Here is a 54270-nt window from a genome sequence, read left to right on the forward strand (position 1 = left end):
CAAGAAATGTGTGACAGTAATATGAACTATTGTCACCATGCTGTACATCACCCATGACATTTATTTATAACTGGAATTGTGTACTTTTTGATCATATTTATCCGTTACCCTCACCCCTCACCTCTGACAGCCATTGATGTATTGTCTGTATCTATGTGATCTGCTTTTAAATATATATATATTTTTAGATTTCACACGTTAAGTGAGATCATAGGGTATTTGTTCCTATGATTTGTGTTGCTCTGTCTAACTTATTTCATTGAGCCTAACATCTTCACGGTCCATTCACTTTGTCACAAGTGGGACTATATCCTTCTATTTATAGCTGAATAATTTTTCATTGTGCAATATATACCATGTTTTCTTTCTTTTTTCTTTGTTTAAAGTCTTTTTTTTTTTTTTTTTTTCTAGGGCCACACCCACAGCATATGGAGGGTCCCAGGCTAGGGGTTGAATCGGAGCTGCAGTGGCTGGCCTACAACACCACAGCTGCAGCAACTCGGGATCTGAGCTGTGTCTGCGACCTACACCACAGCTCACGGCAACGCCAGATCCTTAACCCACTGAGAGAGGCCAGGGATCGAATCCGCCACCTCACGGTTACTAGTCAGATTTGTTTCCACTGTGCCAAGATGGGAACTCCAGTGCCACATTTTTTTATCCATTCCTCCACTGATGGACACTTTGGTGGTTACCATATCTTGGCTGTTGTTAAAATGCTATAATGAACATATGGTTGCATATTTCTTTTTGAGTTAGTTTTTTTCTTTTCTTTCAATAAATTCCCAGAAGTGGAATTGTCGGATCATAGAGCGGTTCAATTTTTAATTTTTGAGGATGTTCCGTAATGTTTTTCATAGTGGCTGCACCAATTCACTCTTCAACTAACAGCACCCATGCGTTTCTTTCCTCTATAGTCTCACCAACACTTGTGATATCCAGTCTTCTAAAAAATTTTTTTATTTTATGATTTTTATTTTTCCGTTATAGTTGATTTACAGTGTTCTGTCAATTTCTACTGTACAGAAAAGTGACCCAGTCATACACACACACACATACACACACACAGGTGAATATATATAAGAATATTTATATGTATACATATACATTCTTTTTCTCACATTATCCTCCATCATGTTCCATCACAAGTGACTGGATATAGTTCTCTGTGCTTTACAGCAGGATCTCATTGCTTATCCACTCCAAATGCAATAGTTTGCATCTGTTAACCCCAGACTCACCGTCCATCCCACTCCCTCCTGCTTCACCTTGGCAACCACCAACCTGTTCTCCGAGTCCGTGAGTTTCTTTTCTGTGGAAAGGTTCATTTATGCCATATATTAGATTTCAGATAAAAATGATATCCTATGGTATTTGTCTCTTTCTGACTTACTTCTCTCAGTGTGAGAGTCTCTAGTTCCACCCATGTTGCTGCAAGTGGCATTATTTTGTTCTTTTTATTGGCTGAGAAGTATTCCAATTTTTTTCCTTATAGTCGTGCTAAACCGGTATGAACGGATATCTCATGGTTTTGATTTGCATCCCTGTTGATTAGTGATACCAAATACCTTTCCTTGCACCTGTCGACTATTTGTACGTCTCCTTTGGAAAAATACTATTCAAAGCCTCCGCCCACTTTAAAAGAGATTGTTTTTTTGCTATCGAATCATATGAATTGTGTAGGTATTTTGTGTAGCAACTCCTTAGGCAATATGATTTACAAACATTCTTCCCAATTTCGTAGATTTCCTTTTCATTTTTTGATGATTTCCTTTGATGTGCAGAAGCTGTGTATTTTTCAATCTCGTAACCTTATTTTATTATTTTTATCTTAAGCTCTATTAGAGAATAGTTGCCTTACACTTTCGTGGTAGTTTCAGGTGTACGGCAGAGTGAATCAGTTATACATATACATATATCCATCCCTTTCCAGATTCTTTTCCTATGTGGGTCACTACCGAGTGTTGAGTAGATTTGCCCGTTCTGCACGGCAGGTCTCGTTGCTCATCCGTTCCATGTATAGTGTGTGTGTCAGTCCCAACGTCCCATTTTATCCCTTCCCCCAACATTTCCCTTTCGGTAACCATAAGGTTTGTTTCGAAATATTTGAGTCTGTTTCTTCTTTGTGAACAAGTTCCCTGTGTATTTTTCTTTATTAGATTCACATATTAGTGACGTCATATGATATTTGTCTTTTTCTCTCTGACTTACTTCACTCAATATGATAATCTCTAGGTCTACCCATGCTGCTGCAAATGGCATTATTTTGTTCTCTGAGTAATAATAGTCCGTGGTACATATGCACGATATCTTCTTTATCCATTGCTCTGTCAATGGACATTTAGGTTGTAAATCGTTCTGCAATGAACGACTGGGGTGCATGTATCTTTTCAAATTATGGTTTTCTTGGGATATATATCCAGAAATGGCATTTCTGGGTCATGAAGTAATTCTATATTTAGTTTTTTTAAGGAATCTCCATACTGTTCTCCATAGTGGCTGCACCAGTTTACATTCCACCAACAGTGCAGGAGGGTTCCCTTTTCTCCGAACCCTCTCTAGCATTTATTGTTTATAGACTTTTTGGTGATGGCCATTCTGAATAATGTGAAGTGATACGTCATTGTAGTTTTGATTTACATTTCTCTAATAATTAATGACTTTGAGCATTTTTTCAATGTTTTTGACCATCTGTCTTCTTTAGAGATATGTTTATTTAGATTGTCTGACCATTTTCTGATTGGGTTGTAGTGGTTGGGTTTTGCTTTGTTTTGGTTTGGTTTGGTTTGGTTGTTTGTTTTTGAGCTGCAAAAGCTGTTTGTATATTTTGGAGATTAATCCCTTGTCAGTTGCTCTGTTTGCAAAGATCTTCTCCCATTCTGTGGGCTGTCTTTTTATTTTATTTGTGGTTTCCTTTGTTATTCAAAAGCTTTTAAGTTTAATTAGGGTCCATTGTTTGTTTGTTTGTTTTTATTTTCATTACTCTAGGAGGTGGATCCAAACATACGTGACTGAAATTTATGTCTGAGAATATTCTACCTCTGTTTTCCTCTAGGAGTTTTATAGTGTCCAGCCTTATGTTTAGGTTTTTAATACATTTTGAGTTTATTTTTTTTGTATGGTATAAGAGAATGTTCTAATTTCATTTTTTTGCCTGTAGCTCTCCAGTTTTTCCAGCACCACGTATTGAAGAGGCTGCCTTTTCTCCATCATATGTTCATGCTTCCTTAGTCATAGTTTAATTGTGTGCATGGGTTTATCTCTGGGATTTCTATTCCTGTTGCACTGATCTAGATTTCTGTTTTTGTTCCAGGACCATACTATTTTCATCATTATGGACAAGCTGTTTATTTTTCAGTAGTCCCACTTTTAAATTTTGTTGGCTTTGCTTTTGGTGGCAAATCCAAAAAATCAACATTAAGGCCAATGTCAAGGACATTACTGCCTATTTTTTCCTTCTAGGAGTTTTATAGTTTCAGGTCTCATGTTCAAGTCCTTCATGCATTTTGAGTAAATTTTTCCGTATGGTGTGACATAGGAGTCTAGTTTTGTTCTTGTGCATGTGGCTGCCCGGTTTTCCCTACATCATTTATTAAAAAGACTGTCATTTCCTAGTGGTATACTCTTGGTTCCTTTGTAGTAAATTAATTAACTAAGTAATGTGTAGGTTGATTTTTGGGCTTTCTATTCGATTGATCTATGTGTCTGTGTTTTTTTCTCAATCCATACTCTTTTGTTTAATACAGCTTTGTAATATAATTTGATGTCAGGGATCATGATGCCTCGAGCTTTGTTCTTTTTCGATATTGCTTTGGCTATCAGGGTATTTTGTGGTTCTACACAAATTTCAGAATTTTTTTCTTATTTCTGTCATTAAAATTGTAATAGGGAATTATAATATTGTTTTATTCTCTCTACTGCTGCTGACTGTATATTTCCAATGACATGGCAATTACGCTCTTAACTATGCACCTAAAAGAGAGAGAGGATGGGGCAGAGAAAAACTTTAAGGAATTCTGGCTGACACCCTCAAATTTGTTGAAATATAAAAATTTACAAACTCAAATATACCTTACTGTCCTCCCATCTAACCTATTTGTCACCATATATAAAGGAAAGTGGGTGTAAGTTAGGATGTCTCACCAGAGATCACAGACCCAGCTGGAAAACAGCAAAGGAACATTAATGCATTGATGCTGTCTGTAAACAGGATACAGCTTCGGCTTCTAGTCCAGCTTTGGTGGTGATTTGCTAGTGAAAAACAATGTGCCCAGCATCCCCTACCTAAATGTATCCGACAAAACTAGGACATTTTTCAAGTGCCTTGCCAGAGATTAGACGCAGGAAAGAAGGTAGGCTTGAATCAGCTTTCTAGGGGATCAGCCGTGGATGCAAGCAGGGCTGCCATCATCACAGAGGGCATCAGCATCCTGACCCTCTCCGCGTACTGCCCATCTAAGGACGGCCAGAGGAACAAAGCCGAGAAGGGAGAGCTAGACTGACTTCCACAGAGCCAGCCAGAGCCAGGAGCTCTATCCCAGGACCAGATGATGTCACAGGACCAGATGATCCCTGACTCTCTCGCCTCTGAAACCGGTTCCTAGGAGGCAGCCCCAATTAAGGAAAAGATCAAAGGGCCATTGACGGATGAGGATGTCCTCCTGGACCATTTCCCCGTGCCTACACAAACAACCCACTCGGCAAGGAAAGCCCTGCTCATTGGTCCGAAGAGTGGGGGTCCAGGGTACAAAAGGCCCAGAACGGAAGGAGTGATCCACATCTGAGAAACGCCCCTGGGAACAGGAATCCACCCTCCACCGCTGACACCATGACCCAGTCGTGCTGCTCCCCTTGCTGCCAGCCCACGTGCTGTGAGTCCAGCTGCTGCCGGCCTTGCTGCCCCCCAGTTTGCTATGAGGCCACCCAAACGACTTGCTGTAGGACCACCTGCCGCAAACCGACTTGTGTGACCACCTGCTGCCAGCCCACGTGCTGTGAGTCCAGCTGCTGCCAGCCCTGCTGCCAGCCCGTTCGCTGTCAAACCACCTGCTGCAGGACCACCTGCCTCAAACCCACCTGTGTGACCCCCTGCTGCCAGCCCACGTGCTGTGAGTCCAGCAGCTGTGGACAAACCTGCAGCGGGTCCAGCTGCGGACAGCCCTGCTGCCAGCCCTGCTGCCAGCCCATTCGCTGTCCAACCACCTGCTGCAGGACCACTTGCTGCAAACCGACTTGTGTGACCACCTGCTGCCAGCCCGTTCGCTGTCAAACCACCTGCTGCAGGACCACCTGCCTCAAACCCACCTGTGTGACCCCCTGCTGCCAGCCCACGTGCTGTGAGTCCAGCAGCTGTGGGCAAACCTGCGGCGGGTCCAGCTGTGGCCAGCCCTGCTGCCAGCCGGCTTGCGGTGCCGCCGTGTACTGCCGCAGAACCTGCTACCACCCCACGTGCTTCTGCCTGCCGGGCTGCCTAGCCCAGAGCTGTGGCTCCAGCTGCTGCCAGCCTTGCTGCCGCCCTGTCTGCTGTCAGACCCCCTGCTGCCGCCCTCGCTGTGTGTCCACCTGCTGCCAGCCCTCCTGCTGCTGATCCCCTGGCCTAAGAACCCCTCTCTCACAAACCAGCCTTCTCATCACCTGCCTTGGCAGTTGAGACAAGTTTCACTTCCACACGTTGCTGAAAGCCTGCGTTCCACCACCCAGTTTTTGGTTATTCATCTGCCTCTTTGGAAGCTTGTGAATCAGCTTGATGGCGTGTGAGGACCCCTCATCCTCTTCTTCCTGTGTGTGGGGGTCATGCGCCAGCTTCCTGCATCTTTGATAGGAAGCGCTGGTCTCTGCCTTGAAATCACAAGCTTCCCCTTCTCGCTCTCTGGGTAACTTAGGAAAGCAAATCCTCTCGACTTCTTCTCTCGGTGCTGCTACTTCTCTTCATAAAAATCTTCATAATCATGTTTCTTCCTCAATGTCCTCATCGTTCTTGCGTCCTGCTTTCTTCCTTTCATGGTCACTGTGAGCTGTCGACATAGAGAAAGAGAGTCTTACCTTTGTGCTCCTCAATAAATTCTGTCCAACTCATCTCATATTGGGTCTGGTCTATTGCACGTCATTCCTGAAATAGGGATTTTGTATCCATGTTACCTCCTCTCTGCGTTGTCCATTCTGAGCAGCATAGTGGCCCCAGAACCTAAGTGTTACCCCCGTTTTCAGAAAACCATTTTGTTGGGGGATGTCATGTAGCTAATGGCAAGCAGACTCAGCCCGGATGAGTCTTCTGTGCCGGCTCCCAGGCACCTACATCTACGTCCCAAGGACACAGATGTCTGAGTCTCCGTGACTGTGCCCTTGGCAAGATGTGGCGGCGGCCATTGCTCGTGTGGGCACCGCTGGGCACGGACACACCGTGAGACACTCCAGGGAGAGCCTGTGATCAGATGTGCTTCCCCCGTCCCTCTCCCTTCGTGATAGCTATCCCTTCCTAAAGAGTCACTGCCCTGTTTCCTGCTGATGTCCTGACACGAGGCGTCTAAACCCACCAGAGGGAGCTTGTAAAACTAGACTGTGCCCCCTGACAGAACTGTGGCTTTCATAGGCCCAAACCCTTTCGTCCAGGAGTGCCTTCATCCAGGGAGATGAGCAGCACCGATTCCAAAGCATGTCCCTGAGAGTTCAAGTGAGAGGCTTCAGTCCTGTGTCCGTCCACCCATCCCGTTCTGAAACCACACATACTACCTCTTGTGGGTATGTGTGCTGCTACCTACGCGTGAATCATTTAACGGCTCTTGGGTCAGGGTATACACCGCACCGTAAGACTCTGTTTCAGTGCCTCAGGCTGCCACCTCCACGTTGGTGTCTTTGCTGCACATGTAACAGACCATTCTGATTTTCCTTGGGACCAGCTGTCTCTGTCATGTGATGGATGGGAGAACAAGTAGATCCCATGGTCATGTGCCTCATCTTGACCTTGTTCATCGTAAATTTGGTCTCTTGTTTCAAAGTGATGTTATTCGGCATCTTGTGACAATGATACTATAAGTTTCTGGAGGGTTCGCTAACAAGGAGGATAAAGCCATATTTAAAATATCCAACCCCAGTTAAGAAGAGCTGTTGCCTTTCCATGTGTGAGTCGTCTGAGAGGAAGACTTGTCTTCACGTGGGATGTTTAGGTTTCATGAGTCATCATACTGGTTAGGGCTCAATGGCTAATGTCACAGACAGCAGAGGCAGCCGTGGTGAGAGGGAGCCTGTGCTGCTGGGTCCACACAAATCTTCTACCCCTGCCACCACGGCCACTTTGTTCATGCTCTCTCGTGCAAATACTGATGCACCCAAGGAGGGAAATGAGGTGAGTTATCCCAAACTCATGCTTGGCTGGTGCCTCCCAAGTTGTGGGCACGCCGGGGGGCACTGATGTGGGGCACAAGGACGAAACACTTCCTGCCCCACCCCTGTCTCCATCTACGTAATTTTTCTCCAAAGTTTTTATTTTCCAATATTATTTCTCTGAGCTCAGCCTAATCAGTCAATCTTCCACCACTTGCAAATGGATATCATTTCCTCCAACTATTTTTTTCTCCAAAAAAAGGGGGATTTTCTCCAAAAAAAGTGGGTGGGTGATTTACAATGTGTGTGGCTCACAGGTTTTTTTTTTTCTTTTTTTTTGTATCTTTCCCTTTTCTAGTATTTTCTAATATGCCGTGAGACCAGAAACTCTTGATCTGTTGTAGTAAACATTCTAACTGGTATAATTTGCAGGAACTTGAATGAACTTGGAAGGCATTATGCTAAGTGACAGAAGTCATAGAATGACAAACACCATATGACATCATTCATATGTGTAATCTTAAAAATATAACAAAGTAGTGAATAAAACAAACAAAAGCACACTCATAGGTATAGAGAACAAACTAGTAGTTACCAGTGGGGAGAGGAAAGGGGCAGAGGGCAATACAGGGTTAGGGGAAAAAGGGTTATTATGGAATTACGTGAAATCATCTGTGTGAAATGTTGAAAATAGGGAAGCACTATAGAATTTAAAGGACCTTTTGTTTAATAAAAAATTAATTAAAAAATATTCTATTTGGCATAAAAGATGCCATTGGGGTGAAATTTAAAGCATTCCATGTTTGTGTATTATATAGGTTTTTGCAGGAAGCAAATGGAATTGTGGTGGGAATTATCACTCGACTTTTTTTTTTTTGTCTTTTTGCTATTTCTTGGGCCGCTCCGGCGGCATATAGAGGTTCCCAGCCTAGGGGTCGAATCGGAGCTGTAGCCGCAGGCCTATGCCAGAGCCATAGCAACGCAGGATCCGAGCCGCGTCTGCAACCTACACCACAGCTCACGGCAATGCCAGATTGTTAACCCACTGAGCAAGGGCAGGGACCGAACCCGCAACCTCATGGTTCCTGGTAGGATTCGTTAACCACTGCGCCACGACGGGAACTCCATCACTCAAGTCTCCTTTAGTCAATGTGGTCAGTGCTAAAGCCACTGTTATCCCCAAACGTGCTGTAGCTTTTTATCAGTACCTTGCTTTGGATATTTATAATTTGTATATTCAAGTTTTATTTGTGCTAATTCAGCCATACAGAGGTAAACAATAGAGAAAATCTTAGATTATCGAGGAAAAAGAAAGGGAAAAGAAACAATTCTCTATTAAAAATAAAAGTGAAAAAAAGATGTGTTTCTGTGATATTCTTTAATAATATATGAAAACACCCATCTGAAAAGATGTATGCACCCTTATATGGTATTATTACAATAACCAAGATAGGGAAACAACCTAAGTGCCCATCTATGACTAAATGGATAAAGCAGATGTGTCTCTCTATATTCCATTATATATATATTATATTTGTAATATATATTTATATATTATATGTCATATGTAATGTAATTAATAATTATATAATTACATATTTATGTGAACATATAATGATAATATAATATGTATAATGGAATATTACTCAACCATACTGAAAGATGAAATCCTGCCATTTGCAACATGTATGAAGCTTAAGGGTAATTTTCTAAGTGAAATACATCAGATGAGGAAAGAAAAATCTCTTATGACTTCACTCATATGTGGAATATAAAGAACTATGATATACATAAGTCAATAAACTAAACCAAACTGAACTAAAACAAACACGTGGATACAAAGAAGACAGTGATGGTTATCAGAGGAGGGGGTGATGGGGAGGAGGGCAAAATGGGTAAAGAGGATTAACTTGGTGGTGACCAATGGAAACCAAAGTTTTGGTGACGAGCACATTGCAGGTGTACAGGATACGATCAGGTTGTACACACGCCAAAAAAATCGTGGCCTTTTCAAGAGGGTATCTGCTTGTAGAGTGGCTCACCCAGGAAAAGAGTGGAAAAAAGAGAGAGAAAACACTTTCAGACGACTCCATGGATGGACATGGTGTGGAAGATAGTAGTGGGAAAATAAAGAAATCTTTAAGGATGAAGAACCAATATATATGAGAAGCAAAGTATACTCCCCCAATCAATAGCTGGTGACTAGCAGAACTGGAATTTGAATAATCTTGTATATGATTTTATTTTATTTTATTATTTTGTCTTTTTAGGGCTGCATATCGAGGTTCCCAGGCTAGGGATCAAATATGAGCTGTAGCTGCCGGCCTACACCACAGCCACAGCGATATGGGATCTGAGCTGCATCTGCGACCTACACCACAGCTCCTTGCAAGGCCGGATCCTTAACCCAGTGAGTAAGGCTGGGTATTGAACCTGCGTCCTCATGGATACTAGTCAGATTCATTTCAATGAACCACAAAGGGAACTCCTTGCATATAATTTTAATTCCCATAACTAAGATCCATTGTCTTCTTCCACCATGGAGAGTGTGTGGTCGAAGATAAAAGCAGAAAAGAATAGATGCACAGGGCAGAAAGGGGAAGATGCAAACTAGAGGCTTCTTCCTAAACTGGCACAGACACAAGGAATAAATTACAACAAATGCCCATACATTTCAAGGTTATTTCATTCCACCAAATCAGAACCTGGAAACATCTAGAATATTTAGAGAGAGCACTCTGAATTTAATCTGAAGGATAAAGATCTAGTTGTCCTTGCCAGGGGCTTTGGGAAAAATTAGCATCTTAAATTTCAGGCCATCAATAAACAGCAAGATCCTACTGTATAGCTAGGATATATAGCACAGGGAACTATATTCAAAATCCTGTGATAAACTGAAAAAAAAAACAAGAAAAAGAATGTTATATATGCATGTACATTTTGCTGGATGGCAGAAATTAACACAACTATATTTCAATAAAATAAATTTTAAAAAATTAAATTTAATGCAGTCAACAGAGAAATACTGTGCATAGTCAGAAGTACATCCAATGAAGTGGAAAAACCCTTTCCAAGGGTTAGAGTGAAATGAATATGATTTTGCAGCATGGAATATTAGCAGACAAGATTTCTAATGAGAAGAGGAACTGCTCAGAAATACCAGTCTGACTGTCTAACCACAAGTGACCCTCAGCAGGAAAAGAAGCTAGAGATGCAGGGTAGACATCTCTTCACATAATCGACCTCTACTTATGGGAGATACCTGAAAACGGAGTGGGCTGCCACATCACCTGGGGTGTTGAAGCAGCTGGCAGATGGGATGCTGTATCGTTTGTGTGTGTGTGCGTGTGTCTTTTTAGGGCCACACTATGGCATATGGAGGTTGCCAAGCTAGGGATCCAGTCGGAGCTGGAGCTGCTGGTCTACGCCACAGCCACAGCAATGCAGGATCTGAGACACATCTGCGACCTACACCACAGCTCACAGCAACGCCGGATCCTTAACCCGGGATCGAACCTACATCCTCATGGATACTACTTGGGCTCGTTACAGCTGAGCCTCTGAGCTCCGGTGGCAACTCCGGGATGCTCTGTCTTTGATTTTCAGCCTCTGTGTGTGAATTCTCCCAGCGGCTTTGGAGAAGCCTTCCATTACCGAGCCTTTCTGAGGTCCCTAAATTTTCAGTTTTGTTCAAGCTCGTCTTGATATGTGATTTTCTCTAAAGTATCTTTGCATAAATTGGTTCTGCTCCTATTTATGCCCTCTAAGTTAGACCTGGGAAGGGCAATGCCATCAACTTAGTTGATATGACTGTTCATGCAAATTAAAAAAAAAAATCTATTGACAGCCACATGTCTGTTCTCTGTGAGCCTGTTTCTGTTCTGTAGATGGGTTCATTTGTGCCATATTTTAGAGTCCACATATAAGTGAATATTCATATGTATTTGTCTTCCTCTTTCTGACTTCACTTAATATGATAATCTCTAGTTGCATCCATGTTGCTGCAAATGGCATTACTTAGTTTTTTTATGGCTGAGTAGTATTCCACTGTATATATGTACCACATCTTAATCCATTCATCTACTAATGGACATTTAGAATGTTTCCATGTCTTGGCTAATGTGAATAGTGCTGCAATGAATATAAGGGTGCATTGGGAGTTTGGGGTCAGTAGATACAAACTATTTTTATTTTATGGCCTCCCCTATGGCATTTGGAAGTTTGAATTGAAGCTGCAGCTGCCAGCCTACACCACAGCCACAGCAACACCAGAACCAAGCTGCATCTGCAAACTTCACCGCAGCTTGTGGCAATGTCCATTGAATCCTTAACCCACTGAGAGAGGCAGGGATTGAACCCACATCTTCACAGACACTATTGGGGGTTCTTAACCTGCTGAGCTACAGTGGGAACTCCCAAACTATTACATATAGAATAGATAAGCAATGAGATCCCACTGTATAGCACAGGGCACTATATCCAATCTCTTGGGATAGAACATGATGGAAGATGAGAAAAATACAGAGTTCCCTTTGTGGCTCAGTGGTTAATGAACCTGAATAAGATCCATGAGGATGAGGGTTCGATCCCTGGCCTCAACCCTTGGGTTAAGGATCCAGCATTGCCATGAGCTCTAGTGTAGGTCGCAGGTGAGGTTCGGATCCCGTGTTGCTGTGGCCGTGGCGTAGGTTGGCAGCTACAGCTATGATTAGACCCCTGTCCTGGGAACTTCCTTATGCTGCAGGTGTGGCCCTAAAAGCCAAAAAAAAAAAAAAAAAAAAAAAAAAGAGAGCGAGAGAGAAATGATGTGTGTGTGTATATATGACTGTGTCACTTTGCTGTACAGCAGGAATTGACACAACATTATAAATTAACTATACTTTAATAAAAATCTGTTGAATAACTACTAGAAATAGTAAGGGAGTTTGATTACAAGCTCTATATGTAAAAGAATTACTATTCTATATGTTAGAAACTGTGAAAAATGAAAATTTAAAATTGTCACCTATACTAACACAAACATAAAACACCTAGAAATAAATTTTATTTTATGTTATTGATTTTTTGTGGGGGATGGTATGAGCTCAGAATGAATAACGCATATGATGCACAGGTGTAAAAATCCTCACAGCAGGAATACTGCATAATAACACAAAACACAGTATGGGGTAAAGAATGGCACAGAATTTATTTAGAAATGTGGGTACGATTCCCTCTTTTTAGGGAGACAACTCACTGCGATCATGAAAGGAAGAAAGCAGGAGAAAGGAACCATGAGGACATTGAAAAAGAAACATGATTATGAAAATTATCATGAAGAGAAGCAGCAGAAATAGAAGAAAAAGACATGAGGGTTTTTTCCCTAAGTTGCATGTAGAAAGAGGTGCAGGTCATGATTTCAGAGTCAAAGCCGAGACAAACACTCCATATAGAGGATGCAGGAAGCTGGCGCATGACCCCCCCACACAGGAAGAAGAGGCTGAGGGGTCCTCACACGCCATCAAGCTGATTCACGAGCTTCCAAACAGGCAGATGAATAACAAAAACTGGGTGATAGAATGCTGGCTTTCGGCAATATTTGGAAGTGAATTTGTCTGAGGGATGGCAAATCAGGGGATAAGAAGTTTGGCTGTGAGACAGTGGCTCTTTGGCCAGGTGATCAGCAGCAGGAGGGCTGGCAGCAGGGGGTCTGACAGCAGACAGGGCGGCAGCAAGGCTGGCAGCAGCTGGAGCCACAGCTCTGGGCTAGGCAGCCCGGCAGGCAGAAGCACGTGGGGTGGTAGCAGGTTCTGCGGCAGTACACAGCGGCACTGCAAGCCGGCTGGTAGCGGGGCTGGCAGCAGGGCTGGCAGCAGCTGGACCCGCTGCAGGTTTGTCCACAGCTGCTGGACTCACAGCACGTGGGCTGGCAGCAGGGGGTCACACAAGTCGGTTTGCAGCAAGTGGTCCTGCAGCAGGTGGTTTGACAGCGAACGGGCTGGCAGCAGGGCTGGCAGCAGGGCTGTCCGCAGCTGGACCCGCTGCAGGTTTGTCCACAGCTGCTGGACTCACAGCACGTGGGCTGGCAGCAGGGGGTCACACAGGTGGGTTTGAGGCAGGTGGTCCTGCAGCAGGTGGTTTGACAGCGAACAGGCTGGCAGCAGGGCTGGCAGCAGCTGGACTCACAGCAGGTGGTCACACAAGTCGGTTTGCAGCAAGTGGTCCTGCAGCAGGTGGTTTGACAGCGAATGGGCTGGCAGCAGGGCTGGCAGCAGCTGGACCCGCTGCAGGTTTGTCCACAGCTGCTGGACTCACAAGTAGGTTGGCAGCAGGTGGTCTGGCAGCAAGTTGGGGGGCAGCAAGACTGGCAACAGCTGGACCCACTGCCAATGGGCTGGTAGCAGGTGGTCCTGCAGCAAGTGGTTCTGCAGCAGGTTGGTTGGCAGCAAGAGGAGCAGCAGGAATGGGTCATGGTGTCAGGTGTGGAGGGTTGATTTCTGAGCAGAGACACACTTTGCAGAATCTGAAATCATCTCCTCTACTAGGCCTTTTATACTCTGTTGCCCAAATCTGGGGCCAATGAACAGAATTTTCCTTGTTATTATTTATCACATTTTCATGACCCCCAGAAAATTGCCTAAGGAGGAAGAGTTCCCTAAATATTATGAATCTTCTGCAAATGAGATTATTGTCCTAGGTACTATTAAACCATAGGAACTTATTTCCCCCAAATGGGAGAGGCAGTCAACACCCACAGCCTCATGTAACTATGAATCATCAGTTCTCAAGACCAAGTATATCCTTTCGACACCTTTCAGTTCAAGATAATCCAGAGAAGAGGACAGAGCCAGGGTCACCACCTACATTTTCCCACCGGAGCTGCTTATATTGGGATTCACCTGTAAAGACAGGTGAAAGGAATGATAAATTCAAATTGAATTTTAACACTTTCTAACTTACCGCCACATTTTAACAAGGATTTCATATATGTCACACCAAGTTCAATGATAGATTTATCTCTTAGGAGGATGCTTCTCCACGTGGGTATTTGGATACATCATTTCCTGTGACAGCAGATCGAACTGTCCACAGCAGACAGAATGTTTCTATGCTGAACTCCTAATATGGTGACGGATCTGATAACAAAATTACCCCAAGGTAAGTTTGAACAATCTTTACATTTACTGGTACAAAATTTCAAAGCAGTTGGTTTGACCACTAAATACAAATATTTTGCTTCGAATTGGAGTTTAAAAGAAAGGCAGGGGATGAAGGGCAAAACAGGTGAAGGGGGCAACTGTATGGTGATGAACGGAAACTAAGCCTTTGATGGTAATCACGCTGTGCCGTATACAGAAGTCAAAATAGAAGATCATAGGAAACTCATAAGGTTATAAACCAATACACATATACAAAGGCCCATCATGTATTAAAATGCAGGAACAGGGAGTTCCCTTTGTGGTGCAATGGAAACAAATCCAACTAGTATCCATGAGGATGTGGGTTCAGTCCCTGGTCTTGCTCAGTGGGTCGGGGATCTGGTGTTGCCATGAGCTGTAGAGTAGTTTGTAGACGTAGCTCGAATCCCGTGTTGCTGTGGCTGTGGGGTAGGCTGGCAGCTGCGGCTCCAATTCGACCCCTAGCCTGGGAACTTCCATATGCCATGGGATAAACCAAAAATAAAATAAAATAAAATAAATAAAATAAAATAAAATAAAATAGTAAAATAAAATGCAGGAACAAAAGTGACAACAATGATCCCATCGTGTGTCTCAACAGAGCAAAGCGGATTGTTTTGGATACTTAGCCATTTTCCTGTGGGTAACCTTTTCAAAGAAAGAGTCTTTTCTTGCCCTGGTGACACTGTGGCTCCTAATACAGCTTCATTTGCCCTGACTTAACTGTGACTATGGACTTCTGGTGCCTCTGCTGTTGAGGCTACCTGATTTGGGCTGCAAAGGTGGATAGATATCCCTCTACACCTGAGGATGCAGGTTCGATCCCTGGCCTCACTCAGTGGGTTAAGGATACAGCATTGCCATGAGCTAAGGTGTAGTTTTCAGATGCCACTTGGATACAGCCCTGCTGTGGTGTAGACTGGTAGGTACAGTTCCAATTTGACCCCAAGGCTGGAAAGTTCCATATGCCGCAGGTGCGGCCTTAAAAGAAAGAAAAAAAAAGTGGCAAGTGTGCTATGCTGATTCTGCCCCCAGGCATTTTGCTATACATACTGTGGTCTGATTATTGGTGCTTTAGCTTATCCATGTTTGTTTGTCTATTTTTTTCTTTTTATGGCTGCACCTGTGGCATAGGGAAGTTCCTGGCTAAGGGTCAAACCAGAGCTGTAGCTGCCGGCCTACACCACAGCCATGGCAACCCAGGATCCAAGCCACATCTGCAATGTATGCCATAGCTTGCAGCAATGCCAGATCCTTAACCCACTGAGTGAGGTCCAGGATCGAACCCATATCCTCAGTGAATCTATATCAGGTCCTCAACCCGCTGAGGTTGCCTTTGATGTAACTTCTCATTGATGTATTAAATTATGCCTCCATAAACATTGGCTTTCTTGTAGTCATAAGCATTTTGAACCATGTTGAAACCAAGGGGGAAAAATTGTTATATAGAGAGAAAAAGTGATAAAACCACTATCATAGCAGGCTTTAACACGCTATTTCAAAAATGGTCTTTTGGAGTTCCCGCCGTGGCTCAGTGGTTCACGAATCCGACTAGGAACCATGAGGTTGCAGGTTCAATCCCTGGCCTTGCTCAATCGGTTAAGGATCCGGCATTGCCGTGAGCTGTGGTGTAGGTCTCAGATGCGGCTCGGATCCCGCATTGCTGTGGCTGTGGTGTAGGCCAGCAATTATAGCTCCGATTCAATCCCTAGTCTGGGAACCTCCATATGCCGTGGGTACGGCCCTAGAAAATACAAACAAAAACAACAAAAACAAAAAATGGTTTTTTGAAGGAGAAAAATAAATAAGGAAATAGAGAATGTGAGTAGGACCTTTGATGTGATTGATATTTATATGCAATCTTATGCCTGATGAACTATTTTTTAAAAATTTTCATGTATATCCAGAATATTCACTAAACATATAGGCTACAAAGAAAATCCTACAGCAGAATAACAAGATTTTTTCTCTTAAGAAAATGAAATGAAATTAGACTTCAATAACTGGAAAACAGCACAACCAAAGATATTCTTATAGCTTTGCTTCCTTTCTTCCCTTCTTCCCTCCTTGCTGGAAAATTTTGTCTAAAAGGGATGAAGGAGTCTGTATGGGATAGGGATGGCCTGTTTTTACTTAAAAAGTGTACTTCGTTTCCCTTTTTTCTTTCTTTCTTTCTTTTTTTTTTCTTTTTTTTTTTTTTTTTGACCACGCCGGTGGCAAGTGGAAGTTCCCAGGCAAGGGGACCAAAGCAACCCAAGCCACAGTAGTGACCCAAGCCACAGTAGTGACAAAGCCAGTTCCTTAACCTACTGTGCCGCCAGGGAACTCTTCACTTCCTTTTTTATTAAGATAATTTAAAGTTATAGGAAAGTTGCAAGAATAGTTCAAAGAGTGCTCTACTTCATGATGAGATGATGCGCCATCACTCCTGAACTCCCTTGGTGTTTCCTGCCTCCAAGACATTCTCTTCTGTACCACAGCGCAATTCAACCTCAGACTTCTGCGCTGACAAACAACGCTGCAAAGGACATCTTGAGTGTATGTCTTAGAGCTTGTGTGTATGTGTTTCTGTCAAATGCATTTCTAGAAGTGAAATTTCTCAATCAGAGAACATGCACACTTATAAGTCTCATAGTTACTATTAAATTATAAAGAATTTGCCCCCCCCCATTTTTTTTTTTAGGGCCGCCCTTGTGGCATATGGAGGTTCCCAACTAGGGGTTGAACTGAAGCTGTAATTGCCAGCCTACGCCACAGCCACAGCAACGTGGGGTCTGAGCCGCACCTGCGATCTACACCACAGCTTACGGCAAGGCTCGATCCTTAATCCACTGAGCAAGCCAGGGATTGATCCTGCCTCCTCATGGATACTAGTCGGGTTCGTAACTGGATGAGCCACAATGGGAACTCCATAATTTGCCCTATTTTAGACCCCTGCCATTCTGTATATGGGAATGTCTGTTTCCTTATAACCTCTCCAATTTATTAGAGTTTTAAAATTTAGATATTTTATATTTTTCATTTCAAATTATTTATCATTGCATCCCCAGAGCCTGGGGTGGACCTCACACATAAAATGTGTTCAGTGTTTTGTTTGATGAATGGATAAATTGTTCAATTAAGAGTTGGGATGGACTGGGAGTCTGGGATTAATAGATGCAAACTATTGCCTTTGGAATGGATAAGCAATGAGATCCTGCTGTATAGCACTGGGAACTATATCCAGTCAATTCTGATGGAGCATGATAATGTGAGAAAAAGAATGTATATATGTATGTGTGACTGGGTCACTTTACTGTGCAGTAGAAAATTGACAGAACACTGGAGTTCCTGTCGTGGCGCAGTGGTTAACGAATCCGACTAGGAACCATGAGGTTGCGGGTTCGGTCCCTGTCCTTGCTCAGTGGGTTAACGATCCGGCGTTGCCGTGAGCTGTGGTGTAGGTTGCAGACGTGGCTCGGATCCCGCGTTGCTGTGGCTCTGGCATAGGCCGGTGGCTACAGCTCCGATTCAACCCCTAGCCTGGGAACCTCCATATGCCGCCGGAGCGGCCCAAGAAATAGAAAAAAGACAAAAAAAAAAAAAAAAGATAATGCTTTAAAAAAGAAAATTGATAGAACCCTGTAAACCAGCTATAATGGAAAAAATAAAATCATTTAAAAATATTTTTTAAATTATAAATGAGACTGAATATCTTTTAAAATCTTAAAAAGCACTTATATTTCTTTTTCAGTAAAATAACTGTTAATATCCTTATTCAATTTTTTATTTTGTTGTCGGCCTTTTTTTCTTATTAGGTATAGGATGTATTCATGCATTAAGAAAATTAGGTCCTTTTCTGTTATATTGGCTAAGGCATTTGTTAATTACTCTCAGTTTGCTCTTTAGTAGCCTTCTGGTTTTGTTTAAAGCTTAAAAAAAAACTAATTAGGCATTTAGGAGTTCCTGTTGTGTCTCAGTGGTAAAGAACCCAACTAGTAACCATGAGGATGTGGGTTCAATCCCTGGCCTTCTCTGGGTTACTGTTTTGGCATTGCCATGAGCTGTGGTGTAGGTCGCAGACAGGGCTTGGATCCCCCATTGCTGTGGCTGTGGTGCAGGCTGGTGGCTACAGCTCCAATTTGACCCCTAGCCTGGGAACTTCCATATGCCCTAAAAATAAATAAATAAATAAATAAATAAATTTCTCTGCTGTAAAATTTTTCAGTCTTTTTCTTTGTCACTTTTAAGCTTTCTGTCTTGGAAAAGCCTTTCCATTTCAAATGTTTTAAGAAAAATTCTTCCAAGTGTTCTCATAGTATGTTCAAAGTTCATTTTCCTCAAAAAAGTCTTTAAAAAACAAGATCTAATGTTTCCCCTGTCTCACTTGAGGTCTGGTGTGAGTCACGAAGCTTTAAGGCTGACTGACACATAGAGTGTTGATCATCCAATGTTGTGTCACATGACAAGCAATCTGATGAAGAGTCTTTGAAATGTGATGATGCACATAAGAAAGAAGATGAGATGAGACAGGAGGAGAGACTGGATTGGAGAAACCATAACACAGAGAAAGGAAAAAATGCATTCTACCCCAAAAATAACTAATTTGATAATTGCCTGTCTATTAAGACAGACAACAAGGAAATAGCCATTAACCTGGTGACTGCACTCCCTCAGCTGGGTATAAAAGGGGACATGTGGCAAGGAGACTCCCAGACTTAAGAAGCTCACTCTTCTGGAAACCCACCTAGATCCTCCACCCTCAGACACCATGGTCAGCTCCTGTTGTGGCTCCATCTGCTCTGACCAGGGCTGTGGCCGAGGTCTCTGCCAGGAGACCTGCTGCCGCCCAGTCTGCTGCCAGACCACCTGCTGCAGGACCACCTGCTGCCGCCCAGTCTGCTGCCAGACCACCTGCCGCCCCAGCTGTCCTGTGTCCAGCTGCTGCCGTCCAGTCTGTTGCCAGACCACCTGCCGCCCCAGCTGCTGGCAGACCACCTGCCGCCCCAGCTGTCCTGTGTCCAGCTGCTGCCGTCCAGTCCGCTGCCAGACCACCTGCTGCCGTACAACTTGCTTCCGCCCCCGCTGTGGTGGATTCTCTTGCTGAACTCATACTTGACTATCAACCATGAGCCAGCCACCATCACATCCGTGTGAAAGTGTCTTTCATTTTAACTTTTCCATGTTATAAATGACAACCAGCTTTATCATTCTGTGATCTACCAAGCCCTAGGTTCAAGCACCCCCATCTGCATTCAATACCATTCCTGCCTCCCCCAGATCCCTTCCCTATATTTAGCCTCATGTGCACAATGCAGTTGGACTAAACCCCCAGTTCGCCGACTGTTACCCTTGCCTTGACCTTCACAATTACATGTTAACTGTTTCTCAATGATATTATCATGATAAAATAAATTCGTGACTCCTTCTTTAGTTATTTCTGAGAGTTTATTTTCAGTTCATTTTCCAGCATGCTTTCTCTCAAGGTGGAAAAAGTGTGGTTTCTGTGGCCAGGAAAGAAAACTGATTTTTCAAATATTACCTAATGCCCATATTATAGAAAAGAATGTCTTTATATATTTTTCAAAATAATGTAACCCGCCTTACCTAATAAACAATAGCTTTCTTGATCCATCAGCTGGCATGTTCATTGCACCACTGGGCTCTGGGGATCATTCCAACACACGTGAGGCACAGTTGATTCTACTAGGAGCTCACAATCCAGTCTTATAGGATAGGAGGACCATCCATGGTAGGTAGAATATGTTGGGTAATGTTGATCAGAAGGGTGAAATTTCTGTCTGGGAGAATGTACTATAGAAAGAAAAATTTTTATAAATAAAATTCAAAAGTCAGTAAATTTAGAGGAAATGTGTAGGTCACAATTCCATAAGATAAAGAGGAGGTAGAGATGGGAAAGTGTTTATCCTGTGATGACAAGAGTGACATGAGCTAAGAAATCAGTTGCCATTGACCCAACACAGCAGAGACTAAGCCTCGATTGCTTTTCCCCAGCCTCCTGCATGTTAATGATGTCATCATGTTAAAAAAGTCATCAGCAAACGAGGAGGCTAGCAGTCAGAGGTGGAGCACATGTGGACAAGTAGCTCTCCTCCGCGGAAGGTCTGGGGACCAGGTGGGGAAGGGTCGGAAGGGGCGCCAAAATGAGATCCTCAAAGAAAGGAGTTAGGTTGGGCTTGAAAGCTGTGCAATGAACCTACACCCGTGAGATTTTCCTGGCTACCTCTCTTGTACCTCAGGCAGGCCTGGTCATGTTCAGGTAAACAAATGAAATGTCTCCTGCAGGAGTTCTGCGACACAGTGGGTTAGAAGATCTGGCATTGTCACTGCAGTGGCTCGGGTCACTGTTGTGGCACAGGTTTGATCCCACAGGCATGGCCATAAAAAAAAAAAGAAAGATGCTTAGATAAATGTCTCCTATAGCTATACTGCTACATGTGTCCTGTCTGATTGCCACCTCCACCTGAAAAGAAGTTACTTGAATAAGAGCAAAAGAAATGAGTCAACAGAATATGCAATTATCCCGAGAAAGGGACCAAGCAACAATTACAGACACTCTAAAATGGGGATAGCCGGAGTTCCCGTCGTGGCGCAGTGGTTAACGAATCCGACTAGGAACCATGAGGTTGCGGGTTCAGTCCCTGCCCTTGCTCAGTGGGTTAACGATCCGGCGTTGCCATGAGCTGTGGTGTAGGTTGCAGACGAGGCTTGGACCCCACGTTGCTGTGGCTCTGGCATAGGCCATTGACTCCAGCTCTGATTCGACCCCTAGCCTGGGAACCTCCATATGCCGCAGGAGTGGCTCAAAGAAATAGCAAAAAGACAAAAATAAATAAATAAATAAATAAATAAATAAAATGGGGATAGCCTATCCTTCATGGCAAAGCATCCTTAGGAGGGATCATAGGATGTAAACAGGGCTGCAACAAGCAGCAAGGCCAGGCATTTCAAGGGGAAGCACAGAAGCTGTAAAAATCTACTGAGAACGATTAGTGAGTCAGGCAGCTTGTGGGTAGGATGGCAGGAAGTTAAGGTGAGACATACTGGCCAACCTCTAATTTTGAAGGGCTTGATTGCCATCATAATGTGTTTATACTTATAATTGTCAAAGTTTGTCTGCAATGGGCCAAGAAACTTGTCATGTTCTCCACTCCAGCTCCACTCAGTCCAAGTTGCAGTGTTTACCTTGGCCCCTTAACCAAGACACTTAAGTTTTGGAATTACCGTCTCACCTAAATGGAGTCTGGCACAAAAGCAATCATCTATCTGATTGGTTTCATCTCTGTTCTTTAATGGCAACTTCCTTTGTCTTTGACGGAATTTCTGTTTCGTAACAAAAGCAGATCAATGGGCCCAAGAGCTGAGGATATTAGTTCTAATGGAAGTTCAGTTGAAAAAAGTAAAAAAAAAAAAAAAAAAATCAAAAATTAAGCATCATTTTCAGATATCTATAGAGCAATATAGCCTTATTGTCATAAATAAAATCACACCCTTAAACTCAGTATTTTATTATTAGATGTTTATGTTAAGACAATCATTGCTCTCGTGAAGATTCTCATTGTAGCATTTCTGTTCTGTTAACACATGTGAGAACACACACATCTGTTTCAAGTCCTGACTAAGAAATCTGCTAAAGCAAACTCAGTAGATCTGTGATTTTGTTCCTCTATTTCTAATATAGTATTAAAAAATTACCTCTGTGGTTTTGCTAACTTTTATTATAATTCTGTGACTCCTTACGCCCGTGGCATCAACCAAGACACAGAACATTTCCAGCCCCACGAAGATTGCCTAGGATTTTTTTTTGTATCGCTACCCACATTCCTTTCCCTCCTTCCCCCAACCGCCTCTTTAAGCTTTAACAACCGTTGATCTGTTCTTTGTTTCTACAGTTTTGTCATTTTGAGAACTTCATTATCAATGCAAATGTACAGTACATAACTTTTGGGGATTGCCATTTTTTCACTAGACATAGTTTTCTATCGATTCATCCAGGTTGTTGGGTATATTAATAGCTCCTTCTCCTCTACTGCTGAGCGGTATCCAAAGGGTAAGTACACCACCATTTGTTTACCGCCTCACCCAATGAAGGACATCTAGGTCATTTTCATTCTGGGGCTCTTTTGAAAGAAATTGCTATAAACATTCCTGAACAGGTGACTGTGTGAAAAAAAACTCTTCACTTCGCTGGTATACATGCCCAAGAGGGCAATCTCCGGAGTGTAAATGCCAAGGAAAATTCAATTCACAATGACGTTAAGAAGAAAAAAAGAGAATTTTTATTACAGTCAAACAGAGGATTACGACCGGGGAGACAGAAGCTCTGAAAATGCTTCCACCTGTTAGAAGTCAAAGGCACAGGCGTATACATTTTGAGACACAGGCTCATACATCAAAATGACACCCTGACATTTTACGTAAAATTCACTAAAGATACACAGTTCAGGTAAGAGCATGCAAAGTGAACAGCAAATCCCCGTGATCCTCTGCAGCGTTGGAGAAGAATGCTAGTACTTTACAAAGTTATATGCAAATTATTCCGGTTAGAATGAATAAGCAAGGGGATCCTGCTCTGTAGCACAGGGGTCTATATCCAGTCTCTTGAGATAGAACATGATAGAAGATGTGATGAGAAAAAGAATGTGTACATATATGTAGGACTGGGTCACTCTGCTGTACAGCAGAAATGGACACAACACTGTAAAGCAACTATACGCTAATAAACATTAAAAAAAATTTATGATAAAAAAGCAGAAGTTACGTTGCTAGCGTGATCTTTGAAGCTGAGCAGGCATTCCGACCCTGGGTTAACGGATGGTGTAGATGCGCATTGTACACTGAAGCAGAAGGAGGAAGGGCTAGTTCATAGCAAAACTCTTTCCTCTGGCAGAGCTTTGATTTCCTGCCTACAAAGCTTCCTATTTATTGGTTGAATGCTCTCACATGGAAGGTATCATTGTGCACCCTTGGGTTAGTGAATTGGCATTCCAGGGCAAGAACGAGATTCAAAATATTTAAAAATCAGTAGTGCAAAATCACCAACGAATCAAAATAGATATCAGGCTTAGCCCTAGAGGAGGATCCCTCGGTAGATGCTTGGTTTTACCTATTTCTGGATCGCAAGGATGCAGCGTTGGGGGTGGGAGGAACTTGGGGAGATCAGGGCATTGGCTGTTTCCCAACAGGATGTCAGCATCCTAAGAACCAGTACAGCTGAACTGAGGCTGCTGTCTGAGTATTATGCTGGCCTGGAAGCCCCAGTGGTCCAACCCCAAGAGGGTAACAGTACAGATCTCTAATGTAATGGCACAGCACAGTTTTCTTTAAAATTTTTTCTGTTTACAAAAGAAAAACAAATTGCCAAAGAAAAAGTAGAAGATAAAAGTGTTCCGATGAAAATTGAGTTAATAGACTCTCAAACAGAGATAATTACTCTGCATATTTCTTTTTTTATTAAAGTGTAGTTGATTTACAACGTTTCCTCAATTTCTGTTGTAGAGCAAAGTGACCCAATCACACAAAGTTAGTTCCCTGTGCTGTATAGCAGGACCCCATTGCCCATCCATTCCAAATGCAATAGTTTTGTACCCAGTCCCCAAATGCTCCTTCTATCCCACTCCCTTCTCTCCTACTATGCATATTTCTGGTAATTATATCCATATTTTTTCTATATGCTTTTTTACATAATTAAGGTTGCACTGCATATTCTATTTTTCACATAAATATATATTTTTTTAAAATAACATGGGCAATGGTATCCATTCCAGGGATGATTCCTGAAGGGCTCTGTCCATTGCAAACATGTATTTGTTCTTTAAAAACAAGACATCTGCCAACATTTTCAAGTCTAGGAAATGGGAGGAAGATCGAATCTCAGTGTCCTGGGGTTTCTTCTCTCTGTGCCCATTGGTCATTTTTCCTTAGGGCTAAACACAGATAGAGTTTACCTTGATTCCCCATGCTAAGATTCCATCTTCTGCAATTTCCTTATATCTGGATTGGACCTGTGCCTTTTTCCCAAAAGGAATGGTACAAAAGTTGTGGGCATGTTAAGACCCACTGGTGGGGAAGAGTGACATGTGGACGGCTCCATGCTAAAGTCCACCAGACAAATGCTCCATGGAAGGAATTGCAATATTGGTAAACAGAGAAAATACCTGCAAGGAAGGAACAAGGAGATGATTCAGGAGGAAAGAGCACATGGCATGAGAGTCAATGCATTCAGCTTAGAAGGTGAAAATAGTATCGGAACCAAGATGACAGGTACAAAGCAAGACAACCAGATACGAGGCAGGAAGAGTCAAGTGGATAGATGCTAATCCATCAGGAATAGGAAACTGTTTTCCACTCAATTTGGCAAACATAATTGCCTAATTTAACAACTGCTTACTAATCAGAGTAAACAATAACAAGGGAAGAAATCGCTCAGCAGGGTATAAAAGAGGACCTGGAACAGGAAGGCATTAAGATTCAAGAAATACACTCCACTGGAAACCCTCCCAGAACTCTCTGACACCATGGTCAGCTCGTGTTGTGGCTCCGTCTGCTCGGACCTGAGCTGTGGCCGAGGTCTCTGTCAGGAGACCTGCTGCCACCCCAGTTGCTGCCAGACCACCTGCTGCAGGACTACCTGCTGCCGCCCCCGGTGCTGCCAGTCTGTGTGCTGCCAGCCCACTTGCTGCCACCGCACCTGCTGCCGCCCCATCTGCTGCAGGCCCCGGTGCTGCCAGCCCAGCTGCTGCAGGACCACCTGCTGCCGCCCCAGCTACTGTGTGTCCACCTGCTGCCGCCCCATCTGCTGCATTTCCAGATGCTGCCGCCCTAGCTGCTACATTTCCAGCTGCTGCAGGCCCCAGTGCTGCCAGACCACCTGCTGCAGGACCACTTGTGTCCAACCCAGGTGCTACCTCTCCAGCTGTTGCAGGCCCCCTTGCTGCCAGTCTGTGTGCTGCCAGCCCACCTGCTGCCGACCCAGCTGTTGCATTTCTAGTTGCTGCCGGCCCCCCTGCTGCATCTCTAGCTGCTGCCGCCCCACCTGCTGCCGCCCAATCTGCTCTAGTGGTTCTTGCTGCTGAGCGCCCTGTCCTGCTCCGTCCACCAACCTTCCTGATGTAGCCCCAGTGGGAGCTGAATCATGAGAGGCCCGTCGTCAAACCTCTAGTGCAACCGATTCTTCTCACTTTGGCCTCCAAATACATTGCCTTCCCCGTCATGTTCCGAACTCTCTCCCCAAAGAACACAAAGTGTCCTGTTTCTCTGAAATCTGTCAACCAGCACATCCCACATGTATATTTATTTCCTGACAAATTTTCTCATACGGTATTTTCCTAAATCTTAATAAATATTATTTCCCAGGCAAACACACCCATTAGCATCGTGTCTCCTTATTTTTTCTTCTTGAATTGTCATTCTTACCAGCCAAATGTTCTGTAGTTCTCTGCAGCAAGAGCAGTCTGTAGCCAGTGATTTCAGGATTTGCACCTCTACCCCTTAAGCCCTCCTCATTCTAATACGGGGGTGGGGGTGGGGGAGGGTTTCTTACAGCGAAGCACCTGAAACCCTCTACCTGAGGACTTTCTCTGGGTGAAGGAGCAAGCTCTGGGCAGGTTCCCAGAGGAGAGTTAAGGCTCAGAGCAGTGCTGCCCAAGGGATAGGAGTTTGGGATAAATGTCCTGGCTTCTCTCCCTTTGAGTGGGGGCCCATCCTACTGGTTCCCAGAGCCCCTATTGGGCTTGTAGCCCAGCTGCCTACAGGACTAATTTGATCTTTTTCTTTTTAGGGCCCCCATTTGTGGCATATGGAATGTCCCTGGCTAGGGATGAATTAGAGCTGCAGATGCTGGCCTATGTCACAGCCACAGCAACACCGGATCCAAGCCACATCTGCAACCTACACTGCAGCTTGGGGCAATGATGGATCCTTAACCCACTGCAAGAGACCAGGGATGGAACTTACATCTTCACAGATATTAGTCACGTTATTACTAAACTGCTGAACCACAATGGCAACGTCAGGAGTAATTTGATCTTTAAATTAGTCTATACTGGAGTTCTCACTGTGGCTCAGTGGGTTAAGAACCAGACATAGTAACCATGAGGATGTGGGTTTGATCCCTGGGTTTGCTCAGGGGGTTAAGGATCCAGACTTGCCTCAAGGTGTGGCGTAGGTGGCAGATATGGCTCAGATCTCATGTTGCAGTTTCTGATGTGTAGGCAAACAGCTCCAGCACCAATTCAACCACTAGCCTGGGAAATTCTGTATGTCGCAGGTGTGGCCTTAAAAACATTATTCTATACTGGTTTCTGTCCATTCATGGAATAACTTCCCAGGTTGCCCAAAGCCTTTCTTAGGCTTATCTTCCACATCAACAGCTTGCTTTCAAATTCCTGGGTTTAGCTCTACGTCTGAGCACACCTTTTCTAAGACACCAGGGCTCTAAATCTCAGTATCAATGCCCTTCAAAACCTATTTCATCCAATATGAAAAGTCGTTCTGTTGTTAAAGTCAACTTGTGAATTTTGCTGTCCATTGAACCTCTAAACCTTTGGACATTTTGCTATTTATTCTAACAATTTTTGCATGATTGTTTTTAGATGAGTAGTCTTCAGGCTATTTTTTTGTTCTCATATCATTGCATCTGAGGGCTAGGTCCCACCCCCACAAGTAGCTTGGCTCACCATGCCAGTAACTCTCATTCTAAAGGAGGCCGTGTTGAAGGGGGCACACCTCCAGGCTGGGCATCTTATGCTGGATGGAATAAAAGCAGAGCCTGGAACAGGCATGCTTGCCTCAGTGCTTTAGAAGGAGGGGCTCTCGGGGGAAATTGGTAAGACATTGGAGGAAGCAGGATCAGGTCGTCAAGGAAGCTGAGCCAACACAAGGTTCCAGGTGAACCCTGTCCTCATCTGACTCCACAGAGGAGGGGTGTGAATGGGCCATGGATCTGTCCCTCCTGGAGACACGGTGGTTGGCCATCCATTGTCCCTAGCTGTGGGCTGCCCTCGGTGGGGAGAGGGAAGAGAGAGGGCAGAAACCTCCAGGTGTGGTGGCTCCTTTCTGCTGGGAGCAGTTCCCTGGAGACCAGTGTGGGGAAGCGTGTGAGCTGCCCCCAGTCCATCCGCACACGAGCTGGGGGATGGGGACCTTGATGACATAGCCTACCCCTGGCACTGCTCAGGTCCATGCATTTCTCTCATTGGGCTCATTCCCACAGGTTGGTCACATTTTCTAGAGAAACTTACAAGGGGAGTGCTGGTGGGCAGTACCTGTGCGGGTCTAGGTGACTTGGCTAGTGGATTAAACTAGAGCTTTATCCCCGAAGTGTTCTGAGCCCTTGGTTACTATGTCCTCCTCAGATTCTAGAGGTTAGACTTGCCCACTTGCAGTTAAAGCCAGAAGTAGGAATAGTAAGAATGCCCCTAGTGAACCACCTGCATGCTAGATAGATTCACTCTTGGCCCTGCTGTCCCCCTGACCCTGGAATCCTAGAATGACCAGGAGACAGCCATAGCCTTTGGTCCCATCAGAACTTTGTCTCCTGGAGGAACCTTTCCTCTCTTACAGCTCGGACTTCTAGATACACAGAGCCTACAAATTATTTGGGGAGGCATAGATTCTCAGCCACATGGATGGCTGGGAGGGGTGAGTGGGGCAACTCCTCCTCAACCCTCCATTCTAGCTTGCTATATGCCCATGAGCGACCACGTTGAGATTTTGGGCATCCAACAGTCAGTGTCAATTCAGATCTAGTATGGAAAAACATCCGAATATATGAGTTTTCCCATTCCCTGGAATAACTTGCTGAACATTCCTAGAGGAAAAGACTGGAAGGTCACTACTGTATACACTTGCTGAGGTTCTGCCCCAGAAGACTGGCCTCTCTTTTGATAGGTCAGTGAGTTCCAGGTCTGAGCAGTGGCTCAGGTCGGGAAACGGGAAGAAGATTCAGGACTTTCCCTTGAGATCACTGATAGGCTTTATTCTTCTTATTATTACTGTAGATTTATAGTGTTGTGTCCGCTGCTGCTGTGCCAAAGAGTGACCCTGTCATACACACACATGCATTCTTTGCCTCAGACCATCTTCCATCATGTTCTACCCCATGAGATAGGACATAGTTCCCTGTGCTGTACAGTATACCCCATGGCTTATCCATTCCAAATATTATAGTTTGTATCTATTGTATCTACCAACCTCAACCCCCCTTCCATCCCACTTCTGTGTGTGTGTGTGTGTGTGTGTGTGTGCGCGTGCGTGCATGTACGCACCCACTTGAAAGAGCTTACGAAAAACCAGTGAAAATCCTGACATTATACAAAAAGAGAAAAGGTTATGCAAAAAAAAAAAAAAACCCAAATCTAAAAAAAAAATTAAAAAAAACCCAAACCAGTGTGCTCTTTGTAGTCTTTTCCCCCCATTCCATTCTCTTCCATGTAGGACGTTGGCTTTGGTTTTAGAGGGATCTAAAAGAGTCAAGAGATTTATACGTATTTCCATCTGAAATTGCTCAAAGTTCAGTGGTTCACATTCAGGGTCATTCCCTCTATGATTTAAATACCAATTATATTTTGATATTTTAGCTACTTTTTCTTCGGATTTAACATTATACAGATACATGTAATATAGTGTGAGGAGGTGGGTCTTCAACTTGGCTGTACATTAAGATCCCCTGAGGAGCTTTAAAAAATTTTGACACCCAGGCTTTACACTGGACCAGTTAAATCAGAATTTTTCAGATCAGAAGCCATATAGCAGTGCTTTTGTTTATTTCTTTTCTCACTCTCCAAGGGATTCCAATATACAGCCAAATTTGTGAACCACTGGTCTAGGAATGTGGTTCTTTGCACACATATCTATAATGAGGATGAATCCTGCCTTTGAGCCATTGCAAAACCATTTTCTTGGTTTCTTTGTTTTTCTTTTTATAGCCACACCTGAGGCTAAGGCTCCAATCACAGCTGCAATTGCATGCCACAGCCACAGCCACAACAATGCTGGGTCCCAGGTGCACCTGTGACCTGTGCCACAGCTTGCAGCAACATCAAATCGTTAATCCACTTTCTGAGGCCAGGGACCAAACTCCATCCTCACAAATATGATGTCGCTTCTTAACCTTCTGAGCTACAAAGGGAACTCCTGCTGCAAAATGGTTTTCTTAATCTCCCTGAAATATTCAGAAAACTCTAGTAATCAAAACTCTTTTTCATTTCTTTTTTTTTAATCTTTTTTCTTGGCATCTCATATAGCCAATCAAGTGAAAATCTCTTTGTGTTGCTTCATGATGTAATTGTTTAAGTTTCTCATTGTACTTCAGTTCTGCAAACACAAACCTATAGAAGAAAAACCTATAAATCAAGTGTTTGCTAAGCAAGTTATTGAAGTAAAAATATTGCAAGGAGCTTAGTCTTCAGAGGGTCGAAATCCAGACATTTAAGGATGTCATCGGAGGAAAACCAGCTCACCTCTGTTCCCCTGGACTTTCCTGGTTTAAATACTGCAAGTCCTGAGATCTGGAGCCCACTCAGCCCTGGGCAAACAGGGAGTGTTGGCACCTTACCATGAAACGGATTGATAGTAGTGAAAATTAAGCCTTGGGATGTCACTAGTACAGTCCTGAAGCTGCTAGTGACACATGCAGCAACATCAGCAAATCTCAGACATATACCAAGCAAAGGGCCCGACATAATAAGTTATACTCCATATGTACCTTTTGTTTCAAGTTCTAGAAAAAAACCAAAAGAGGGTGAAACATGTGGGAATTCTCTGTTGTAACACAAATTTGCTCTATCTTGATAGCTATGGGGGTTGCATGGATGTTATCCATTTACCAGAACTCATCAAATAGCATTCTTAAGAGTTGTGTGCATTGATGTTTTACTTAAAATGTAAAATAAATTGTATAAGGAAGTGAACAACGATGACTAGAAATATTTATTTATGAATAAATCTATGTCTTTACCAAACTGTCAGGTCGGCTAATTTGCCTTAAGCACAATTCTTTTAGTTAAATTTACCTCATTATGAGCTCCTTTGATGTTGCCTAACCATACTGCATTACAATTGTGTGTGTGTGTCAGTGTGTGTGTGTGTGGTCCTCCCAGTAAACTGTAAATTCCCCAGGAGGAGACTCTGAATCACATTCGTGTCACCAATGATTGGCAACGTGTGTCTCCTAGATCATCCGGTGAACAAGTCTGCTTTGAAAACAAGGCAGGGATGTGATAGGCACAACTGCCAAACGTAAATGAACACAGCAAAGCCGTACGGCTCCAAATGTGGTCCTTGCCTCCCACGTCAATATACATCAATGTCAGCTGGGTAGTTGTTAGAAAAGCAGAACCTCAAGTTCAACCTGCAAACAGACACCCAGGGACTAGTTCCCACCATCCTTTAATAAGCCCCCCAGATGATTCGGATGCGTGCACAAGCTGGACTATCATGAATAGAGGATAAGTAGAAATAGCAATTAAAAAAGACTGAATGGGGGTTCCCGTTGTGATTCAGTGGTTAACGATTCTGACTAGGAACTATGAGGTTGCGGGTTCGATCCCTGGCCCCAGTCAGGGATCCGTGTTGCTATGAGCTGTGGTGTAGGTCGCAGACGCGGTTTGGATGCCGAGTTGCTGTGGCTCTGGCGTAGGCTGGAGGCTACAGTTCTGATTAGATCCCCAGCCTGGGAACCTCTGTATGCTGGGGGTTCGGCCCTAGAAAAGGCAAAAAGACATAAAAAAAAAAAAGACTGAACGTACTAAAATCTATTCACATTTATATTTGTGCATAAAACTTGTCCTTTGCCTTTCCCAGCTCTGGATGTAAGTTCTGTAGAGAAACATTCTCTGATCGGTCAACATCTTTTTGCTACATCGAAGAAATGGTTTTAATCAGAATGAGATAAGGGAATAACCATCATGGCTCAGTGGAAACAAATCTGATTGGTATCCATGAGGATGCAGGTTCAATCCCTGGCGTCACTCAGTGAGTTAAGGATCCAGCATTGCCCTGAACTATGGTGAAGGTCGCAGATGTGGCAAAGATGTGGCTCAGATGTGGCTTTGCTGTGGCTGTGGTATAGACCAGTGACTATAGCTCTGATTCGACCCCAGCCTGGGGAACATCCATGTGCTGCAGATGTGGCCCTAAAAAGACAATAAATAAATAAATAAATAAAAATAAAAATAAAAATAAAAAAATAAAAATTTAAATGGGGCTATTTCTTCCAGAATCTAAGAGCCCAGCTGGAGAACTATGACACAAACTTTTAAGACCACATGGTCACAACTTAATAAGCTCTATGACCGGGTAGTAGCAAGAACCATGCGGATAAATTGTCTCCCAGGGTTTTTTAGGATACAGACACCCAGGGAGTATTTCCCACCATCTTTAATAAGCCCTCCAGGTAGGATGAATCCAAAGCTTAAAACATGCAAGGAAATCCATTCTGGTGGCAAAGGGGTCATCAGTGTCACACTGATGCGCTGTCCCTGCATCATTGCTCCAAAGTGACCACAACCAGGGCCTTTTCCTCCTGCCCCAGCCATGGGCCATGCAGGTGGGATTTCTATCCCATTGGTCATGGGGAGAAATGCACAGCCAGAAATACCACTGCCCACATCCCATCCTGGTGGCAGAGAAGGAGGGGACGGGAGGCAAGAAAGGGAATTCCTCATCCCAATGTCACCGGACAGCCCTCCAAGATGGACCAGCACGGGAATGTGGTCAGAAGATGCCAGGCGTTTGACTCAGAAGGCCAAGCAGATTGGATAGAACTGATCAGCCCTGGAAAAGAAATTTTGCTTCCAACAAGTTCCAACCATTAAATAGACAGACATTATTGGGTCTTCTGGTAATTACTGCAGTATTGGGTAAACAAAAACAAGGAAAGGTGTGGACAGCTCACCCAGTTCGGGTGGTATATAAGAGGCCGGGGCACAGGGAGCCTCCCAAACTCAGAATCTCACTGTCCTGGAAACCCAGCCAGAACCTCCACCCTCGGACACCATGGTCAGCTCCTGTTGTGGCTCCGTCTGCTCTGACCAGGGCTGTGGCCAAGGTCTCTGCCAGGAGATCTGCTGCCGCCCCAGCTGCTGCCAGACCACCTGCTGCCGGACCACCTGCCGCCGCCCCAGCTGCTGCCGCCCCTGGTGCTGCCAGTCTGTGTGCTCCCAGCCCACTTGCTGCCGCCCCATCTGCTGCCACCCCATCTGCTGCAGGCCCAGCTGCCACAGGCCCCAGTGCTGCCGGACCACCTGCTGCCGGACCACCTGCTGCCGCCCCAGATGCTGCATCTCCAGCTGCTGCCGCCCCCGGTGCTGCCAGTCTGTGTGCTGTCAGCCCACCTGCTGCCGCCCCTCCTGCTGTGGTTCCATTTGTGGTTCTAGCTGCTGCAGGCCCAGCTGCTGCATCTCTAGCGGCTGCAGGCCCCCGTGTTCCCAGCCCTCCTTCTGTGGCTCTAGCCCCTGTGGCTCCAGCTGCTGCCACCCCTGCTGCTGCCTGCGCCCCGTCTGTGGCCGGGTCTCCTGCCACACCACTTGCTACCGCCCCACCTGTGTCATCTCCACCTGCCCCCGCCCCACGTGCTGTGCCTCCTCCTGCTGCTGAATCTCTGCCTGTAATCTTGTCACACTGAGCATGTTCTCAAAAGTCATTTAAAATGTGTCAGAGCCAACCAGTGACTGGGGAAGGGCTTCTCAGTGGCCACCTCTTCTTCTTCGGATTTGGCATTCGGAGTTGGCACTCAGTTCTAGGAAATGACGGCTGCAAACAAATTTGCCACATGTTTTTAACTCAGACCCCAAAGCATCTGTTTTTAGACCTGCAGTCTTCATCCTAAGTATCCACTGATTAAAATGATCTCGAAAGACATCGCTTCATATGATTTTTTAAAAAATGTTTTTATTGAGATATAGTTGATTTCCAATTGTGCCAATTTCTGTTGTACAGCAAAGTGACCCCATCTCATACATACACACACACACACACACACACACACACACACACACACACACACACACATATATGCATTCATTTTGTTATATTATCTCTCATCATGGTCTATCCCAAGAGACTGGATATAGTTCCCTGTGCTGTATAGTAGGAGCTCATTGCTTATAGATTCTCAATGTAATAGTTGGCATCTACGAGCCCCAAACTTTCCATCCATCCCACCCCCTCCCTCCTCCTCCTTGGCAACTTCTATGTTCTTAATAAAGAGCCATTTCCTTGATGCTGAAATCTCCTGATTTGTTGACGATTCAGCGTGTGTGTGCCTTTGTTCATGTGTGTCTTTAGCTGTCTCTTCACACCAAGGACCCTCTTGCTTCCAATGCAAGAGAGCATGTCCAAGAGCAGTTATCTGTGGTGGAATCAAGACCCCAGGGGGCATCTGTTGGGTGACATGGTCAAAGGTATCTAACTTCTTCAAGCCTGTGTCTTTTCTCTGTGAAATGGGGATGATACCTTCTTCAAAGCTTCAAAGACGTAACCCCTCGCACAGGATGGGGTGCATAATGTGAGCGCTCAATAAATTTTTTACTGTTCTTTTTTTCCGAAGCACTACCCCGGGCTAGAACACTCTCTTAGTAAAGTGTCCTCTTGGACAGCAGAGCAAAGAAAGCACGCACGGTTGCTTTGGGTGCCCTTTATAAAGCACGGTTAAGGTTTGTATATCCCTTAAAGGTCCCATAAAAACTCCAGTGAGTGGACCCTCATCAGCTAAATTTCACTTGACTGCAATTCTAGTTCCATCCTTGGTTGGGTCGAGGGCTCTACCTACCTCAAGTACTTTTTTCCCTTTCTTTCTCTCTTCCTCCCTCCCTCCCTCTCTAAACATAACCCTCTTTCAGAATACTAAGTATACCTTCTAAACTCAGATTTCTGGAAATGCAAGAAGTCCATGATAATTTTTCCATAGAAATTTTGAACCTTTTTTTTTTTTGGCTGCACCTGCAGCTTGCAGAAGGTCCCAGGCCAAGGATTGAAGCCCAGCCACAGCAGCAACCCGAGCGGCAGCAGTGACAACATCAGATCCTTAACCTGCTGTACCACAAGGGAGCTCCAGAAACTTCTTAAGAGATGCTCCAAATTTTAGTATTATGAGACTGAAACCCCTCTTAATTTTAGGCGCTCGTGTTATTGGGCTTTCTTCATCTTCTTTGTGGTTTCACTCTCCCATTTTGGACTTTTATCCCCTCGCTTGGTCTTAGTTAAGAGCACATGGTCAGGATACTTCTTTGAGATTCAGGTTTCTCATCGCTGAAACTCAGGTGAGAATGATCCTTCTTAGCTGTGAAAATATGTCACAATGTACACAATAACGTGATTTCTATACAACCATGAGTCTCTGAAGTTTGGGTTCCTAATCTGAAGTATCTTAAAAAAAAAACATGTTAAATTCAAAATTAAATTGCTTCTATTAGCTGTGTTATATTTCCAAATAACATGCATAATTAATGGACTACCCATTGTGGCTCAACAGTAACGAACTGGACTAGTACCCATGAGGACCCGGGGTTCAATCCCCGGCCTTGCCCAGTGGGTTAGGGATCCTGCGTTGCCATGAGCTGTGGTGTGAGTCGAAGCTGCAGCTTTGATTTGGCATTGCTGTGACTGTAGCATAGGCTGGCAGCTACAGTTCAGGTTTAACCCCTAGCCTGGGACCTTCCATGTGCTGTGGAGTGGCCCTAAAAAGACCAAAAAAAAAAGCGTAATTAAGAGTTTATTGTTCTAAAATTAAAAAAAAAAATAAGGTGTTAAGAAACAAAGCCAGAGTTCCCTGGTGGCCTAGTGGTTAAGGACCTGTCATTGTCACTGCTGTGGTGTAGGTTCTATCCCTGGGCTGGAAACTTCCACATGCAGTGGGTGCAAGCCAAAAAAAAAAAAAAACAAAAAAAAAAGAGAGAGAGAGAGTTCCCATTGTGGCTCAGCAGTAACAACCCCAGCTAGTATCCATGAGAATGAGGGTTTGATCCCTGGCCTCGCTTAAGGACCCCATGTTGCTGTAGCTGTGGCATAGGCCGGCAGCTGTGGCTCGGATATGCGACCCCAGCCTGGGAACTTCCATATGCCGCAAGTGTGGCCCTGAAAAGCAAAAAAAAAAAAAAAAGCAGAGCGAGACAAAACAGATAGAGGTTGACATCACGTGGGCTTCACCCTGACATAGGTTGGGAGCTACACAGAAACATCTCGCATTTTCAAATTCACCTTTTTCAACTTAACTCTGAGATGGCCTGCTGAGTACAGTCCTGTCTCTTCACACACTCGAATCAACAAGTCTTTCATCCTCCTTTATCTTTCTCTTTGATAAGTGCTAATTACAGAATACAGGCTCTGGTTTTAACATCGGGTTTTAGTAGCTAGAACTAAATCAAAGAATGGGGCCATAGACTGTCTTCTTCAATATTAAAGTATCTGAGCCTTATAATTTCCCGTTTTTACAACAAGAACTGGGACCAAGTGGGAATGGGATGGCAGGCTGTATCTGGGTGATAAAAAGATGTATTTGCAAAGGTGTAGGCAGAGTTTAGGGAAAGCAGCAAGGAAGAGCCCAGCACCCAGGGCTCATGATAGCAAGAAGCAGCTACCCCTCAGCTTAGGCGATGATGTGGGTGAGGTAGCAAAGGGCTGGCATGCAAGACTTCCTAGGATGACTGTATAGAGATACTCCAGGTACAGATCTTGTCATGAGAGAGGGTTGCTCTAAAAGATCCAAAGTGATGCAGGAGAGATCCTGGTCAAGAAGACCACCGAGTTATGAATGGGAAAGTGTGGCTGGAGTGATTATTCTGCAGCCCCATCAACTTTCCCTAAGGCATAGCTGGTTTCGATTTTACGTGAAGAAGGCATCAACTAAGTCTACCCTTCACTCGGTATTGTTTTAAAAATATACCAACTGTTAAACTGAGATATCTTTTAATAACTTGAATGAAGACCCCTCCTTATAGCTGTTTTCAGTGTGGTCCAAGTCTCTGCTGATACTTTCTTTGCAATAATTCTGTGATGCTCATTGCCATCACCTAATGCTGTGAGCCCACCTTTCACGCTGCCCCACTTTAACTTTTTAAGCAATGTCTCCCTGGAGTTCCCTTGGTGGCTCGGCAGGTTAGGGATCCAGCAGTTATTGCTGCCGTGGCTCAGGTCACAGCTATGGTGCAGGTTCGATCCCTGGCCTCGGGACTTCTGCACGCTGTGGGCAATGCATCCCTCATTTTGGCATTTCTAAAGGAAGATCAGACATGAACATGATTTGTTGGACTTGGGAACAGACTTGTGGTTGCCAAGTCGGGGGGAGGGAGTGGAATGGACGGGGAATTTGGGGTTAATAGGTGCAAACTATTGCCTTTGGAATGGACAAGCAATGAGATCCTGCTGTATAGCCCTGGGAACTATATCCAGTCGCTTATGATGGAGCGCGATGGAGGATGATGTGCAAGAAAAAGAATGTATATCTGTATGTGTGACTGGGTCACCTTGCTGTATGGCAGAAAATTGATAGAACACTGTAAACCAGCTATAACGGAAAAAATAAAAATCATTAAAAAAAAGAAATTAACATGAATTGTAAATAGCATATATATTACCTATTAAAAGTCTCTTAATAGAGCTACCTTTTTTTTTTCTTCTAGAATTCAAGGCTAAACACGCTCTCTCTTATATTCCGGGAATCTCAACTTATCTTTTTACTCTTAAAATAGATTTTCCAGACCTCTCCCTTTCAACATCACAAACCGGGATTATGCCCGTCTCATCTGTGGCTCCTCTTCTGAATCTCCCTGCCGTCCAGCGACGTAACATGTGTTCTCAAGGCCAGTGTGGCTTCTCTGATGGTCTAGACAAAATCTTCACTCATTGCACAGACATCTCCTGCAAAATATCAAAAACCCACTGCATTTCAGGCCGTGGGGACATGAAGCTAAGTGAAGCAGAGTCCTAGCCCTAATGGAGTTTATTTTCTAGAAGGAGCCAGAGACATGAGCACATCCTTGGGAGAGAAGTGCCGTGGAGGGGGGACTTGACTTTTCGTGGCATCAGGAAGGATCCTGGAGGAATATGGCCATTGAACTCACTGGCAAAAAAATCATCAGGAGAATACTGAGCTCGCGAGATTTGCGGGGAAGAGGGAATATCATGAAGGTAATTTGCTATTTCCTTGAATGTTGTTTTTCTCTGAATGCCTAGGGCACTAAAGAGACCTCTAATTTAGGAGCATAATCCTAGGTGGCTTTGGTTATAAAACTCTTTATGGGTAAGTACATGTAAGATAATAAAACTTCTTGATAATCCCCTTAATGCGTCTAAGAAAATCTTACGTGTAAGTGATACTACAAAAACTGCTAGGCATTTTAGCTCAGAATATGGGAAAAAGATGTTAATAAAATGTCCATAAAGCATTAAGTGGTGGGCTGCACCCTGCAGGCCTGCAAGCTCTGTACTTGCCCAGCCTCAAGATGAAAGAAAAAGCCTGGAGTCAGGAGCAGAGACATCAGGAGTTTAATGGGGGGGGGGATCTTTTTTAAAATAAATTTTTAAATTGTAGTTCATTTACGGTGTTGTGCCAATTTCTGCCTTGACCCAGTTAGTTATACCTCATCTTTTTTTCATACTATCCTCCATCCGTTCGCTCCCAAGAGATTGGATACAGTTCCCTGTGCTATACAGTAGGACCTCATTGCTTATCCATTCTCAGTTTGCATCTCTGTCCAAACTCCCTGTCCACCCCACTCCCTGCCCCTCCCCAACAAAATCAAAAAATAGATGGGAAATCTTACAGGTCTGGGGCAAAAGGGTCCTGGAGCGACGCCCACAGTGGACAGCAGACAGCAGGCTGGAAGAAGCCGCAGTCTTTCCTGGGGGATGGGGTGGGGAAGGGGAGATGGCCAATTATAGGGAGAGTGCGGTCAGGATGGCTCACTGATTACCAAGGAAATCAGCAAAGGGGAAGCCCTCCGGTTGAGTGCCTTCCGGGTGAGGAGGTCTGCCCTTTGTTAGTCTCTCAAAGATGAGCCATTCTGATCTAAAGATTAAGACACTCACTAGCGGGAGCCAGGGGGCATGTATGCATGCTCTTACTGATTAGGCTTTCCCGTCAAGGGGGAAGCGGTGAAGGGGAGGCGGGGACTGGTCCAGCAGCAGGATGAACAAAGAGCCAGCACACAGCCATCTTGGGCTGCCTGATTACACGATAACCCTGATACATTTTGATATTTCAAACGACAGAGCAAAACGATTGTCTCAATCACTCTGTGTCAGCCTGGAAGACATTTCTGAAAATCGATACTGATCTATCTCAGACGACTCTTTGCTGCTTAAAAACACCAAGTCACTGCTAACTGTTTCAAAGTGCCTCAGGATGATGGGAAATAACACAGCTTGGGATGTCCTAGGAATTTAATTAGTTCAATGACCACCCAGAATACACACAATGAATCATAAGTTTTCTCGTTTCTCACACTCAGCGAGGAGGAGATCACGCCCTCTTTCCCTACCAGCATTCCATCTGATTGAAACATGAATTTTCTACCAGAGATCCTAATTCCATCAGAAACGCTCCCCAAATCAATTCAAAGTGAGAAGTAGACAACAGTGGCCCACCTGTGTCACATGTTCCCCAGGGACTGAAGTCTTGTGACAGTGCAAACAAAAAAACAAACACAGGAGGTGATTCATGTGGGAACATTGGGGAACTTGAGAAAAGGGAAATGATTATTTCCTATATATGAGGAATTATTTTTTTACTAGAAAAATACACGCTATTACTTTACTAATTGTATTCATAGTCATGTAAACAACAAGAAGAAAATAGTATCTCCATAATCACAGGAGTCCCTCAGCTGAGTATAAAAGGGGCCACGTGGCAACAAGACACCCAAACTCAAGAAGCTCACTCTTCTGGAAACCCAGCCAGAACCTCCACCCTCGGACACCATGGTCAGCTCGTGTTGTGGCTCCGTCTGCTCTGACCAGGGCTGTGGCCAAGACCTCTGCCAGGAGACCTGCTGCAGCCCCAGCTGCTGCCAGACCACCTGCTGCAGGACCACCTGCTGCCGCCCCAGCTGCGGTGTGTCCACCTGCTGCCGCCCCAGATGCTGCATCTCCAGCGGCTGCAGGCCCCAATGCTGCCAGTCTGTGTGCTGCCAGCCCACCTGCTCTCAGCCCCGCTGCTGCATCTCTAGCTGCTGCAGGCCCCGATGCTGCCAGTCCTCCTGCTGCCAGCCCTCCTGCTGCCGCCCCAGCTGCTGCATCTCTAGCTGCTGCAGGCCCCTGTGCTGCCAGCCCTCCTGCTGTGGCTCCAGCCCCTGTGGCTCCAGCTGCTGCCACCCCTGCTGCTGCCTGCGCCCCGTCTGTGGCCGGGTCTCCTGCCACACCACTTACTATCGCCCCACCTGTGTCATCTCCACCTGCCCCCGCCCCACGTGCTGTGCCTCCTCCTGCTGCTGATGCCCCTCCCTGCCCCCCCATCCGTCTCATCCCAGAAGCAGACCCAGAGCATCAATGAGCCACCTGAGGAGGGGCCTTTCCCACCAGCGGTGTGTCCAAATCCTGGCCTTGGGCCAAACTCTCTCCTTTGTTGACCTTACCCCCAGGGGGACCCAGGGCATGAAATGAGGTGGTATTTACAGCAAGAAATTAATAGACTTGCTCCAGTTCTACACCCTACCTTTTGATTTGGAGGTACCCAGGCTTCCTGACCCAAACACGGAAATTCCTGCAGGGCCTATGGGGGCTCTGATGTCACAGCCTCAGATCTAAATGTCTGAGGTCTCCATCCTGTACTTCCTTTTACAGGGATGTTTCTGTATCTTATTGTTGCTGCTTCCGAATAAAGCTCCTGGCCTAGAAACACAGTGTTCTTGTGTTTGCTGCTTTGTATTGATATTGAACTAATGCCTCTCCTCCTTTCCTGGAAAATTATATTCAACCTAGAGTTGAATCGGGCTTTCCAATTTCTACTCAAAACCTCCAGGACAACTCCAACATGTCATGACATTAAATGCAAACACACAAACCCAGAAATAATGTAATACACAGATGTCTCCAAGAGTATTGAAGAATAACACAGATTTTTCTTTTTCAAAATTAAGGTTATGGAGAAGGGTTTTATCCCAGACCAAATCTTTCTTAAATATTTTTTTTAAAGTATCTATTTCCCTCCAATTCTGTTGTCGGGTGGCTGTCAGGTGAGAATGCTGACCTCTAACTACTCAAGGTAGGGTCCCCAGAACTTTGCCCCTTTGGAGAAAGAATTTGGCCAAGAGACTGAGGGTAGTGAGGCAATGACGCATTTATTTAAGAAGAGAAGAGAGAGAGAATAGGTGTGGAAAAGATGCAGGCACAGCCAGTGGTGGTGGTGTGGGCGGAGAAAGAGGGAGAAAGACAGACACAGAGAGAAAGAGCAAGAGAAGAAGCGGGGAAGAGAGCAACACGTGCTTTGGAAGTCCTTTAAATGACCTGTCAGGGGGCAGTCCTTCCCAGCTTCCTCTGGCCAATCATCTTGCTTTGTGTGGCTCTGGCCTGACTCCGGGCTCTGCCCTTACGATGGATTTGAGCCCAGGGGTCTCTGGGAAGTTGACGGGATATACTATGGTTGGGTGCCTCTCCTTTCTCGGACCCCGAGGAAACTTTCTGTGACATGTGTAGTTCCGGAGGTCTCCTTGACCTCAGGAATGAGAAATAGATGGTCTCTATCTTTTATCTAAGCAGGATGCAGCTTTTATCTTCAGGTTATCTGTCCAACAGGGAACAGATTACAGTTGCTCAGCCTGGGACCCATCTACCTCCTGCTTCAATTCCACTCCTCTTTTGGCAGCCTCATCCCTCCTTCCTCTTTCTCTCTCCTTCCCTTTCCCCACATCCATTGTTCTGCCTTGTCTCTTTTTTAAAGTATTATTTTAGGAATTCCTGCTGTGGTGCAACAGGATTGGTGGCATCTCTAGAGCGTTGGGAAGCAGGTTCAAGATCCAGCCCACTGCAGCTGCAGTGTAGGTTGCAATTACGGCTCAGATGCAGAGAACTCCATATGCCACAGGGCGGCCAAAAAAAAAAAAAAGTTGTTAAAAATTATTATTTTTTTTTAGGGCCACACCCACGGCGTATGGAGGTTCCCAGGCTAGAGGTCCAATTGGAGCTGTAGCCACCAGCCTACTATAGAGACACATCAGTATGGGATCCGAGCCCTGTCTGCAACCTACACCACAGCTCACAGCTCAGTGGATCCTTAACCTACTGAGCAAGGCCAGGGATTGAATGCACGTCTTCATGGATGCAAGTCAGGTTCGTCAACTGCTGAGCCACGACAGTAACTCCTAAAAATTATGTTTTAATTGCAGATTTGCAATACTACACACACACACACACACATATAAAGATTTTAAAATCTTTTCAAGAGATTTTTAGACTCTTCAGAATCTTTTCCTTTATAGGTTATTACAAAGTTTGCGTACAGTTCCCAACAGGGAACTATACTATTGGGTATGTCCTTATTGGCTGTCTATTTTATATATTGTAGTGTGTATATGTTGTATATGTCAGTCTCAACCTCCTAATTTATCTTTCCCCCACCCTCCTTTTCCCTTTGATAACCATAAGTTTGTTTTCTATGTCTCCGAGTCTCTTTCTGTTTTGGAAATAAGTTCATTTGCATATATAAACATATATATTCCACATATAAATGATATATAATATATGTCTTTCTCTGTCTGGTATACTTCTAGTACGATAATCTCGAAGTCCATGCATGTTGCTGCAAATCACATTATTTCATTCTTTTTATGTCTAGAGTAAGAGTCCATTGCATGTATATACGCAATATCTTCTTAATCCATTAATCTGTCAATGGACATTTAGGTGGCTTCCACATCTCGGCTATTGTAAATAGTGCCACTACGAACATTAGGGTGCATTATCTTTTGAGTCCTTGTCTCTTTTTCTTAGAAAATCAAAGGGTCCTCCTTTGGATTTATTCATCCCACATTAACCCAATTTATTACACCCTCAACTTCTCTAATTTCATCTCCATCCATTGACAACAAAATAATTACCTTTTGGGAAAATCAACCTTCCTGAGAAGCTGGGGAATAGCAGAAGATGAAAAATATCCAAATTTTAATATTTTCTTATCTTAATGACTTTTCTAGGATATGCATTTGACAGCATGGTCTGGAGCACCTTGTCAACAAATTCTATTAGGAATGTGGGAACTGACAAGGAATCAATTAATGGACTAGTTTGGTTCTTCAGCAAACCCATTTCCAAATTCCTATGAACTCCATCCTAGGAAAAAAAGATAAAAACAAATTTCTGATGAATTTATGCTAGTGAAAGTAGGAGACATATATAGAAAGCTTTGTACTATTTGCATATTCTAAGAGTTGTAGGGTTAATAATTAATTTATTGGTATTGAGTCTTGAATGTGTTTGACTTCCATAAATTCTACACATAAACAACAATGAAAAAACAATTTAACTTGTGCAGGGCCATTATTCTTTACCCTCACTAAAAGCACAGAATTTCTAATCCATCTGAAATGGTAGATGAGAATAGGTTGCACCTTTGATTGGTCTCAGCACAAAAAAAATTTTTTTTTCCTTGGGCAGGGGAGCTCTGTCAATACTTTTTTTCACAATGAAAAAAAGATTTAAAAATGGGAGTTCCCTTCATGGCACAGAAGAAAGGAATCTGACTACTGTACCTGAGGATGTGGTTTTGATCCCTGGCCTCACTCAGTGGGCATTGCCATGAGCTGTGGTGTAGACTGCAGATGTGGCTTTGATCCTGCATTGCTATGGCTGTGGCATAGGCCAAGTGCTACAGCTCTGATTTGACCACTAGCCTGGGAACTTCTGCATGCTGAGAGTGTGATCCTAAAAAGAAAAAAAAAAAAGAATTGAAGAATTGGAGAGAAAATGAACAAAAATATCCTTGTCATTATTTGCAGACAATATATTTATCTTCATGGAAAATGCTAGAAAATTTCACCTATGTAGAATTGGTATGTTAATTATCTAATGTTGGTTAACAAGTTATCCCCAAATTTAGCAGCTTAAAACAAACAAGCATTTATTATCTCACATAATTTCTGAGGGTTAGAATCAGAAGTAGCACGTCAGGGTCTCTCATGAGGTTGCAGGAAAGTGGTTGGCTAGGGCTGCATTCATTTCATAGGAAGAGAGGACAATCCACTTCCAAACTCACTCACATGGCTGTTGGCAGAGGGAGTCAATTCTTCACCAAGGGGGCTGCTCACATGAAGTGGCAGCTGGCTTCCCCCAGAGTCAGTTCTCTAAGAAAGCCAGCAATAGAAAGAAAACCCAAGAAGGAAGAAGCCACAGTCTTCAGATAAGAACCTAATCTTGGAAGGTAATAACTTAATATCTTCACTACTGTTGTATTCCATTCATTTGAAGTGAATCACTGTGTCCAGCTCACATTCAGAGGGAGGGGGTTACCCAAGGACATGAGTACCAAGAGGCAGGGATCACTGAGGGTCATCTGAGATGCCACCTACCACAGTATGTGAGCAAGGTGTTTACAGATCTAAAATGGTTTTTAATGTCATGGACTTTTCAGTGTTTTCCTGCATCATAGGAAGTTAAGTGTCTACAGAGGTGGTATCTATGACTCAAGCTATGGGAATCTCCAACATTTGTAAGTTGAAAGAAGAGCAACAGTAACCACAAGGGACAAGAAAGGAGAAGTAAGAAGACAAGTCAGAGAAGTAAGAAGACAACCAGTAGAATGCAGGGTCCAAAAGAGGGTGGCTCCTTGAAAACTTAAAGGACAGAATTCTACTGCCAGCTATGACAAAACAGATGATGTCATACCAGACCTCTCAATAAGGATAACTGTGAAAACTGGATAAAGTTAAGAAAACTATTGTTTGAAAGCAATAGTTTACAAACTGGGAATTGACTGATGCAGGCAGGGTTGAGCGCCCATAGTCTAAGAAGAAAATTAAATCCTTTCGGGTGGAAGTTAAAAATCAGCTGAAGCCTCTACAGTTTTTCATATATAATATATGGCAGTCAATTTTAAAAAGCACACTGTATGCCAGAAAAAAAGGACCAAGTTATTAAAAACAAGGACAAGATAAGACAATAGAAATAGACTCAAAGAGGAACTATATGTGGGTGTTAAAACTAACTTTAGGATAACTATGATTAATATGTTCAAAATAATAGATGAAAATGATAAATTTCATCAGAAAACTGGAACCTGTAAACAAAAACAAAAGTCCAGTGAAAATCTTGGAAGAGAAAAACTCAAAAACTGAAATTCAGAATTCAATAAATGGGTTTAGCAGGTTAGACCAAAGAGAGTAAGGGTAAATTGGAAGTAGAAAATATCTACATTGAAGTATAGAAAGAAAAATAGGTTAAAAAAATACACACAGTCAGGAGCATGGGACACATAGGGAGCACTGTGAAAATGGCTAACATACATGTAAACTGGAGTCCCAGAGTGAAGAGAGAACAAGGCAGAAGCTAAAAATGAAACAATAGTGCTGGGCAATATGAAAAATGGATGAAAAACTTTAGGCCACAGAGTCAAGAACCTCTTTGAGCCCCAATTAACTTATTGTCTCCTTCAGAATCCTCACTTATCTCAGTTCTTAGGAGCTATATTCCCTTTCCCCATATTACTATGCCATTCATACTGGATTTGGAATATATTTTGTAAGTTTTCCCCAGTGGACATCTCATGCAGTCTAGTTTCTTAGAGGTATATTTCTCCTTGTGGTTAATGTTACTTTATTTTGAGATTTTCTTTTAAGGGGATTATGTCTGTGTGTGCTGTGATTTTTGCTTTTGTTCCGGATGATTCCAAGGACATTCACTATTTTGTAAGAGTTTCTCACCCTGAGATTCCTTCACTATGCATTTAGTGTGAATTAGAAAGCTTTGGTTTTTATCATGGGTGCTTTGATTACCACTTACAATCCTTTATAGGGAGACTGAGTTCTTCCTGTCCCCATCTTACTCACAAGGTGCCGTTTTCAGAATACAAACTTTTGGGAGTTCCTGTTGTGGTGCAGCGGAAACAAATCCAACTAGTATCCATGAGGATGTGGCTTCAATCCCTGGCCTCCTCGCTCAGTGGGTCGGAGATCCAGCATTGCAATGAGCTGTGGTGTAGGTCATAGAGGCATCTTGGATCCTGTGTTGCTATAGCTCTGGCGTAGGCTGGCAGCTGTAGCTCTGATTCAACATGTAGCCTGGGAGCTTCCATCTGCCACAGGTGCTGCCCTAAAAAGCAGAAGAAAAAAAAAATTCAATTTTTTTTTCTGGCCAGGCCCCAGCATGCTGAATTTCCCTGGACGGGGATTGAACCTGCACCACGGCAGTGACAACACTGGATCCTTACAACACTGAGTCACCAGGAAACTCCAAGAATACAAACCTCATATGGAGCTCTCCCTTCCTGGACCCTGTCTTGTGACAGCTTTTAAGTCCCTTTTCTTGCACCTGCCTGGGTTTCAACTACCAGGCTCTCATTCTGAAAACCTATAACTAGATACCAAATTCTCATAGGCCACAGGACATTAGCTATTGTTTGCAATTCAAGTCCCCTTTTTCATTCTGGAAAATGATCATTTTTCTTCTCTTTTTTCAAGTTCAGCTGTGTAATGGAAGTATTTTTAAAATATTTCTCAAGCATTTCTCTTTGCTTGAACTAGAAGAACTTGAGTCTGTCTATACCAACTCAATCAGCCGTGTTGCCAAAAGGTTTACATTTTCCGGGACCTAAGCTGATAAAACATTACAGCGCTGGACAGAAATATAAGAAAGGATTCTTATAGCAGAAACTCCTATAAAGTAAAATTTATTATATCCTTGAACATTTCCCCTAAAAGACACAAATGACTTACTCTTAAATGCTAACACAATAGAAAAAGTTTAAATCCAATACCTTTTGATAGTTTTTAATGTTTTATTTTAAAGAATATTTCAAATTTACAGAATAGTCCCAAGAGTAACACAAAGAAGTCCCTTATACCATATAGCCTTTACCATATATTCAACATTTTGCCACATTTTGCTTTTATACAATGGATGGATATGAGTGGTTAGGTAGATGCATGATAGATAAAAAATTATATGAGTTAGATAACGGTAGACTTAGATCCTGGAGTTCCCGTCGTGGCGCAGTGGTTAACGAATCTGACTAGGAATCGTGAGGTTGTGGGTTCGATCCCTGGCCTCACTCAGTGGGTTAAGAATCCGGTGTTGCTGTGAGCTGTGGTGTAGGTTGCAGACGCGGCTCAGATCCCGCGTTGCTGTGGCTCTGGCGTAGGCTGGTGGCTACAGCTCTGATTCGACCCCTAGCCTGGGAACCTCCATATGCCGCAGGAGTGGCCCTAGAAAAGGCAAAAAGACCAAAAAAAAAAAAAAAGAAGATTTAGATCCTGAGCCCAAGGACATTTTCTTGCAAAATCCCAGTACAGGTATAAATTAAATTAAATTAAATGCTGATATATCACTATTACCTAATACACATTTAATATCTACGTGTTGACATTTGTACAAAAAACATCCCAAAGAGAAATTTTTATCCATATCCATGCACTTCATTTGAGTGTATCTCTTTGGTTTCCTTAAGCCTGAAACCCTTCCTTGGTCTGTCTTTGCGTAGGATGAGTCCGAGTCTGACATTTCCCAAGAGAACCAGCAGGTCCCTGTGTGGGATGTTCCTTAGTCTGTGTTTGTCTGATGTTTCCTCCAATAGATTCAGATAATGTGTTTTGACAGGAATACTGCCCAAGTGATGGGTCTTTCTTGTTTTTATTTTGTGATTTGTATTTTTTCCATTATAGCTGATTCACAGTGTCTATTGTACAGCAAAGTGACCCAGATGTGTCTTGTCTTTCAGGGCATGACTTAAGGAGACACATGCCAGCTTGTCCCATTATTAACAATGATAACTTTGATCCTGTGGTTAAAGTTGCAGCCAAAAATTTCTCCACGGTAAAGTTAGCGTGTTTTCCTTTGCAACTAACAAACAATTGAGGAAATATTTTGAAAGTGTACAAATATCCTAGTCCCCATCAAACTTCCACACACGCGTTATAGCATCCATGGATGATATTTATGTGAATCAAGTTTTATTATGAGGGTTGTAAATGGTGATTTTTTTTTTTCTTTTTAATGGCTGCACCTGTGGCATATGGAAGTTTCTGGGCTATGGGTCATATCCGAGCTGCAGCTGAGGCCTATGTCACAGCCGCAGCGACACTGGATCCGAGCTGCCCCTGTAACCTCTGCCGCAGCTTTCAGCAACGCAGGATCCTTAACCCACTGAGTGAGGCCAGGGATCAAACCTGCACCCTCACAGAGACTACACTGGGTCCTTAACCCACAGAGCCACAATGGGAACTCCGGAGGTGGTGATTTTTAACTCCTTCTTCCTTCTGCATTTATTAGTTGGCATTCTGTTGTCAAGGACAACATTCTCTTCTGCCTTTTTTCTTTCTTTCCATAATTAGTCTGGCTCAGTATGGACTCATGGATTTTAATTTTATGTAATAGGTTAAAATCCTTTCCTGTCATTATTCATTTTGTTGCTCACATTGCTCCATATTGGGCCAGTGAGAGTCCCTTCAAGGTGCCTCCAAATGACTTTTAATATTTATTGCCTTTGAAATGGAGAAGCAATGAGATCCTGCTGTGTAGCACTGGGAACTATAACTCGTCACTTATGATGGAGCATGATAATATGAGAAAAAAGAAGGTATACATGCATGTGTAATTGGGTCGCCTTGCTGTACAGTAGACAATTGACAGAACACTGTAAGTCAGCTATAATGGAAAAAATAAGAATCATTATTAAAATACGTAAATAAATAAAAACCATGCGTCACTGGTAACTGGTAACGGTTTCAAATTGGTTACAGGAAGCAGTACTTAGCACCTACTTTGAAGCATCCAGGTCCACTGTCTAATGAACACCCATGACTCACGGATAGGATCTGTCTTCCTCATGGCACACAGGTAACTCACTCTCTCTGTGTGCCTCTTATAATTCTGCTTCCCTTTTGACATCAAAAGAGGTCTTGGCATCATGAGAACAATTCGTCTAAACAGGATCATGGCGTCATAGACGGATCGTGACGGTCTGATGTGTAAACAGATAAACACCAGGGAAAGAGTGCATGACGAATAGGGGAACCGCAAAGGAAAGGCTGTGAGAAAGACTAGACGGGAAAATCTTCACGCATCAGGAAAAGGAAGTCTTCTTTTTCCTCATCTTAAAATGTTTACCCGGAAAAACACAATGATCTACTTTGATGACTAATATTTCTGCAGGAAAAGAAACTGGGAAATGGCCCAGGACATGGACCCAGCAGCCTCAGCAGAGTATAAAAGAGGACAAGCAGCAGAGGAATCCTCAGTTCACTAAGTTCACTCTCTTACTAGTACCAGAACCTCCACCCTCGGACACCATGGTCAGCTCGTGTTGTGGCTCCGTCTGCTCTGAGCAGAGTTGTGGCTGCCCCAGCTGCTGCCAGCCCACCTGCTGCCGCCCAGTCTGCTGTGTGTCCAGCTGCTGCAGGCCCCAATGCTGCCAGCCCACTTGCTGCCGCCCCAGATGCTGCATCTCCAGCTGCTGCAGGCCCCAATGCTGCCAGTCTGTGTGCTGCCAGCCCACCTGCTCTCAGCCCCGCTGCTGCATCTCCAGCTGCTGCAGGCCCCAATGCTGCCAGTCTGTGTGCTGCCAGCCCACCTGCTCTCAGCCCCGCTGCTGCATCTCCAGCTGCTGCAGGCCCCAATGCTGCCAGTCTGTGTGCTGCCAGCCCACCTGCTCTCAGCCCCGCTGCTGCATCTCTAGCTGCTGCAGGCCCCAATGCTGCCAGTCCTCGTGCTGCCAGCCCTCCTGCTGCCGCCCCAGCTGCTGCATCTCCAGCGGCTGCAGGCCCCCGTGCTGCCAGCCCTCCTGCTGTGGCTCCAGCCCCTGTGGCTCCAGCTGCTGCCACCCCTGCTGCTGCCTGCGCCCCGTCTGTGGCCGGGTCTCCTGCCACACCACTTACTATCGCCCCACCTGTGTCATCTCCACCTGCCCCCGCCCCACGTGCTGTGCCTCCTCCTGCTGCTGATGCCCTGTGACCCCTGTCTCTGTTTACTTCTGTCTGCACGGGTGTAGACCCTCCTTTTGCGCTGACCCTTAGGACACCTGGGGCAGCACTGATGTTGCTCAACTGAACTGAGCTTCAGTGTTTCAAAGAGGAACCAGGTTATGCCATTTAAGAAGATGGGCATGGCCTGGAGATTTTACCTTTCCCCCCCGACCACTGGTAAAATCATTCTTTTAACTTCCCTTCCCTAGGACTTTTCTATAACCTCATCTATTGCTGTGCCAAAATAAAGTTACACTTCCCTGCATTAAAAAGTCAGTGTGCTTTTTCTGCTCTTTTAAAATTTTGTGTATATATACCACATCTTCCGAATCCAATCATCTGTCGATGGACATTTAGGTTGTTTCCATGTCCTGGCTATTGTGAATAGTGCTGCAATGAACATGCGGGTACATGTGTCTCTTTTAAGTAGAGTTTTGTCCGGATAGATGCCCAAGAGTGGGATTGCGGGGTCATATGGAAGTTCTATGTATAGATTTCTAAGGTATCTCCAAACTGTTCTCCATAGTGGCTGTACCAGTTTACATTCCCACCAGCAGTGCAGGAGGGTTCCCTTTTCTCCACAGCCCCTCCAGCACTTGTTATTTGTGGATTTATTAATGATGGCCATTCTGACTGGTGTGAGGTGGTATCTCATGGTAGTTTTGATTTGCATTTCTCTTATAGTCAGCGATGTTGAGCATTTTTTCATGTGTTTGTTGGCCATCTGTATATCTTCTTTGGAGAAATGTCTATTCATGTCTTTTGCCCATTTTTCCATTGAAAGATGTGGTATATATACACAATGGAATACTACTCAGCCATAAAAAAGAATGACATAATGCCATTTGCAGCAACATGGATGGAACTAGAGACTCTCATACTGAGTGAAATGAGCCAGAAAGACAAAGACAAATACCATATGATATCACTTATAACTGGAATCTAATATCCAGCACAAATGAACATCACCTCAGAAAAGAAAATCATGGACTTGGAGAAGAGACTTGTGGCTGCCTGATGGGAGGGGGAGGGAGTGGGAGGGATCGGGAGCTTGGGCTTATCAGACACAACCTAGAATAGATTTACAAGGAGATCCTGCTGAATAGCATTGAGAACTATGTCTAGATATTCATGTTGCAACAGAAGAAAGGGTGGGGGAAAAATGTAATTGTAATGTATACATGTGAGGATAACCTGACCCCCTTGCTGTACAGTGGGAAAATAAAAAAAAAAAAATTTTTGCCTTCAGTTCCTAGATGAGTGGATTTGACCTCCACCTGCAGGATACACAGCATGGTCTTGTCACCTTGCAGCGCACAGCTCCAATATTCATGGCCTGATCTTTTCCTAGGTGCCTCCTAATTTCATGGGCAAATCACCTACCACTATGAATCTGACCTAGGAAAAATGGAAGGTAGACGTTGAGAGGATTCCATGTGTATAAAAGCCAAAAGAACACAGTTTATGATTCACGCATCCCTTCAGCTATCACAGTCGTGCAATGCACTGTTTAACGCAGACCCCATGTTTGCATTTGAACTTGCACTCGATGATACTGGCGTCATCCATGTAGCAAATCAAGTCTGCATGGACTCTGCCCCTACGGACAATAGGACCTCAGTCTTTTGCTAGGAAAGTTTCAAATCCACACGCACTGCAAGACAGACGAGTAAAGCAGCTCCTTGATGAGCCAGTGTGTGCGGTGGAGACCGGCAAACCGCATCCTGCATGACCACAGCCAGGAGGAGCAGTGAGCTCCTGTGCGTTGTTTTGATGCGCAAATGGGGGCCCACGTTTTTACTGAAAAGAGAGTTGGTTCTCATTGATTGTTCCAGACACCAGTCTTCATTTGTTCATTTTTAAAGTATTTATTGAACATTTATGATATGGGAGACACTGTTAAAGGCACGGGGGTGACAGGGGAGACCAACACAAAAAACTCTCTGCCCTAATGGAGCTGACATTCTAGTGGAGTTGCTGAAAAACAAAGCAAGGTCTAGCAGCGTGGCGCGGTGGAAGGGTGCTGGGCCCATAAAAAACAAAGCAAAAACCAAAAAAACCCACCACTGATGCACTTACTTTGAAATATTTTTCTACGTATTTGTCCATTCAGGTTTGTACACAGTCGTTTTCTCCGTGCTTTTATTTATACAGATGAGATTAGCTCTGGAGCCCCTTTTAGATGCAGGTGTCTGTGAGACAAATGGAGACACAGTCCCCCAAAGAGCAGATTTACTAATGATGTGCCATTCACCCCTAGAGCCCAGCTACAGCTGCCCAGTTTGCAGAGGCCCTGGAGGAGCAGGCTGACCGAGGAGGAACAGAATGGAGACAAATCACTCGTTGTTTACTTGGGGTGAGAAACAAACAGGAAGTTGGGCTCTCACAGGACAAAAAAATTTAAACTTACTTATTTTTTGATGGTTATTACCCCCCTTTTATTTTATTATTTTATTGTTTTGCTGAAGTATAATTTACAGGTTGTGATAATTTCTGCCGTACAGCAGAGTGACCCAGTCATACATATACACGTGTCCATTCTCTCTGATTCTTTTCCCATGTAGATTATCACAGACTCTTGGGTAGACTTCTCTGTGCTATGGGCCGATGAGGTCCCATTGCCCAATCATTGCTTATACTTCAGGGTGCGTATGCCAATCCCAAACCCCCATCCATCCATTCCACGCCCCCCAAAATGTTTGAACTGAAATACTTACATGTAGATGTATTAAAAATTATCCAAAAATAGAGGGAAAGGCGAGACAATATACAAAGTAAAAAAATTTGGAGTATTGGCTAGGAGTTCAAGTCTGATGCTGAAAAAGTAGGAGGTGAAGAAGTAACGAGTAATTTCAATATTTCTGAAAGTAGACAATCAACTGACAGTAGCCAAGACATTGGGCTTACAGGGTATTACATAAAAATATTTATATAAAGGTAAACTTTAGTACAAAATACAAACTTTCCAAATATCAGACGATATTTACATTGCTTATTTGGTTTTGTGATATTGAGGTGCAGGAGTTGTTTTGTGTATTTGGGTGATTAATCCCATGTCAGCCTCTTCGTGTGCAAAGATTTTCTCCCATTTTTTGAGATGTCTTTTCATGTTTTTATAGTTTCCTTTGCTGTGTGTGCAAAAGCTTTTAAGTTTAATTGAGTTCCATTTGTTTATTTTTGCTTTTACATTCATTACTCAAAGAGGTGGCTCCATAAAGATATGGCTGCAATTTATGTCAAAGAGTGTCCTGCCTATTTTTTCCTCTAAGAGTTTTATATTATCCAGCCCATACATTGAGATCTTTAATCAACCATTTTGAGTTATTTTTGTGTATGGTGTTAGAGATGTTCTAATTTCATTCTTTTACATATAGCTCTCCAGTTTAGCCAGCAACACTTATTGAAGACCCGTTCTTTTCTCCATTGTATAGTCTCACCTCCTTTATTGTTACTTGACCATAGATGCATGGGTTTACTTCTGGGTTTTCTATCCTGTTCCACTGATCTATGTCTATTTTTGTGCCAGTATCATACTGTTTATATTATTGTAGCTTCATAGTATAGTCTGAAATCAGGAAGCCTAATTCCTCCAGCTCCATTTCTCTTTCTCAGGATGGCTTGGACTATTTGGGGTCTTTTGTGTTTCCATACAAATCTTAAAAATTTTTGTTCTAGTTCTGTGAAAAATGCCATTGGAAATTTGATAGGGAGTGCATTGTATCTGTAGATCTCCTTGGTAACATAGTCATTTTGACAATACTGAGTCTTCCAATCTAAGAACATTGTATATCTTTCCATCTCTTTGTGTATCTTTGATGTCTTTCATCCGTGTGTTATTGTTTTCAGAGTGCAGGTATTTTACCTCCTTTGGTAGGTTTTTTCCTAGGTATTTTATTCTTTTTGATGTGATGGTAAATGGGATTGCTTCCTTAACTTCTCTTTCTGATCTTTTGTTGTTAGTGTATAGAAATGCAAGAGATTTCTGTATATTAATTCTGTATCCTGCAACTTTACTGAATTCATTGATGAATTCTAGTAGTTTTCTGATAGCATCTTTAGGATTTTCTATTATAATATCATGTCATCTGCAAACAGTGACAGTTTTACTTCTTCTTTTCCAGTTTAGATTCCTTGTCTTTCTTTTCTCATCTGATTGCCATGGCTAGGACTTCCAAAACTGTGTTGATTAAAAGTAGTGAGAGGGAGTTCCCACTGTGTCTCAGTGGGTTAAGTACCAGACATAGTGTCTTCAAGGATACACGTTTGATCCCTGGCCTCGCTTAGTGGGTTAGGGATCCAGTGTTGCCACAAGCTGCAGTGTAGCTCGCAGACGTGGCTCAGATCCAGTGTTGCTGTGGCTGTGGCTTAGACCAGCGCCTGCAGCTCCAGTATGACCTCTAGCCTGGGAGTTTCCATATGCTGCAGGTGCAGGCATAAAAAGAGAAAAAGAAAAAATGGTGAGAGTGGACAGCCTTGCCTTGCTCCTGAGCTTAGCAGAAATGCTTTCAGCTTTTCACCACTGAGAATGATGTTAGTTGTGGGACTGTCATATGTGGCCTCTGTTATGCTGAGGTAGATTCCCTCTGTGCCCACTTTCTGGAGAGTTTTGGTCAAAAATGGGTGTTGAATTTTGTCAAAAGCTTTTTTCGGCATCTATTGAGATGATCATATGGTTTTTACTCTTCAATTTG

General features: G+C 43.8%; 4 protein-coding genes across 16 annotated transcripts; 3 read left to right on the forward strand and 1 right to left on the reverse strand.

Moving 5' to 3' along the window:
- The first annotated feature begins 4781 nt into the window (after window positions 1-4781).
- On the forward strand, window positions 4782-6080 carry LOC100518576 (uncharacterized). The gene has a single exon (XM_005668843.3). The coding sequence runs from the start codon at window positions 4829-4831 to the stop codon at window positions 5585-5587; it is 759 nt and encodes a 252-aa protein (XP_005668900.2). The 5' UTR covers window positions 4782-4828; the 3' UTR covers window positions 5588-6080.
- A 6409-nt stretch (window positions 6081-12489) lies between these two features.
- LOC100517492 (uncharacterized) lies at window positions 12490-13817 on the reverse strand. Of its 5 annotated transcripts, none has more exons than XM_084983058.1 (3): window positions 13711-13771; window positions 13400-13581; window positions 12980-13297 (listed from the first exon to the last, which is right to left on the reverse strand). In XM_084983058.1, exons 1-3 carry the CDS (start codon window positions 13769-13771, stop codon window positions 12980-12982), a joined length of 561 nt encoding a protein of 186 aa, XP_084839184.1. The 5 variants fall into 5 exon arrangements, with proteins under 5 accessions (XP_003483036.2, XP_084839184.1, XP_084839182.1 ...); XM_084983056.1 differs by having other exon boundaries at window positions 12980-13381; window positions 13451-13583; window positions 13665-13771; XM_084983057.1 differs by having other exon boundaries at window positions 12980-13145; window positions 13272-13583; window positions 13665-13771.
- An 18657-nt stretch (window positions 13818-32474) lies between these two features.
- Window positions 32475-39908, forward strand: LOC100517119 (uncharacterized). Of its 5 annotated transcripts, none has more exons than XM_084983048.1 (3): window positions 32475-32835; window positions 33806-33812; window positions 39479-39908. In XM_084983048.1, the coding sequence occupies exons 1-3, from the start codon at window positions 32475-32477 to the stop codon at window positions 39906-39908; spliced, it is 798 nt and encodes a 265-aa protein (XP_084839174.1). The 5 variants fall into 5 exon arrangements, with proteins under 5 accessions (XP_084839174.1, XP_084839176.1, XP_084839179.1 ...); XM_084983050.1 differs by lacking the exon at window positions 33806-33812 and having other exon boundaries at window positions 32475-32626; window positions 32702-32899; XM_084983053.1 differs by lacking the exons at window positions 33806-33812; window positions 39479-39908 and adding an exon at window positions 32993-33074 and having other exon boundaries at window positions 32475-32845.
- Window positions 39909-48798: 8890 nt separating this feature from the next.
- LOC100516932 (uncharacterized) lies at window positions 48799-49558 on the forward strand. Of its 5 annotated transcripts, XM_084983063.1 has the most exons (3): window positions 48908-49248; window positions 49294-49349; window positions 49425-49558. In XM_084983063.1, exons 1-3 carry the CDS (start codon window positions 48908-48910, stop codon window positions 49556-49558), a joined length of 531 nt encoding a protein of 176 aa, XP_084839189.1. The 5 variants fall into 5 exon arrangements, with proteins under 5 accessions (XP_084839185.1, XP_084839189.1, XP_084839187.1 ...); XM_084983059.1 differs by having other exon boundaries at window positions 48799-49323; window positions 49414-49558; XM_084983061.1 differs by having other exon boundaries at window positions 48908-49360; window positions 49439-49558.
- Window positions 49559-54270: the final 4712 nt, after the last annotated feature.

The sequence above is a fragment of the Sus scrofa genome, chromosome 12 (assembly GCF_054392235.1).
Source record: "Sus scrofa isolate SSC_HxYL_T2T_F1_AM1 chromosome 12, Sscrofa_HxYL_maternal_Yorkshire_Landrace_v2.0, whole genome shotgun sequence".
Classification (NCBI taxonomy): Eukaryota; Metazoa; Chordata; class Mammalia; order Artiodactyla; family Suidae; genus Sus; species Sus scrofa.

Bases quoted from the DNA above. Each gene is read 5' to 3' on its own strand.
- LOC100518576 (XM_005668843.3), top strand. From the start codon at position 4,829: ATGACCCAGTCGTGCTGCTCCCCTTGCTGCCAGCCCACGTGCTGTGAG.
- LOC100517492 (XM_003482988.3), bottom strand. From the start codon at position 13,771: ATGACCCATTCCTGCTGCTCCTCTTGCTGCCAACCAACCTGCTGCAGA.
- LOC100517119 (XM_084983048.1), top strand. From the start codon at position 32,475: ATGGTCAGCTCCTGTTGTGGCTCCGTCTGCTCTGACCAGGGCTGTGGC.
- LOC100516932 (XM_084983060.1), top strand. From the start codon at position 48,908: ATGGTCAGCTCGTGTTGTGGCTCCGTCTGCTCTGAGCAGAGTTGTGGC. The intron at 49,093-49,152 runs GTCTGTGTGCTG...CAGCTGCTGCAG, and splicing joins TGCAGGCCCCAATGCTGCCA to GCCCCAATGCTGCCAGTCTG.